The sequence below is a fragment of the Cinclus cinclus genome, chromosome 1 (genome assembly GCF_963662255.1).
Source record: "Cinclus cinclus chromosome 1, bCinCin1.1, whole genome shotgun sequence".
Classification (NCBI taxonomy): Eukaryota; Metazoa; Chordata; class Aves; order Passeriformes; family Cinclidae; genus Cinclus; species Cinclus cinclus.
In genome coordinates this window covers 32454080-32526168 of record NC_085046.1, presented here as the reverse complement: position 1 = coordinate 32526168, position 72089 = coordinate 32454080, and positions in this window count along the sequence as shown.

Below are 72089 nucleotides of genomic sequence, written 5' to 3'. Positions count from 1 at the left end.
ATAAATATATTCTCTGCAGTGACTGCTCTTACATGAAAAATTCTGAATACAGTTAATGATTCTGATATTGAGTGATTTTTTTTCCCAGTGACAGTGTTTGTGTTCCCCACTTTTTGCTTTCACTAGAGTGGATGTAAAAGAAAATTTTAGAAGATGCTTGTTCCAGGGACGTATTACACTAAATGTAGCTCTTCAGAGGTTTCCTAAGAATCTGTCCAGTCATCTACCTATTTGTCCTATCTTCTCAGAGAGACTTTTAAAATTAGTTTTCTTAATTAAAAATTTTTTCCCTGATTGATATACAGTTCATTCTGTAATTCTATTCTACATGTAGAAAAAGCAGAAATTTGTAAACAAGGGTAATGAAGATTGGTTCTGATAAAATAAGAAATCTTAGGGTATGTTGCTTAAAAGCTTAGGTTTCAGGATCACTTTAAAAACAGAGCTGCAGATCCTGCAGTGAGATGAGCTGAAGCCCACTCCTGGTAACAAATCAGGCAAGATCTGCAAGTTGCTAGGGAAGAGTCTTTCACTACTGCTTGTAATTACTTCTCTGAGTTGGTCAAAATCTTTCTGTTTCAGATGTTGACAAAAATGTTGTTGAAATCAGAGTACCAACAGCCTAACCCCCATCCACAGATGGGAGTCATTTTTGTGAAGATGAGCTGCTCAAAATGCTCATTTTGAGACACACGCAACATCATGACTACCAATGGGATAACAGGGCAGTGGTCATTTTTCTGCCATAAAGCCTAGAAACAAATTCGGACTATAACAAAATAGATGAACCGACCCTGAAATCTGTTATATAGATACAACAAGTCCTTTCAACTAAACCCTACTTAGTAAGTGGGTAACTCTACCCTCAATATTTTCTTGTCCTGACAGCAATCAGAGGTGTTGGTGCCAAAAGTCAACATAGCATGAGAGTGGGATTTTTTTCCCCAACTGTAGTGGAGTGCAGGAAGTGCAAAATACCATACAGGAGAGCTTTCCTTGCGCTTTCAAGCTTTCTTGGATGGAGGTATTTGAAACTTTGGATAGCATCTGGGTTATACTGGCACAATGCTTTTCCAGCCCAATGCTGGTCTACAAACCATCTGAAGTTTGCCCATTGCTAATTTGTTTAATCTTATCTAATCTGTTTTTTATTTAAATAGGGATTAATTGCATTTCTTTGTTCTTTGGTGACTTGATGCTAATCACATGCAGCACACTCCTTCGGATCAGTTACATGAATGCCTGAATTGCTACCTTGGATGATGAGAAACATCTGGGAGAGGAAGTGTAGCAAAGGGGAAAGGGAAAAAAGAGGCAGATGGCTGTATTTGGGGCCTTAGCTGTTGTGGCAGGAGCATTTTTCAAATGGCTCCATGGGTTCCTCTCTTCTATTAAGATTTCTAAGTGGTTTCTTCTGCCGTAGTCCTGCAGTTATGGCATTGCCAAGTTTCTGAAAGCCTAAAATAACCCAAAACTGTTTTTAGCAAGCAAAACCTGGGTAGTTGGCACGTTTGCATGCAAAGCTTATTAATTCTATTGCAGGAGGTTTCTTGCATATCTTAGCACTGACAAAATCCCTAAGGACTCCTACAGCTGTGCAGTGGGCTTGTGACATTTTAAGATGAAAGCAAATGCAGGAAGAGAAGGAGACTGGTGCTTTAGCATAAGCAGAGAGGAAATTTAGGCCAGGGTGATGTTATTAAGTCCAGTCCTGTCCTCTAGATCGGGCTGTTCAAGACACAAGTGACATATGTGCTGGTAAACATAGAGGCAAAGTGTCCATCAAGTTGGGACACCCACAGATTGGACCACAGTTTGGACACATATATAGGAAAAAGGCCTTTATTGTTGTCAAGAGACCTCAATAAAGACCCAAATTGAGCAGTGTTGATATGACTTTGGTTTGTTATTGAACATATCTTTCTCAGTGGCTAAGGGAAACTGCTTTCAATAGTTTTCAGAATATGGGTCTGTAATGGTTTTCAAGGGTGTCCACAGAGAGAATTAAAAACTATGCATGACAGACTGGCTTTTCGTATGCTGACTTAGAAGTGGTCCATTTATCCCCAAGGGTCCACTGACTGTCAGTGGAATACCTTTGGTCTGGGGGAAGTCCTGATCCTAGTAAAGCCAGTGACAAAATTATGAGTTTCATCGTAGTCAGAACTGAAACCTCAGCAACTCTTGTAGTGTTCAAGGAGAAAAGAAAACATTTAATTTCATGACTGGATGGGAGGCTCAGTAATGTAGACAGATTGTCTTGCAGCAATGCCAAAAATATCACCTGTGTTTTAGAGGAATAAGTAAAGGACTCCAACAGCCTAATCTCTGAAGAGAGGCATATTAATCCAGGGGTTAAATTTATATAAACTCCATAAAAATGCACAGCCTCAGCTCAACTGACTGTGTATGGCCTGCTTTAAAGGGATCTAGTGGGAAAATCAAAGTACCTTTCATACAACTGTCAGTTAAAAGGCTAAAAGAAGTCCAACATCGCTCAGTGTCTAAAATCTAAACCAGAATTGATCGGTTTTCATGATATTGAAAATGAATGCTATAATTTTGTCCAGAGATTACCTTACTTGCAAATCTATTGGCTGTCTTACAAAGCCTGGAACAGCCTGGTTGACATGTCTTATTTCATGTATGCCCTTGAGTATGCAACATATTTAAATCACACAGGGCATAGTTAAGTGCATGTTTTCCCATATGTTACTTTAGTGAAAAACTAAACTGAGGCTTACCTGCATGAAGCAGCATTTCAGCATGTCAGCATATTCACTCTGACTGTAGCTATTGCATAGTCAGCAGGAATGAGCACTTAGAAAAACTCTTAAGGTAAGCTCGGTATAAAGTGTGTATAACAACTCTTATTTAACTCCCACTGGAGTTTATGAGGCTTAATTAATGCCAGCAAATTGGTTTAAGATCTTTGTGTGAAAGATGATAACAAACTGTACAGAGGGTGGCTTGTGAGTCTTGCTGGTGTTTCAGAGCTGAGAGTTCTCCTAAAGCCTTGGGTTGAGCTCTGGAGCTGGGCAAAGAACAGATGTGCAGGTGGGTTTGAGCAGGCATTAACTCATGATCTGTGTCGTCTGCTAATATTGCAGGTTGTCCTTCAGACTCAAGGCTGATACACAGAGCTCAGGAGATGAAGGCACTGCTCCTGCAGTTCTGGTCTGCCTGTGTGAAAGATATCTGTGCCAGGTACTTTTGCAATTCGGGTTGATGTTGGCATTTTTTGACTTCTGAGGAAGCCTAAGTGTGGTCTGGAGGACTAGCATAGACTGCTCTGCCTCAGCTGGGACGACCTGCCTGCCCCAGCTACTTGGTGGAGATGGTTCTGAAGGAGCAGAAGGGATGGGAGGATACAGCAAGAGGTACTCATGTCCTGAGCACCCAGGAATATTTTGCTTCCATTTTCAGTGCCTTTGCTATTCCAGAGGGCAATGGAGCTTCACAGAAGCCATTTGCTCCATCACTGCTGCACGTCAATGACAATACAGGGCACCTGACAGAAATATCATATCAAATATGCAAGACAACAGTAATCTATGAAACTTCATGATATTTTACAGAATCAGATCTAATGCATATGGTCTAATAAAAATCAAAGAGAGATAAAATTTTAATTGACACTGGCCCAAGGAAGGGGAAACATCAGATATAAATAGTTGCAAGTGTAAAATTGCTTATGTTGGAGCTTCTCTGATTGTTGGCTGAGACTTTTAAAATAAAACTGCAAATTCTTTCTCAAGTATTTCCCTAGAGAACTGCTTTTCAGAGTGGACTACTCAGGGTTGATAGACTTACTAGGTCTCTTACAAGTGAAAACTTGTACTGGGCTTGTACTTGGCTCAGCTGGCATTTCTCAACCCATGAAAAATAAAGGTGAGAAGCACCTTATCTAAAAACCAGTACAGATGGTGCTGCATTAGCTTCTCTCTTTTGGAACTAATTAAGGTGGTTTTCTTTTTGGCTTATAGTGTCAGGCAGTGGATATGAGCACTTTGTAAAACCCATTAAGGGTCCTCTCCCTCAAGATGTCTCTGAAGGCAAACACAGTGGTAAAGAATGGTGCTCGTGAAGATTGTGCTGTTTGACTGAATTTCCATTAAGAGTAAACTGCATATAAAATAATTGATTATGTACCCACCCTGGAAATATATGGACTCCTGTAGGCAGAATGAGGGGTCAGTGGAATATCAGACTGAAATAAACCTTCTAAACATGCCCATGGGCTTAACTCTGTGGGTTAACAAAAACAAAACAAATGGCCTGTGAAGTTTATCTGTTTACAGTAGCCACAGACCCATACACTATCACAGACAGATCTGAAGGTGTTCATTGTTCATAATGGACAAGTACTCAATGCTCAGAGACATCTTTCTTTACTTTGGGAGCTTCAAACACATTCCTCATTCAGAAAATTCTTTGCATTTCTACAGAACACAAGATTAGCTGAAGACGTCTGATCAGCAGTTTTCTTTAACCACCATGTAAATAGGGAAATTCACTTTATTAGGGCTACAATAGGTGGTGGCAGAGAATTCTGCTGTCTAGTAAAGTTTCTGAATCCTCAAACTGATGCTTGATAAGTACCAGTGGATTTCAAACTTTGGATTTATAGGATATGCTTCTCTTTTCCAAAATCTTGTAAAACAGTCACTGAGGGGAATATGAAAAGCAACCTAGCTATAAATACTTGAACTATATCGTAAATAGTACACTGGAGGAAGAAAGAAGGAACTCCCCAACTCAAGAGACAAGAAAACTCAGTAAATTTGAAGTGGAGGTTTGCATGATGCCACAATGCATTTCTCCCATTCTGCATCCAGTGGGAATGAGGGAATAGTTGCTTCAAAAGAACCCAATCCCTATCACTGGCTCTTCAGCTCTAGACAACACAGGAAACCTCAGGGAACTGTTATTTTGAAATTCAAATGCAAACATTTCATTTAGGTTCTCCTTTAGTTTTAAAAATTTCCATTGTTCTTAGTTTTACATATGACAAAGTATTGGCCTGGAGGATAAGATATCTAAGAGTTTTGTTTTAGGAATTTTTTGAGTATTAATCTTATGTCCTCTCCTATAGCGAATAACAGATACTAACACTTTGTTCCTGATTATGCTGTATTTTCCTATAAGAAAAGGTGATTTAACTTGTGAGGGATGATATGTTAATCAACGAAAACTATTATTTGGGCCAATCTGCAAGGATGAAAATCTTACTGCTTCTCATTTTTGGGAAATCTGGGCTACATTTGAGAGGCTGTGCCAAGCATTAGAGGAGGCAGGCTTTGCTCCCTGAGTGCAATGGGAAGTTGCTTTGGAAGAGTTGTGGGAGGTTAAGTTGCTGTGTCTTGTCTTGAGGCCTGATGCAGCTTCTCATGCACTCAGTGGAGAGACTCTCTTCAATTTTTGAGTGGAAGCCAGTTTTTGTTGAAAGAAAACAAGAAAACCAATAAACAAATACAACAAAAGAAAAATAAATTCATTCAGCCAGGAAAATAATGCACTTTTTATGCCCTTTGTAATGTTGCTGACGAATGTCTCGTGTTTAACTTCCCTTATTGCCTTTTATTTTGAATTAGCAGTCTGGTTAGCCTAGAGATGATGTATGTTTTCTTATTATTTAGGATATATTTTCTATGCCATATATAGATTTTTTAGCCATTTTTCTTATTGAATATGAAGTTGTTGTTGCCTCCATGGTTTCAGTCTGGTCATAGTTAAAATTTTTGAGACCACACACAGGCCAACTTCTTACTTTTGGCAAGAAAAAAACAACTGGTCTCATAAATTATACTCATAAATATTTAGTGTACTCATATGTGTGGCTTTCTAAATAAAGGGAAGGAAAACCAAAACCTGAGGAAACCTGGTAATTCTGGGGGAAGAATAATCTATTTTCTTGGGAAGAAAAACCTTCTACAAAATCTGTAAAACTGTAATTTACTCCTGACATTTAAAATAAATCATGTTTTTGTACAAGTATAATGTGAATGAAACTACATCCAGAAAATCAGTATGGGCTTTGACCAACAGAAGCACTTGAAGTATTGAACACTGGAAGTATTCAGCATTAGTGAACAAAATAGGAAAGCATGATTTATTATGCCAGGATAGAGACTCTCTAATTACATAGGTCCCATTCTTAAGAGTGGGCAGTGGTCTTTTTCTGCACATGACCCTTTTCTGTTAAAAGAAAAAATGGGCTGTGGTGGGTACTGTCAGTGGCTTGAGGCTGGTGGGAGTGTGGCCCTTCTCCAACCAGGAAACCACCAAGGAAAGAAACCTTCCTAGGCTCCTCCTTGGGGTTCAGCCTTTCTTCACTTCTGCACAAAACACAATAAATAGAACTTCTTTTTTTGGGGGTGGGGGGAGGGTGGTGAGGAGTGCTGTCCTTTTTTTTTTTTTTTTATCTTCTTATGTTGATAATAAAGATGATTTTTGGGTCTTCCTGCCTTTTTTTTGTGCATGCAGAAACAGTCTTGTGTTAACATACTTCCTTTCTGTGGCTTTGCTAACAGAATTATTACAGTGAATAATAATAATAATAATAATAATAATAATAATAATAATAATAATAATAGTGACACAGCAGCACACAGCTGCTAAAAATTTGCTTGCTGTGTTTGGACTAACATAGCTCCTGAAAAATGCCAAGGGTCAAAAATCTAAGAAGTATGTACTGTCTTCATATCATCATAGCTTTGTTTGGGTTGGAAGGGACCTTTAGGGATCATCTAGTCCATCTTTCACTGCTAACATTGCTCAAAGCTCCATCCAATTTGACCTTCACTTCCTCTTGACCTCAGACCTGGCCTTGGTTTGGCTTTACCCCCTCCCCAGGAGGACTCAGCTCTTTACAGTGGCTGCTGTTCAATCTGCACTATTTTGGTTGGCTGTGTGCTATAGTGAAAAATTTTACATATTGAAGACAGGAATGACAACTACACCCAAGGTAAATTTGCTCCCTACAGTCTGAACATCATATGAGTTTTAAGTTCAACACTTTTCTAAAAGCTCACAAAGAAATCCTCTCTTCTCTTCTCTTCTCTTCTCTTCTCTTCTCTTCTCTTCTCTTCTCTTCTCTTCTCTTCTCTTCTCTTCTCTTCTCTTCTCTTCTCTTCTCTTCTCTTCTCTTCTCTTCTCTTCTCTTCTCTTCTCTTCTCTTCTTTTCTCTTCTCTTCTCTTGTTAAAATTTCCCATTCCCTAATGTGATTACATTGTTTTTTTGTTTTCCATAACCCTATCCTAAACTGCCCTAAATTGTTTTGTCACCCTCTATTATTTGGATAAAAAAATTGCAAGTCAAGCTAAAAAGGGCCAGGGGAGATGTTTGTGTGCAGAACCCTGTCAAATCTCATAAGTGGAAGACTTTAGAAGACATATGTGACCAATTTTCATGGTTAGCTGATGGGAGATCAGTTGTCTGGGGTAAGAGCTGAAACTCATGCATCAGTGAAAATTATCACCCCCTGAATCTCTGGCCAGATGTGCACCCCTCATCTGATCCCGTATTATTTTCAGGTGTCCATGTCTTTGCTCAGGTATTGGACTGGAAGCTTTGAGGCATGCCTTTGGAATATATTTCATACTCAGACATTTGATCGGGCTATGACAGAGCTTTTTTTTCTTCACTCCTACCACAGTGCTGATCATTGATAAAATATATTCAGAACACAGAAAACAGTTGGTCGCCAAATTTGTAGTAGTGTAAACAAGATGAGGGCAGGGTGCTCTGTCACTACAAAGCTGAGGGCTGAGGTGTGAGAACCATGAATAATGCTGTTAATGCACCTTGAAGTTACTCCATGTTAGCCCTGAAAGCTCTTTGCTTTATAGATACAGCCAGAGGACAAATATTTCTTCTGCAGAAGAGATGACATAGTCTTTCGACAGGTAATCCAACCCCACTCAAGAAATGTGTATGCCTCTCTGTAGGGCCCTGGGGGAGCCCTTCAAAAATATGGCTGTGAGGGAGGTGAGGGCACAGGGTACATAGTCTTCATACTCTGTCCCTGTTGCAACAATGGCCATTTCAAGCAGTGCTTATGAATCTGTGTTATGTGGTAGGCTAGTAATGAAAATGGTGGGTCACAGGTCTGAGGGAAATCCTCAGCTCCTCATCATTACCCATATGACACACACTTGAAATGTACTATAAGAATGCATATGAATTATAAGACGGGTTGGAGTGAACAAAGCTCTCCAGAGGAGCTGCTCTTCCAGTGAGGAAGGGAATCTGGGGGACAATTCAAAGAGGATTTCGCACGAGAAGACATGGCACTGTGAAAAAATCAGAAGATGCGACCTTCATGTAAATTCTACTCAGACAAAACTGAAATGTGTCCAAATTTAATAGCAGGTATATGTTCCCACCTGCATAGAAAAGTGAAATGGAGATGAGATCTTTGTGCTAGATGGAGAAGCACATCTCCTGCCCAATGAACTTGGAATAAGGGAGTGCAGAATTTGGTTTCATTTCTGTGCGCTTAATTTCTTTTTGTTGGAATATTGTTACGTGACTTTTTTATTAATTCCCAAGAAGACACTTGGATCTCTATTCCATGGTTTCCAAGCTCAGCTAACTTTTTGAGTGTTCAACAGTGACCATTGGTCACTAGTCAAAAATATTATATCCTCATATCATGTTCCCCTGTGCTGTATTTACTACATTTATGTTAAACCTCCCCCCCACTTCTGGATTTTAAAACACCAGCCTGGAAAGATGAAGATCATGTCTTGGAGTTTCAAATGATACATAACATTGATTAATAGTGACCTAGGGGGTCAACTGAAATTTAGGGCTAGAGTTTCTAGTAATGGAGGAGAAAATTACTGAAAAACAAGAATCCTCATTTTCCCCCTTTAGGCACAATAATAGCCATTGTCAAGTTTCAGAAATATAACACCGTCGAGCTGTCTACTGAAGGAAGCTGCTGAAAGCCCCTATTAGTAAAGTCATAGGGAACAGGACTGAACAAATTTGGGGAAGGTACTCTGGGGAACATTCAGGAGGGTGGTGTGATGATCTGAGGGCTCTTTTGATCTCTGTTATTCATGATTTTAAATCTTGGTATTACTGCAATATTACCACATGTCCCATAGTGAAACAGGAGAGAAGGAACAAAACAGTGGATCTTGAAAAAGACAGGGAGACCTACTAATGTGAGAAATAAAGTCAAACAACAGAATGAGTGAATTTCTGCTGTAGACTTGTGGGGAGAGTTATCTTTAGGGGTGAATTCCGAGAACAATTGCCCAAAGGCCCAGGACATGGGCAGAGGCTCATTCCATGCTAAACTGAGCAGTGCTGAGAGTCATCTAATACGAGGGAAGGGTGAAGGGGCCCACACTTTAACTTCTGCCTGAGGTCCCCATAAATCTGATGCTGACTCTGCCTGAGAATGTCAGAGAATGAGAGGAGATGGGTAGAAGGCAAGCCCTGTCACATTGGCACCTCTTATTTCATTCCTGTCGCAGCTGCAGCTCTTGTCTCTTGAGGACTGACACCGTTCTTCTCTTTTTGTACCCCAGGATGAGGCTGCAGATTTAGTAACAGATACCAGGCACTCCATGAAGCTGGACAGAGTGTTGGGTATTAACCTCCTTGTATTTTCATTTTCTTTATATATTCTGTGAGTGAGCCAGGACAGTTTAACTGGCAAGGCTCACAGAAAGAATAAATCAGCATAGTGGGAATGGAACTGCCATGATTTATACAGATGAAATCCTTGTGTCTGTATTTTCAGTTTGCTTCTGTAATTTATTGAGTTTTTGTCCTTTTAGCTTGACTCTGCCTTCATCCAAGGGTATCACAATGCCATTCCCACTTCATAGTATTTCATCACAAAACAGAAAGTCACTTTCTCTTTGGGGGTTATTTGATGTCTTTAATCTCCATGATGCTATTTTAGGATAAAAACCTAGGCATTCTGTCTGTTTTGTTATTACAACTTAAAGAACACTTGTAAATATTTCAGTATCAAGAATGACCTGTTCCCAAGCCCTCCCACATCAGAGTTTTAGATCACGAAGTGGTAACTGAAGGCAGTCTTTCCCTGAGGAAGGAAAAATAGCAACTTTGAAAGAGGAGGACCTCAAAGACCTAAAAAAGGAAATTGATCCCACTAATAGGAATTTGTTACCTTTAGGATTTTTATCAATTTAGGATATTTATGAAAAATGCTTCTGTCTTCTGACTAAACTATGTTTAGTGGCTGTGCATGTTAATAGAGTCCGTGGGCAATCAGATAAGACTTTTCTTTTTGACATAAGTATTTGTGGAAACATCAAAATGATAGGTGTTTCATCTGAAATTGAATCTAGAAAGATAAACTGGGACCAGCATGTGACACAAGCATGATTTTTACCCAAGTATGGCAGGAAGAAATAACCTGTCAATATTTCATATTATGAGGTTATATGATTAATCATACCTATTTTTTTTCATTCTAAGAAGACACATGAGAAGGACAAGACAGAAGGATATTTCAGATAGAGATAGCAGACAAGAGAGACAGAAAAAGAGTGATGGGGAAAGCATGAGAGAGATGCAATTACTTTTGAAGATGATTGGACAGATTCAAGTTCCATTTTGTATTAGTGTGAATTTTGAAGAGTTCCCTGGGGCTTACATGATGCTCTTTCAGGGTTTATGATGGGCAACTAAAGTCACTGGCAAGGTCATTGTTTCATGTAAATGTTGTCCCACTGAAATAAAAAGTTGAATTTACCTGAGTTTGATAATTACTTTTACGCTCGCTTGGTTTTTAATATTAAAAAACAGTTTCAAAGAATAAATAATTAGTCTCTGAGTTTAGTCCACCATACAGTTTGCATATAATTGATTCCTCCTTCATTAATTAACATGAGACAAATCAGGAATATCTATGTTACTGTTAACAACTAGAGCTGGCCTTGATACCATCATGACCTGCATTTGCATCTAACTGTCCACTTGCCCTTGCAATTAAGGAAATAGTACCAGTGTTATTAATAATTCTTAAATTGCTAACAGTTGTGGGGAAGTGGTTTGCAATGAGATAAAGATTTTTAAATAGCATTACCACCATGCATATCTGTTTGTGAAATAATAATTTTCTTTATTTTTTTCTTTATTTTTCACATAGCTATTAGCTGCCATGATCTTCATATTTAAATTCACCTTAGGAAGAAAATGGTCCACAGAACTTCTCTGGGATCAGTTTATCTGTTACTTAAATTAAGGGGACAAAAATTTGAGGTGCCTTTATAAGCTGCCATAGGTGTTGTACAAGGAAATACGTTTGCATCTTGAGATTTTGCATGACTTCCTCAATATTCCCCCACCCATGCTGGGCTGAAAGAACTATCTGAACACCATTTTCAGCTGCTGTGAAGATATTTCGTATGCTACTTGTAGAAAAAATAATTTCAATTAACAGTGAACGAATTTTGGAAATATTTTGAAACCAAAACTGGTGTGGGCTGAAGGCACTGAGAGGTTGCAACTGCCTGGTTTGGTGATGCCAATTGATAACAACAGGAAACCATTTCTCATTATTATCACCATTTATAAAGAGCAAGAACATTGGTAATGTTGTAGTTGTTGTTAATCTGAACAAATGTTAAGAGAAGCAATTCTGCTTTACTACAGAGATGGTCCTGACACATTTATGTATTGCTTAAACCCCAGTGCCTTATATTGTAGGATTTCATCTCTCTGTGCTGGGTTGTCACATATTTCCTGGTGCTCGGGCAGACACTTCAGTTAACCATAACTTTGGTATTTTTTCCTGATTCTTAATTACAGCAGTAAAATGTTAGGAGCAGTCGCGCTTGTCAAATGTTTTAAATACTGAACTATTTTAAAGCTGCTTTCTTTATATAAAGATGTTTGTCAAGTCAAAGAAAAAGGGAACATATGTGATCCATTTCACAAAATGAAATCTAAGGATTTACCTAAGGACACAGGAATGTCGTGAAGTAATATTTATAAATGTCGCAGGTGTTGTGGTAATTGTAAATTGGCAGCTTTACATCATCCTGCTGTAATTGGCTTTGAATTCCAGTCTCTGCACTGTTATTTGAATGTCAATAATTTCATATCATGCCTGAAAGCAGAATGAAACAACTCTTTTAATTGGGGAAAAACAACCCTAGTGACTCACTCTGGTGCCTTCCATTGCCATTTGGAGATAGAAGCTGGAAAGGCTAGGATTCTGAGGCCACCCAATTTTCATACGGGTGACTCTGGGTCATCATGCATGCCAGTGTATTTCCACTGCTAGCAAAATGATCTGAACTCTTGCAAGAAGTAAAAACTCATGAAACATATGAAAGTTATCTTCTTCAGTAAGTAAAAAAATTGTGGTATGTAATAACCAGCTGTTGTATACTTAGTGGAAAAATTGACTGCTTATATTAATTAAATTCTGTGTTCTAAAAATCCATGGCTGTCATGAAATGCAGACTTAAGGCTCCTGTTAATTCAGCTGTAACTCTGTCCCATACGCCTGTGCTATAATGGGACATAGGAAAAAAGGAAAATGGATATAAGTTATGGATATAAGATATGTATATATATATATATATATCTCTATCTATCTATCTATATATATATATATCTATCTATATCTTATATAACTTATATATATACATAAGTTATAGATATAAGTTATGGATAAATAGAAACACCATTTATATCCAAATCCAGGAATCATATAAATAATCATCTTTAAGAAAATGATTTACTGTGTCCAAGCCTAATAAACTGAATGGAAACATTGATATGTGTAAAAGTTAAGCACATACTTAAGGCTTTCACTGGACCCAGGATTCTCTGTCCTGTGAGATTTGTACTCTTTGACATGAAAGGAACTTCTGTGCCTATTGTCAGAAGCAGGGTTCTCTAGATTATTTTTTAGATTTTGGAAACCTTAAAACCGTTATGGCTTCTATGTTCTGGTCTGATAACTCTTTTCAGAGTTAATAAAATGATGTCAAGAAAAATGCTTGCACATGGTAGTACATTAATTTCTTGTATCTGCTCCGAACTTCTCTGCATTCCCCCCTCAAGTCAACAGAAGTGCCCACACAAGCAAGATTTATACCTTTATTATTAATGAAGGCATAAAAAAAATGCTACTTTCATTTAGAAAATTCAGATTACACAAACCTGTAGGTGGTTGCCTTTGTGACAGGGTTTCTCTTATTTGCAACTGTCAGGTATTAAATAGCACGTGGCACACTGGACTTTGCAACTTGTGCCTGACCTTAGACAAGAAATTATGTTCTTGCCAGCTGCAGTATCTGCAAACTCTATGGAAACTCAAAATGAACAGTTGTGTTCTCCATAACTTTATTAAAAAAGTTGAGCTGAAAAATAGATAGAGGACTAACCTCCTTTGTCGTTGCATGCCTTCTTCTGGTAAGGAAGGTCAGTTTCCTTCCATTTGCTTTTAATGGGCTTGAATATTGGGAAAAAATCTGGATATTGAGAAAATCAAATTAGTGTCTACTTCAACAACTGTACAGAATTAACTTTCCATGCAAAAAAAACTTTTCATGTCATGAAAAACATGTTCATGCATTATTCTATCCATCTCAAAGTGGATAAGTTAGGGGGGAAATAAAAAAGAGTAATTAATATTCAGAACATTGACTGCTATCCTAGGAACCAAACCAGAAGTTAAGAAGCCAACATGATAGCTGGGGGATCTAGCTGTAGTGTCACATGTGATAAGGGACAGTCAGAATCTGAAGGGAAAAAAGTGCTTCTTTCCACACATATTTAAAAACTGAAAGGTGTAATTTGATATGTTATAAAATATAATTTAGATGGGTCATAATAAGGAAGCTGAGTGAAAATCAAAATACAGATGCAGAGCTGAACAATGTCATAGCAAGACCACTGAAGGTGCATTTTGGGGGTAAGCTAGAAAGAAATATAAAACTTCTTAGTGCATGTTATGGGCAACTGATTAGGGGAGATCACTGTCTCTAACTTGGAGCATATTATAGAGAGGGAATATATTCATGTATGACTGGAACATCCAGTCTGAGATCTCACATTCCCAAGAACCTGGGTATCGATACCACTAGTTGCTCTAGAGAAATCTCATACACTGTGAGACGATAAACACACTTGAAACCTGGGCTTTTAATGCAGGAAAATAACAATTTTATTACAGCTTACCTGCAGTGCTTAGCAGAAATATGTGGACAGGCTGCAAGCACAAGGAGGTGTCATGAGTTTGGGAATTTGGGGCTTCCCTGCAGTGATCTGGTATGTCCTGCTGGCTCAGAGTACAGCACGGTGCTTGCTGTTGTCCTCTAACAATTTGCTGTTCTGTGCTGTCCTCCAACAATTCACTGTCCTGTCCTGTTCATAGACAGCTGGAGGCCTCTGCTTTGCTGTTGTAAGTGTCTTGGCTCAAGGGCTGTCTTTTTAATCACACATTTGCCTTTTAGTCATACACCAGCTGGCACATGGCGTTCCTGTCACACACCACCAGCAGCTATTGGTGTTGTGGAAATAAAAACAGTGTGGTTCACCTTAGTTTCACCCAATGTACTAGATATTTTCCCAGATACTTTTTAAATAATTTATTTAAAAAAAAAAAATTAAAGCTTGGTTTCATAGTTGTCAAGGTTTAGGAATGGTATTCCACAATTTAGTACTCCCACCAAACCTGCATCAGCAGTTTCCACTCCCCTGAAGTTGGAAGAACAAAAGGTAAAGATCACAGATTGAGACAAGAAGAATTTACTGGAAACGCCAATGACATAAGAACATGAACAGTAACAGCAACAATATTAATAACAAAAGTGTACAAAGAGAGGGTGATTTATATGCAAAATTCTCACCAAGTCTGGGATAAGGAAAACCAGTGATGGAGAGAATCCTTATCCTGACACCCATTTTTTCCACTGCAAGCCACGCCCTTCTTCCCAGGAGCCAGAAGGTCCCTTACTTCTGGATGAGCTGAGGTCATGTAGAATAACAGCCTAGATACACCCACACAACACCATGTTCCACCCCCACAAAGCTACTGGTTAAAAAGTTAACTCTGTCCTGGCCAAAACCAGAATAACAGTGACTAAAATTTCAGATATGTTTTTCTAATTAAAGAGATTTATTTGCAGCTTGTAAAAATTAAATAAAGATATACAAAGCCTTTAGATGGCTGGATTTCCAAGGGCTTGAGTATATGTTACTGAGAATTTAATGTTACTGGTAAAGGATAAACAGTCTTCTCTGATAGATTATACATAATGTTACCTTGCAAATATTAAATAATTGATAGAGATTCAAATGGTAAATAAATAAAAACTAATATTATTTGCTTGAAGTCTTCTCCCTGCGTTGGAAAAGGAATGCCTATTCCCCAGTGTATTTGGGAGAAGGTAAATTTGCCGCTTTCACATCCCTATTTTAGTGCTGATGGAAGGAAAGAAGCAGATTTTCATGGAACTCTTTCTCCACTGCTGTTCCATCTTCTGTACTCTTTAACATTCTTTCCATAGCTGATGCTTTTCCATTTCAAGAACTGGATCAAGATCAGCACAGGTGACAAATCACACTTCCCTTGCCCTCACATTGGCCTTGTTCTGTACTTACAACCATGCCAAAATTTTGGCATTAAAGGAGCAATCTCTGTTTCCCAACAGTAATCTTGTTGACTACAGGAGAGAGAGTTGAACAACTGAACCTTAAAGTCAGATGAAGAATATGAGAAGCTGTGAAAACCAGGAAATTATGAGTAGGCTGGGTATCACTGTCTACCAGACTGCCAGTCTTTTGCTTTTTCCTTGCCTCTTGTTCACCAAATTACAAATACATCCCATTCTTTGATGTATTTGTAATTTGGTATTGTCACGTTTAGGAGTGGAGGCCAATTGAATGCAGGAAACATCACCTACTCTGCTGTTGTTCACTGGGACTCCCACCTTCATGAGCACGTCTCCTGACTGGTGCTGGTATTTTCACTGTGAAAATAAATACAGAAGGCAACACTCGGAGGCCATTCCCTGGCTGGCTGCGTTTCCTACAGAATGGAATGAGCAAAAAAATGAAGCAAATGTGATTGCACTTGATGTTGGTTTTCCTCCTAATAACTTTTGGGTCCACAGGCCAATTTTGACTCTATTTGACAGAAGGTAAAAGGTTTTAGGATTATTACCTCCCTACAAAGCTGGGGAAAATAAGCATCTGGATAGAGGACATAAGGCCAAATGAGTGCCCTGCAGTTGGAAAAGCAAACAGATTCATTAAGCCTGACAGCAGCCTGTTGGCCACCAAGCCCATGCTGCCTATGTCACTGCCTTTTCCTGGGTGAATGTGTCAGAAGGGAGGTGGGATGGAGAGGGAGTAACTCTGAACAGTGCAGGAATACTTACCCAATATATAGAACATATTCCTATACTTCTGATCAGGAAAGATTTTGCATAGTAGGAAGCACTGGAAACCATGAATTTTCAAATTAAGTTGCAGTCCTGAATAAGAACTGATATTCTGTTGTGGACCGCAGTAATCCTAAAACTGGACCTGTGTATGAAGCTCAGATAAACATAGGTGAGATAAGGAAACCAAGGATAAAGCCAGGAAACAGGCAAAGTCTAGTGTTTTGAAGTACTTGCAGAAAATTAACTAAATCTGTATATTTGCTTCAGTTGTTATGGCCTGATTTCCCTGGTTCTGAATATCTGAAGCACTGAGCAACATATAATAGTAAATTTAAATTTAAAAATGACCAAGTTCATGGTTGGAAGTTACCCCTAGCTCTTAATTTTGGAAGGGAAGTAATTAAAATATTGAGTTTTACTGTGAGAGGTTAAAAAGTGGAGAACATTTCTGAGAAACGGTGTGATTTACTGTTCAACAGAAATCTGATTTCCTTAGCCAAAACATTATCAGCAGATGGTCAATATTGGTGGTGCTAGTGTCACTGTATTAGGGTAATTCCCCTGGATGAAAAATGAAGAGACAAATTTTTAAGCTCTTACCTCTCCTGTGGCTTTAATTTTGCCACAGCCACCTGTTGGACCACCAAAAATCCTCTGTTTCCTTCCTCCTTCCCTTTGCATCTCCATGTGCTCTCCATGGGTGGGTCATAAATAACTGGGGTGTCAATATCTGAGTCCTGTGGCACTTCAGGCTCTTGAGACAGTGCTACAGAAGTGTTGGGAACTGTATGAGATTTTAGGCTGACATCCCAGAAGAATGGCTGGGGAGGAATGTGAAGCCACTCTCTTCCTAAATTCTTTTCTGGAGTTTCAGGTCTGGCATTAGAATAAGAGAGAAGCTCTTTTTCTTTGAGGATTATTTTGGAGTGAGACTATGTGGAGGACCCCACCTTAGGCCTCACAACTCATATAAAATTTGAACAAAAAAGTACACTGCTATAGAAGCTTTAATCTCCTATTATCCATAGAAACAGGAAAGCTGAGTGGTTTTGGCAGAGGATCTGCTAAAAGCATTCCAGAATGACCTGAAAATGAAATGCACTGCACAAAACCATTTCGTAAACTAGAAGTGGACACATTAAAAGTGTATGTAAAACAAGAAAAATATTGAAACAGCAACTTTGTTTTTTTATCATGGGGACACTGACAAAAGAGGAAGGTCTGTCTCATGATGAATTTAGTATTGAAAGGACATATAAGATCATTTTTTGGAAGTAACCTGTTATAGTGGACTTTCAAAAGGCTTCTAGCACACCCTTGTTTAGAATCAAGATTTGACTACTAAGATTCTGGCCTGCGAAGACATTTAAATACCATTTTTCTGATTCCTGAATGTCAGTTAACCATCTGTTCAAGAGATGTACCTTTTAAATCTAAACATATATTTTTACAATACATAAGACAGATGAATGGGGTAATAGATATGTAGTGTCTTTCTATTTTGTGCTCTCTCCATCCACATCAAATCTTAGAACAGAAAGACATTAGATACAAGAGAATATCTCCACATTTTACGACTCTAAGGTAGACTCTTGGGTCTCAGGGCAGTGAGCAACCTCTTCCCCTGAGGCCTGAAATACAGATGTAAGTTCTAGTAAAGGTCTCCCCCACTTCTGATGACCTGCCCCATGTAGGGTTTGCCCAATGATTTTATGTAGCACTGTCCCTTTTGGTCCATGCTGCTCTGGTTTGTTCTTCTCTACGTGTAAGTGCAGAGCGTCACAAGAAGACAGAGTTATTTCATATTTCCAGACTTTTGTGATACCTCCTAGTGTCCACAAATAAACAATGCATGCTGCTCTTCAACCCTAACAGATAGTTGATTCTTTGTCAGTGTTTGTGTGATATTAGTTAAAAATGTAAAAGTTGAAATACATTGGAGGTGAATCTTACAGATCTGATGTGGAGATCTTGTCACAAAGGATTTAGTATTGCTTCCTGCTGCACCAGCACCATATTCCTGGTATGAGTGCCAGAAGAGTAAATCATGACATTTGTCCTTCTCGCTGTGAAGAAAAGAAAACAGAAAAGAGGAAAGCCTGAGCACTCACTGCCCCTCTCCCCTAGCACGCTTCTGATGTTGAAATCTGGCAGCTTTGGTTTCCATGGATTTGTGTATGTGTGTGTGTGCTTGGAGACTCTCTTAATTTGCATGGTTCGTTGCCAGGTGAGAAAGAGTAATGCCTGAATGTACAGAGCAAACATAGCTGGAGTATCAGACTACAGCCTGCTGGAATGGATTGAAATGGTAGCTGCTCAAGACTTGCAGACCTTTGGCAGGGCTGTAAAAATGCAAATAATACTAAAGGAAGGGAGACATTCTGACCCCAGCAGCAGCAGGATGTCTTTGTGTGCAAGTTCATCCAGGATCTGACTAACTGTCTCATAAGGTCCATGTGGAACGTGTGAAGATTTGCAGTAATCCCATACTGAAACAAGACAGCAGACTTGACAGCCAAAAATGGCTCATGCAGCAGGACACTGGCAAGGGAGCAAGTCTGAGCACAGTTCCATATGGACCTGAGCTATCGTCATTTAATGTAGCTTGGCCTTAATACTAATGCCTGAAACAATGCCCTCCTAAAATCAGCACACCAAACAAATGATCAGCCAGCCAGCCAAGGGAAGGAGCAGAAAAGAGCTGTGACCATTCAGATGAGCTGCACAGTCCCGTAGCCAGCCCTCAAGACTGGATTTTGGCTGTGATGCCTGAGCCCCACCCCAGGTGTGGTGAGACAGATGCCGCTGTGAGACTCAGAGGCACCGCTAGCAGGCTCTCCCTCCTTTTCTCACTTCACACTTTCTTCTTCATGCCATCAGCGCTCCCTCTTCAGCCTGCCAGTCTCCCAGCAGTGGAGACGGAGTCAGCCTGCTGAGCTGAACCCTGCAAGTTGTGAGGGCAGAGGCTGTGAGCATCACAGAGGGGACAAGTCTCCAGCATCTTGCTTGTGCCACCGCTGCCAGGCAGGACCAGTCTACATCTTGGTTTGCAGGCATTAGGTCAGGCAAAATTATTTTAGCTGCCTGGGACTTTCTTCTGATACAACACATTATGCTGTAAAGTCACTAACTAATTTAGCTTCAAGTCAACTGCATTAAAGTAATTTATATTTGCTCTTGCAGATGAAGATTTGGAGGACCAAGAAAACTGAAGTTTCTCAGCAGCTGTCCTGCCTCACCAAAGGCTACTTGTCATTTTTGGTCTTTGACAGGATGAAGGGGACAGCCCAAGCAGTGTGTCCCAGTCCTGCTCATTGCCTGAATTCACACTTGCAGCCAGTATCTTGTTTGTGTTTTGCACTTAACTTCTCTTCTGCTATGGTCAGGATTGACAATTTCTTTCTGCAGCACTTTGTCTAGTGAATGCAGCCCCAGCTACTGCACCAGCAGCGTAAATACAGCCAGAATATCACTTCTGTATGAATGAATTTGTGTGTGTGTGCGTGCACATATGAGTGTAAGAACAACAATCCTATGAAAATTTCAGTATTTATTGCAAAAGCAGAGAGACTTCAGTAAGCCAAGCTTCAGATGAAAAAAGAGAGAAAGGTTAATCACTGATATTTAACATGGAGTGTTTCTTAAAATAAAACCCGGCTTAAATCAAAAAATAGAGAGGGGTTGTGCAAGTTTGGCCCGATAAGTGGAAAATGACCAGTTTGAAGCCATGCAGCCCTCACTCTTTGGCACAGAGTTAGCTTCCTTGCAAATACAGCCGCACATTTCCTTTTGTAAAGTTTTGGGGGGCAAAAGGAAAATATGAATACCACTCTGGAGCGGCACTCCTGGACGCAGTCTCCTATAATAGCCCTAGAAAAACAGGGCAGATGATGTCATGGCAGCTGCTGATTGTCTGACAGACAGTTTCCGCAGCGCAACATGAGGCCCTTTGGTCTCCCTGTCAGGGAGATTGGCAGCTGAATGGCACCAATGAGCGCTGGACTGTATTCCCTCTGGGAATGCTGCCCTCATTGATGGACAGAAAGCAAAGGGAAAGATTGTCTTTGAACCTGAAAAGAATCCCCTTTTTTCTTCCTAAAGCTCCAGCCCCCGCTCTCTGCAGCTCTTTTTTCCATCCCCCTTTTTTTAAAGGTGTTTTGTTCTACAGCAGTTACTGAGCTTAATGGAACTGAATGACTTTTCCCCTTCACAATCTGTCAGTCAAAAGCTCAACTCCAGAGCTGTTAAATGAAGTCCTTTCAGAGTCAGACAGAGGAAGAATGTGTCAGTCATCCAACAGACCCTGTTGTGTTTTAATCTGTCAGAGGGGTGATAGGGAGAGCAGCCGGGCTCGGCAGGGGCACGTTCCCAGCAGCAGCTAAGAGACCCTGACAAATCCAGGTGCTGGAGCCAAAAAGTCAACTGGTCATAAACACGGCGAGGTATGGAGCTCCGAGCCCCCTGAGCTGGGCTTTGCAGCCGCCTGTGAAATGTTTGGGCAAACTTTCAGCAAAGGTTTCACTGCGAGCGTTTCTAGCAGAAAGCCAGCCTTTAAGCACAGGATGGGTCTGCATAAGGCATGGCTTTTGAATTAATATAACTCTTAACTAAAACACTGGAGACAGTAATCCTCCGGATGAAATGCATTTAGATAGACTATGATTCCAAGCCGTTCCTGCCAAATTACCTTAATTTTTTGAGTTTCCCCCATTATATGGCATTCCATTAATCTTACCTATTAAGTTAAGACTGATGTGCAATTTGTTCTGGGGCTGAACAGTTGGTCCTATTCACTCAAGCGCTGGTGTTTCACTACACATTATGAGAAGTACCCACTGTTGCTCTAATAAGAATAATGATCCTTTACTTTCATTTCAAGGGTTTGCTATTTAATCTTTTTTTTTTCCCTTTCCAGTGAGGGAATAGATTTAAACAAACAGCTCCTGTTCTTATCAGATCTCATAGGAAATGTCTTTTGCCTGTTTTTACAGAGATGGCAAACTGTGGTTCAGCACACAATGTAGTTCTGTGTTACTGTGGCAGCTGGACTCAAATATGCTGGCTTTCCATCTGTAATAAAGTGGGTTTATGAAGTGGGTTTGTGACCCCTACAGGGCTGTTGCATTTTTGCTCTGGTTTTGCATACCTGTTCTCTGATGCCAGGCCCAGCAGAGCTGACAGAAAGGACTCCTGGCCTAGGAAGGATGCTGTATGGGATAGCATTTTCTTTCTCAACCTGTCCGCCTGTTCGCTTGTCTGCAAAACCTGGGAAAACCAGTGGTCTCTCACAACTTGTCATTTGCTAGTTTAGACAGTCTATCATGCTAGTATTTGCTTAAAAGCTTCAGCAAAATACATTCTCTGCCTTCTCCCACTATGTCCCCAAAAATTTCCCATGTATTTGCTTAGAATGATGAAGACCTATCTGACTATGGGATTACAATCAGTCCTGGGCAAGGACTCTTTTGGAGTTTTAGCTTCTCCTAGAAAGCTGTCTTTCATCAATGCAGATAACTATGGCTATGGAAAGTGCCACTGCTGTAGAAAACTGCCAATTCTGGTTATCTAACAGGTTAAACTCAGAAATACAGGGCTTGCTTGGACAGGACCTGACTGATACGGTGACAGAAGAGGTTTACAGTGTTGACAACTCTTACCATAAATTTTCAAGTCAGTAGTTATGTCCTAGGACAAACAGAGTGCTTTCCTTTCACTGAACTAAATCAACAACCAGAACTAACAGCCAGTGGGGTACAGAGCCCTTGCAGGAATGTAAAGATGTGTAAGGAGGCAGCACTCCCTGGTCTTGACCTGTTTCCTTTCACAGTCAAAAGAAAAGAGAAAGATACATTTTTTGAAAACTGTATGATTTCGTTGGGAATTACTCAAGGTGGAAAATAACCTGAGGTCATCCTGCTAAGCCACATAAGCCCAAAAAGGATGGTAAGTTGAAGTTTGCATTTGGCTGCAGAAAGCTCTGCATCTGTTGAGATGGACTTGAGTTCTTTAGGAACCAAGCTGGTCTGCCAGGTAATGGAGTTCGTAGGGTATCTGCTCTGTATCTGCTGTGCCCCAAAAGAGAGCATTTCAGTGTGGCTGGGATGGCCAACACAAACCCATAAGAGGGGAACCCACAAGGACTTCTGCTCCATCTGTCACTCAATTCTAGGCTTAGGGTGGAGGAGGTGTGGGAGGGCACGAGTGAATGGAGTCTGTTGTCATGTAGATTATTTATCCTCAATGTGGAGGAGTAATTAGACCCAGAGGGCAGTCCATCACTGTCCTCAGGCTGGATCAGTGGAGACGGACTGGCTCCTCTTCCAGCGATGCTCGGAAAGAAAATTGTGCCGCACACTGGGCCCCGTGTGGAGCACAGGGTGATGGTGCATCTTGATGTGGTCAGAAAGGTCATCATCCCCACTGAAAAGCAAGAGAAGCCCGAGGAGCACTGGCTGACAAAGGCGGTGGCCTCTTGTCTGCATATGGACAGGAATGTAATTGCTGAACATAAGCTGTCCTTGTTTCACGGAGAAGGATCAGACAGCCCCGTTGGGGTTCAGCTGATCTGAGGGAAGGCATGGCCCTTTATGTGTATTGAAAACCTCTCTGTAAAGAAAGGTTCCTTTAACAGTGCCGTAGCTGATAGCTGAAACAAAAACCCAGCCACACTGCCTGGGCTAGCCTGCAACATGGGCTGCAAAATGTGGGAAACAGAATTTCTGAACTCTCAGAATTCACTGAGATCTTCCCAGGCTGGTCAGTGTCCTTGCTCTTTTTATTTATTTATTTTGTTTTTTTTCAGATCCGTAACTTACAATGAACTAAACAAATTTCCTTTGCATGTAGGTCTGGTCATTGTATGCTTTTAAGTACATTTGGTATGATTTGGTATGTGCATGCAGGCAAGCAAATATTATTCCATTGATGGGAATGCATGATATATCAGTTTGGATGTCTATCTATCCTGTCTGCATGCTCAGCCATGGAAAATCTTTGGGCTCTAGCAGCTTGTCACTCACTCAGCTAAATAAGTTTTGAGCCATCTCAACATCTGCTTAAAAGTGGCTGGACTGCCACTGAATAGCAAAGGTTCAATTCAACCCATATAAATGGAAATTTTTACTGCTGGCATAAAAGCATTTACAAGCTGAGACATATATTATAATGGGAATGAAAATAAACCCTTAAAAAAATCTGCACCCCATTTGTTCAGGCTGTGCCTGAATGTTCCCATGCTGAGAAGCACTCCTTGCCATTTATTAACTGTGACTTTAACTAGAAACTGAAGCTGTTCATTCGAATAAAGTGCATTCCTGGGTCTCCTACTGGAATAGCTGTCATTTTGCTGAAGGACTGTGTCTCAGTGACACATATGCCAGCAGTAATGGCTGCCCAATGGCGCCATGTCCTCATACATCCAATATTCCCCACTCCTTGCAGTGATGCTGAATGCAAGCCCTTAAACTCCCCTGTGAATTTCCCTCCAAGGGAGACAACAAAATATGTTTAACAAGGTGTTGTTACTTGTTTTTAAATGTTTGCACACTGAACTTTCTTGACAAAAATCTGTGAACCCAGACAAACAAATAGTCATACACACACACACACACACACACACATACACACAGTTTTAAACACAGTTGTCCCTGTCTTCACTGAGCACAATCTGCAGCTGCACATTAGTGACATGTGGGTGGGTGGGAGAAGTTATTCAAAACTTGTGCTTTTATGCCCAGAAGGGTTTGTATGTGTGTGTGCCCCTGGTAACCACACAGGGGAAAAAGTGCAGGTGTTCCTGTTTGCAAAATAGTGCCTACAAAATCAGAGACCAGGTCAAGAGCCCAATGAACAGGAGATCCTTCCTTCATTCATTTCCTTAAGTTAAGCCCTAATGTACTGCAAACTTCTTCTGGTTATTGTTAAAGAGGAATGGAAAGTTTCACAAAATCTCTCCTGTAAAGAGGCTTATACTACCCCTAAAAAGAATGGGGGCTGGGGGGAGGAAAGACCCTCATCCGTGGTATGGCGATTTCAAGCTGTGAGCTTGGAAGCCCTGCTTTTAATCCAGGAATTTAATTTCAAACAGGTGCTGCTGTCTGTCCTGCTCAGGACCTAGGAAGATTTGAGATCCTGCTTGCTCCAGGGAAAAGCTTGTGCAACTTTTCCTGGTGCTTGAAGGTGGCAGCTCCAGATCGCTTGTGGGTGAAGGAAGGGGCTGGAGCTAGGTGCGGTGGTGAGAAGGGGTGGGGGGCTGGGGGCGCAGGGGCCAAGAGTTGGGTTTCAGTGTTGGGTAACACATGAGGTGCAAGCCTGCTGCTGTAGGTAGACCATTCTCACTTCTGCATGGGAGCTGGAATACTCATCTTTTCTTGTGCTGACATTTCCCACTTGGAGGTCTGTAGACCACGAGGTGGCATCTTCTTCTCCCAAGTGATTTAACTACCTCCACCTGAGGTTCTTCCTGAGGAGGCATACACAGCCATATTCTTTCAAGATGCTTAAGCCTCTTTTCATTAAGTTTGCCCCCGTTGTTCTGGTGCTGCTCTTGGCCCTTGCTGTCAAGTGTTTTAGCAGGATATTAAACTGGCACCCTCTGTTACATGTTAAGAAAACAGCCCTGAAACCGGAGAGCTTGGCAGACACACTTTCTGCAGCCCTTTAGTGAAGGCATCCTTTGAACACCAGACCCCTCCTCCCAGCTGGGTAGAGCTGGATGCAGCCCCTACAGTGATAGTCCCATTGCCTTCGCACAGACTGCTGGGTTTGCCTTTGCCTTTGGGGTCAGTGGCAGCTGTACCTTGGGCCATCACCCTCCTGAGGGCAGTGGGAACTACAGGGTATCCCAGTGCTTTTGAGCTGCCTCTGCTGGGGCCTGGGAGCTGCCCTGGGCTCTTTGTTTCTGCTTCTTTTTGTGTGCAAATAATTATAGGTGGAATTTAGGTGACCTCAGTGTCTCAGTACTTGATTTGAAGTAACAATTAAATACCTAGACATATAAATAGCCTAAATTGGACCTATCAGAAGGTTTAGAACAGAAGTAGGGGCCAGGTTAGGAAACTTTGACCTTGTACCTGAAAATTAGCTATACTGTACATTTAAACTCCCTAACTCGTTGAAACGTTATAGACCCTGGCTTCTAGTCAAACCTCAAAATGTCAGCTTTGCTGACTAGGAGTACATGTCCTCTGGGGACTGTTCATTGTGCAACAAAATGCCCTTCTAGAAGAATTAGTATCACCCTGTCATTTTATCTGTTCTGTCAAAAGCAGCAAAGCGTGGAAGAAATGTTGCTTTCCCCTGAGCTTTGTGTTGTGACATCACTTTGGTGATCTAGTATATCCACCCTATCTTGGTGGATATCTTGGTTGTACCACCAGTTCCAGTGGTGCAGCTCAATGAACCTCCTGGAGATGTGGATGGGTCAGTTCTTGCTCAAAAGGTCCTGGTAATGTACGCAGGATAATTTAGGTAAATAACAGTGACCAGAGTGAGCAGCTACACTGAAGTGCAACCTTGCCCAAGCTGCATGAAAATGCAGACGTCTCCACTACTCCAGTACATCAGACTCCTTTTTGAAAAATAATTTTTGAAGAGAGTAAAATAAACAAAAACAAACAAACAAACAAACAAATCTGAGCTGTTCAGCAACTTGTTAAGGAAGACAACAGTACTGGATTCTGTGGGATCAAAAAAGGGTCCTTCAGCTGTGCTTTTGAAACAAACAATTTCTTTTTCCATCAAAATCCAAAACTCATTGTGAACCTTTGAACTCAGCAATAATCCACAACAATGCTTCCTGGGAACTGCTGGTCTTGTGAATAGATGTAGCCATCTGGATACGGCTAGCTATTGTTAAACATGATGTTTATATGATGTCATATGCACCTATGCCTCTATAAAGAAAGAAATGCATTTTTCTGCACCAATGATTTTGTACTTTGAAAGGTAACAGAAGTATTTTTCCACCCTTTTATGATTAATGTATCCTTCTTCAACTATTCTTTATCAAAAACTATAAACTCTTTTTAAAAAGCTTCATCTGTTGATCACTATCTAATATTTATGAACTTATTTTCTTTCATCATCTTTTCTTGACCTGGAATCTCACAGAGGTCCTCAGATCACTGACTGAAAACCAGAAGGTAGGATATGTGGGCAAATGATAGTGTGAAGCTCTTCATGTTCCTTTTGAAGGGAGCATCAGGCTATACCCCAGTCTTTTGCTGGATGCTGGTGAACCACAAGAATAGGGGCAGCCTTTACTCTGAGATTTTAGTGCAGAGTCATTTCCCAACAGGTCAGCAGTGTTAGGAAAGCACCAGGCAGGACGTGGCTCTCTTTTAGACTTTATGTGCCCAGCTTCATTAATAAACAAAACTTCAGTCATTATTTTGTGACACTACCTGACATAGGTTGTGCTTCCTGTTATTTCCATCAGCCCTGAGGGTACCTAGATGTCAGCTGGGAAATAACCTCCATCAGTGGGCTTAAGCCTACAGTAAGTCCCTTCTTTTGTTACTGCAAGTATGCTGTGCATGAGGCATGCGGGCCCTTGGCACAGGCTTGCAGGTTACTGGTCAGTAAGATGCGATGCCCAGGCGGGTCTTAATGTCCACCAGGACTTGGGAAATGTCTTGGCTTTTCAGGAAAAGGACAGATTGGGAGGGACTGTGGGCTGGGAGGCATGGCAGGGCAGCCTGCACCTATAGAATGGTTTTAATTAGACTCCCAACACAGAGGGCAAGATTTGATGGCCTCCTCTGCTGCTTGCTGCTCAGTTCATCAAGTCACTCTTCCTTTGCAAAGACCCATTCCTACCTCAATAAATAGAGTTTTCCACTGCCATTGTTTATTTTACTGGAGGGGAGTTCTTTGTGTCACCTTTCCCTTTTTTAATTTTGGCCTCTTATGGACTACATGCTGTTTTGCTAAACCTGCCAATCTGAATGAATAGCCCAGGGAATACAAGTTCCTATGGGATAAATGTTCTAACTTATGACTCATGGACTAGAATAGTAAAAGCTGATGCATAAAGGGCCCTGGGCACTAGCATACCACTGATGTTTTAAATTTATCTTCTTCAAATGAGAAAGATGTTTTTCTTCAAGACATACAAAAATATACCAGCTCAGTGCAATCAAAATGAAGTTATGTGGGAACACTGCTCTGCACTGTATTGGCAATCTTTTGTGTTTATGTATAATTTTCCATAGGGCATTCCTGTCTGTAAAAGTACTCAGAGTGCTTTCCTGTGGACTCCTTTTGACTGGCAGGAATACTTGCAGCCCTAAGTGTCATGTTGTTCATTTGTGCACAGTGTTTTTACAGCTATTCAATAGCATCTGTGAGTCATTTGCCCTCTGAGCCTCAGCTCTTTGGCGTGTGTCAGGTAGAGATTCTTCAGGCAAGCAGGGAGAGGGCAGGAGGGCTGGGCTCTGTGACAAGAGGTGCCCACCTGCAGCTGTGGTCCAAAGGGAGTGTGGGTGCTGGGGTCAGCTGCTCTGTCTGCATGGGTGTGACCCCAGAGAAGGTGTCAAAGGGTTTGGCACATAATTTTCTCCAGGAAAAATAAAGTGGAAGGGACCTGTGTGCTGATGGATCCCTAATTCTGTTTTACCACGCCAAGAGTTGTTTAGAGAAGTTGCTCACTTCCCAAGAAAAGGGCAGGTGACTTCTCCCCCAGAGTCAACTGAAGAAAAAAATGGTACCGTCTGTTGCATCTGGATATCAGGTCCTTCCATTTATTGGGGTTGACTGGGAAGTGAGCCTTGCCTGTGTCTGCAGACCCGCACATCGCTTTGCACAAATTTATTTTCAAGACTTGTGTGTTGTCTTCCAGGGAGAGAGATCTTCTAGAAAGGCACAGCTTTTTGAAGCCATTCTGCTGATGATTTCTGTGCACCCGCTCAAATATTTAGCACTTATTTTCTGAAACTTGGCACAACTGAAAGCGCTAGCTCTACATTGAGGAAAAGGCTGCCCTTGGCTCTAGGTGAGATGCAGCCTGTGTTTCCTGGCAGTGAGGTGCTGCAGAGGAAGGGAGAGGGGAAGGGTTTAACAGTCAGATCCAGAGTTGATCCAGGTGAAAGCATGCAGCCTGCCTGTGGGCAGAAACCCCTCAAAGATGGGGGGCAAGGGTGAGCCAAGTCAGAGAGGACCTGGACATGGAACTCTCCTGTCCAGAGCCCCATCTTGTCAGCTGCCATCAGCACAGAGCCCCTGGGCTGGTCATCCTTAGTGAGTCATTTGTGACTTTTAAGAGTGAAGGAAAAGATTTATTTCCTTTCTTTTCTTTGAACCTCCATGGATTTTTATTCAGGAGGAAAAAGGAAGGGAAAGGGGCAATTTGCATTTAGCCATGAGAGAGACGGTGTGTCTAGTTCTTGAAATTTCATGTGTAATTGAAACTGAAAAGAGGAAAAGGCAGATAAGTACAATACTCTGCCATGCTAGGCATTAATGGTGCTGTAGAAAGAGAGAAAAAACCCACATTTTTTCCAGAGTTCTTCACATCTGATCATTGGATAAAATTGCTCTGCATGACTCACTCATTCCTCTGTTTTCCTTGTCATACTGAGTCCAATGTCACATAGGATCCTGAGAATAAACATTCTATAGATTTTGGGCAATATATATAGAAAGGGCAAAGACATGAAAAAAGACTAAAAGGATTTTATAAAAATGCACAGACTACAAAAAGTGTTTTTTAATATGGCAGGACCTCTGGATCATCAAAAATATTCTAAAAATTTCCTGAAGGCCAGTGTCTGCTTTCTCAAAAACTCTTTCTTGTGAGATTCCAGCTAGACCAAAAATAAAATTACCATCTGGGTTGGTTTTGGATGCAGTTTACAGAACAGGTATCTATGGCAGATACAGAACTGAATATTGAATGTGAAAATGTCTTGGATTTCAAGATCATATTTTTGTGATCTGTACTTGTAAGTTTAATTGAACTGTTTCAATATTACAATCAGAGGCATTAGAAAAATACTGTCACTTTTCATGTTTAAGACCACAGCTGATGTGAATCCAGTATTGGTCTTGAAACTGTAGTGAAAAGCTGAAAAAGAGCAAAAGGAAATGATGAAAAGTTCTTATGTTCTCAATTATTTATTCACTGTTTTTCCCCCTTCATTTTCACTCCAGGGATAGTAATGAGTTTTACGAATGTAAGGTGTCAGCTACAGGCTTTTCTGTTGAAACCTCTAAATTTATGGCTCCTTGGGGCATTACAGGCACGGATAATGCATAATTTACAAACAGACTTGAAACTTTCATCTTCCTTTTCCCACTCCTTTTCAGAGCTTTTTGTTCAAGGAGTGATTTGTTTTGCTGTAGTGGAAACCATATGCTCTTCCAAATCTCAGTGGAGTGTAGGAATTTTGCAACGTTGCCAGATGTTGCCAAAGAAACTTCACCTGACATAGAATTACACACGTTTCCTTTCTTCAGTCAAAACCATCTTTCTAAGAAGCCATTTCTTCCTGCTATTTGGTAGTGGGCAAGAGGAGACCAAATCACAGCCTGTTGCAGTGGGTGCAGTCTCAACATCGGACTCCTGAGGTCTGTGCCTTGTTTCTGGTGGGGCAGGAGCTGGAAGTTTACTGATCCACCTCACAGGGAGATAAATCAATAGTTCATAAATGGGAATCCTGCTTTTGGTATTGATTCCACTTTGTCACTAAGGACACATTGCCATACTTACCATATTGCATAAAACCACTCTAGTTCAGAGTTGGTGTGACCTTGGCCGTGCACTTGTGTTTGTGCTGCAGAGCAGGGTGGAAGAAACATCACAGTTGAGCTGATAAGAGTTACTTCTGCTGAGCACTCCCTGTTATTTAACAGACAGCATATGATTTGAAATAAAAGATTTTTGTTCTCCCTCTTTTGTTCCCTAACAGATTCTAAAACATCCAAAGCTCTTTTTATTCTAAAAATTCCCTTATTCTGTGTGTAAGATGTGTGTCTGCATGGCTGCTTTTCCTTGTGGCCATAAATCAGAGGGCTGAGGTGTTTAGGGTATGAAGGTGGGGGATGAAATCGTCCCTTCACTGAAAAATGCAAAATTGTGAGGAGAGCCTCCAAGCCCAGGGGATGCTGAAGGAATGTGGGCTGAGCAGAACTGCACAAAGAGGTGTGGATCTTTATACAACCAATTTATTCCCAAACAGAATAGGACCTGGGTTTCCCAGGTGCCTTTGTGGACTACTTAATTGCAGGTTGTGGATCTCTAGAAATCTGGTAGAATCCAGTGGTTTGGTAACTGCTTCAGTGACTACCATTTAGGCTACATCTAAAGTGAGATGTCAGTAATCTGAGAATTGTGTTAAAAACATGGTTTTGCCTTTGCTCCCTAGTGTGATCAAAATGTTATTTCATCTTCGAGTTTAGCTGGGAGCTGTCTTGAACTTTTTTGTGACCAAGGGGAGTCGTGGACATCCCAGCTGCATTACCAGTGGAGTTGTGCCTTCCTATACTGTCTTTGGGACAGCTGGTGGCTGAGACTTGGACATGGCTCTTGTCACTTGGCTAAAGATGTTCCCCTCTGCCTCCCACTGATGGATCATGGACATGTGAAACTCTCCATGTGGTGAATCCTCAAACTGCTTTGTGCCTCACCCCAAGGCTGTACCTGCTCCATTTTTGTGCCACTGCCTGCATTACTGGGACACTGGTGCTTTGGCTCTTCCTTCCACACACCCAGGCAGCTGAAACAGCTGTAAACATGCCCTTCTGGTTTATACAATGTCTTAAATATAATCGTTCCCAGCCTTTGGGGTCATACTGCCTACAGTACAGTTATCTCCTTCAGGGGACAGGCGGCCTCAGAAAAGGAAAATACATACAGATTTTGTTCACTACTCTAGTCTGTCACGAGTCTTTCCCAGGAAACTTTCTGAAGGCAGTGCCCCCCATCAGTCTTCCTCTAGGCACCACTGGTCTTCTTGTGCAGCATTTCCCTTAATTTCCCAGGTCCTGACACAGTACTCCTTTCTAGATAAACTGCTCAGAGTAACTTAGACTTTGTTTTGCCCCAACCCTTCTCTAAGTTCAGGCAGATTCCAACTGATGACATTGTTTAGCATTCCTTACTCCTTTCCTACTCCACATGATTCTCATGTCTCCTGGCAAACAAGATGCATATCCTAGATTTCCAGGTAGTTTGTTGGTCCAAGCAGCATCGTCTTCAGCATTTTCAACTGAGACTTACCAGATGGCTTCACTTACTGGACTGGAGATATGAGTCTTGGTGGCAGAGCCTTATGTGTTCCCTAGCAACAACTCTCAGCTCTGTGTTGTGACTGGTATCAGCTGTCAAAACTGACAAAAGTTTAGTTTTTATGTATTTCATTTACACACAACCATGTGCTCAACCCCATCTGCTACCCTGGAGGTCGCCTTACTGTATATGATGTTGTGATGGACTGTGATTTGGGCCACTCTTGTTTGGTTTGTTCTGCTGTATTGTGTTACATGTAGTTCAAAGCCCAAGGTTTCCAGCATAAGTGAAATGCAGCATTCAAATGGTGTGATGTGAGGTTAAATGGGGTGGTGTAAGTACATGCAATCACACATTACAAATTGATCCCTCAACATTACAGGAAAATATAATTAATATGCAAGTTGTGTACTTTTTTAAAACTGTAATACCTAGTTCACATAAGGAATGCTTCTGGCACATAGGATTGTTAATTATTTTTTTAACTTAAAAACAGGGTAAACTTTGATAGCTTTATTCAATAGCACTGTGGAAATACAGCAAGTCAGCACAAATACACAGCCTGTCACAGGCATTCTTGTATAAAATATGACTCACGGTTTTGAAACATATGGTTACACAAGTTTTAATTTAAGTGGCATCTTCTTCAGTCAGCAAAATGAGGTCTGGCTTGCCTGCAGGAAGTGGAGTCAGCACCTTCACCTGCTGAAGTGAGAAGGCTCCCTCAGTGACCGGTGTTGGTTTCCACGGTTGGTGTATGGCTGAACAAAAATGTGAAGCTTTGCACTTGATGCACACAGGGAAAACCCAAGAGCCTTCCCATTCATTATCTGCAAGCTGCTGGAAATGCAGCTCATCACATACCTTGTGGTCACACAGCCTGTGGTCCCCCTGCCTGAAACCCCCCACGTGGATTACCAGATGTACCCCTATAGCATAAGACCTAGATTTTCCCACAAACTCTTGTTTTCAATTTTGCCTCTCAGCCTCGATAGGGAGAGCCCCTTACCACTCCATCCTGCCAAATATCTATCATCTATCTATCTATCTATCTATCTATCTATCTATCTATCTATCTATCTATCTATCATCTTTTTTTGTCACAGATTATTTTACTGATGCATCGGATAGATTTAAAAGCCTCCCTTGATCCTAGAAAGGAAATAATAATTAGCACCTACTCTCGCAATAGGAAACTATCATCTCTTCTGGAGGAGAGGAATAGGGCTTGTCCTCTCACTCCTGACAGCTGCTGCTGGGAGACATTTCTGAGCTGTCAGAGCCTCTTTATGCACAGATTCTTTTTTAAGTCTTCACTGCCCACACCAATAGGTCTACACTTGACATCTGTTTTTCCCTGTGATTATTTTTTTTTTTCACCTTTCTCGATGTTTTCCCTATCCAACTAATTCTTTACTGCCTCTCCCTTCTGGTTATTTTTTTCTTGCTACTTTTACTTGGTCTTTATTTGATGTTGAAAAGATTTTGGGGAAAATGAAACGTAAATCAAATCTAGATTTTGTATCAGGCTTTTCTGGAGTTCTGACAAAAGGTGAGTTTCCTTTGGACTGGGTAAAGTTAACCAAAGGAGGAAAATTGGATGGCCACTGAAAATACAGGTATTTCACTGTAGAGATCTCATTGCAGAACAGTTCTTGTAAATGTGAGGAGAAATATAGTTTGCCCAGGCCTTCCCACTGAAATGGAGTCATCTGATTTTGTTTAAAGTTTTTTGATCCAAAGAGCAGGAAAACATTTCACTCATAAAGAGTATGTACCACTGTGTTTGAACCTTTGACATGGGAAACTGAGGAAATTAAACCAGCTGCTACCAGTTTCTCTGGAGCCAGAAAGATGTAAAACTTACACCAGAAAGATGTAAAGTGTACAGAAAAACAAAATGGTCTTCTTCTTTTCCTCATGTTGTCATTTTCCAAAAGAAAAAAAAAAAGAAAAAAAACCCCTATTTTTGGAAAGGGGAAAATGTCTTTGCTTGCATTTCTGTCTGTAATACAATGTGTGGCTGATAAGAGGCTTATGGTTTATATTGTTACTGTAGGGAATGAGATGACTTCTGAAGCTGGAGAAGGGCTGGGATGTGGCTAGCTCCTTCTGCTGCCTTTGTCCTGTTCTGAGCTGTGCCCTGACAGTGAATTGCACAGTATCTTAAAATGACCTTTCATTCAGGCTGTATGGAGGTACTTTTAGTCAACTGGTAGGAGCAAGTGACCTCCGACCTTCTGATATTCAGTGAGTGCATGGAGGCATTTGCTGCTCTGATGGGTGGTCCTAGTAGACGGTGGCCACAGATGTCTGCTCTTGATAAATTCAGTGTTCAGCTAGTGGGAGGGGACCTGTCACTGGCTTCACTGGAGAGTGAAATATGTAAGTTATAGGCAAGTGTTTCTGCTGGCTTTTAAACTCCATCACTGGCTGTGAAGACTGAAAACTCTTGACAGTGCCTTGCACTGCCTTGGGATAAGTTTCAGTGCCTCCCTTAAGTCCTTCCACAGCTGTTCTGGTCCTGTGCTGGGGACCCAGCTGCACCACGTGCAGACAGCTCTGAGTTTCCTTCACCCTGATAGCTGGGAAACAGGGTCAGTTGTTGGTCATGTGAGTTTACTTTTTGTTCTGGAAGTTGTTTTTGCATCTGGTAGAGAGCAAACTTGACAGCATCCTCCTTATATTTAGCCTGGTTAATTTGTAATTAGGACTTTCTTGGACTGGAAACCATCATCTGGTAGCCCATTCTCAGAGAATTTCTGCTTCTTTGGTCATAGCAGCTTTTCAGAGTGACTAGCCAAACCCATTGTCATTGCTGGTTGGGACAGCTTGTTCAACTTCACCCATATTACCCATGTCCTTCTTGCTCATCTCTTTTCTTCTAGTACCAGTAATTTCTCTAAACTATTGTGTACTGCTCAGTGGCAATAAATATTAATAAAGGTATGTCACTTTACTGCTGGAAGAGTGGGAGAAGAGGTGAGTGATGTATGTTTTACTTCAGAGGCTTGGCTGCCTTTGGCATGTCTTTTCCTCCCAGAAGAATTGCCAAATTATATTCTAGTTTTCCTTCCCAGATAAAATACATCCTCACATCTGTCTGGCTCTGTTCCAAGCTGCTTCAAGTCAGTAGGAACTGGGAGAAAAGTTCAACATGCAAATTGAAAATGTCAAATTTTGGCTTTGTTTATTGCTAGTTTTGTAGAAAGAAGGAAGTAGAAAGCCATTCTGTCAGAACAGCTCACTATTATTGTCTTGCTTTGAGTAAATGAACCTCTGAATTGTAGTAGAGGGAGTGTCTGAGATTCTAGGAGAGACTGAAGGGACAGTTCTGTTGGGGAAATCTTGGATATTCTGGAAGAACTGAAAGTGTGGTACTGGGAAGTGTACAACATCAAAGTGTGCCTTTAAATATTTGAACATTTTGGACACTGGAAAGAAGTGGAGAAGAGAGAACTGCACAAGGGGTGTTTTGTTACAGTGAGGCAGGTATGATGAGACTTCTGGGCTCAGTGTGAAACCTCTGCTTCAGAATGCTATATGCTGCACTGACCTGGTGTTTCACTCTTTAATTACATCAGTTCTGTCTGAAAGACACCATTCTGTGCCAAACATCCCATTACAATGGAGCATTTTTTTATGCAAATTTAACACATCCTTTGGGAAACACAGTTTCCATGAAGAGCTTTTGGGATGCCCAAGGTGCTCTGCTGAGAATGCAATGCATTTTAATTGCACAGAGCAAATGTATTCTATATAGATGATGTTTTGGTCTCGATCAAGCTAGAAGACCAGAAATCCTAGGGTAAATTTAAGTAGTAAATATTAGTAACTCCATCAGAGGACAAATGTACCAGGAAAAGAAATTAACCCAACAAAGTCTGTGGTCATGGTAGGACCAATGCTATCACAAGTATTTGCGCTCCTTTGGTGCAGAAAGAGATTGATATGAAGGCTTCAAATAATGGGGCCTTCATGTCAAGGTTGCTCATGTGTGAGCACTGATGTGCAAAGATGTCTGAAGATCATAGGAAACTGACATTAGCTGAATTTGAGAAATGGAGGAGGTAATGAAAAGATCCAGAGTTAAAGGCACAACACTGGTAAATGCAAAACTGATTTATCTGTAACTGTTCCCACTGTGTCTATTTGTTTAGTTTTCTTCTGGATGTTCTGTAAAACTGGAGATGAGCAACTTTTCTGACACAGCAGCAAAGAAAAAAATGCCATGTGCCACCTAAAATTGAGTGCTAATTAATATACAGACAGAGAATAAGGCTTCGCTTCGTGGTGTAAGGAAGGCAATGTTCTTATTTATGGAAGCTGAAATGTTATGTGAAATGGACCATAAATCTCTTGCTACCATTGCCAAACTCTGTCTGTCCAGCATGCTGCCTAGAACAGAGACAAGTTTTAACTGCAGAGGTGTGATTTGTGTATCCAATGCAAACCTGATGGAGAAGTGTTAATAGCAGGCACATACCCGGAGCATTTGATGAAAGTCCCCCGGTATGTGTCACTTAAAAAATACCTTACAGCTTTAATTGGAATATGGATTATGATACTTGTGATGATTCCATGATGAAAACCTGTTATGAGGTCCTTAGCACAAGAACAGGATTCTCTTAGCTTCCCTCCCCCATTCAGAGAAGCAGCTCCTCATAATAGAGGGGATTTTCTTTAAGACAGCAGCAAAGTGATTGATAAGGAGTTGAAGAAAAATTGCTGAAAAAGATAGATGAAGGCTGCTTAGGGACAGGAGGAGAGATGAGCTAAAGATTCTCAGTGAGTAATGATGCTGAGAAAGTTGTCTAGGCTTGTTGCATATGTCAAAAATACAGACCACACTGAGTGGAATAGTATTATATTGGTGTTCCAGGGCAAAGAAATAAGCACATTGCCATTCATAAGTACTTACTGGATTAGTAAAAATTGCTTGAAAAAAAATCATTAAATAAGACAACCTTGCAAAACTGAATATATTTAGGTAAAATAACTTTTTAATTGAAGATTTAGAAAGAGATTCTATTTTTAAAAAATTTTTACAAAGTTTTTTTCTTGTTGAATTTTCATGTGTTGAATTAAAGTGGAGACCACTTTTAAAGACTATTTATGGACATCTAACTGAAACATAAGTTTAAACAACATCACTGATGCAGTTGGGACTAAAAAGACAGATTACACTACGCATGTTGATATTGTTCTTTTAGTTAAAGTGGAACAGTTACAGACTAAGTTCTCTACTGCTCTTCTCTGTGGGGCAAGGTCTATTGAGTTAATCACTGCACTTAACTAAAGCTGGATTTGAAATAACGGGGGAAGTATAATCCTATATTTTTTGTCCGATTCTGAAGTCCTTACCTGCAGAAGTAGGGTGAGTTAAATCAATGAGACTATTCACATGGATAGGCATTAATCATATGAGTAATGAGAAAAGGTTGAAAGGTCATTCTTAAAGTTGCTAAGAAGCTTTGCAGCTGCTTCATATGGACTATCATTGTATTTCCCCAGTTACTGCTTCTAGTGCAGTAGTGATTAATTAAACTAGGGTGATATTGAGCCCAAGCCAGTTTGTTCCCTGTTCAAGCCCCCTCTGAATGGTGTCTAGAGGACTGAAATGGGTGTAAGGTGTGCAGGCCAAAGCCTACAGCAGGCCCTTTGCATGAAGTCCATTCCATCCTTTGCTGGTTTCAGATTCCCTTTCTCAAGAAAATTGTTTTGGCACCTGAAGCAGAGTTTCCAGTCCCCATCTCCCTCTTGGCATCCCTGTCTGAACATATCAGTTATCATCTCATGCTATAGCACAGACAGCATAGAAGTATTTATAGCTGGCATGGCTATTGAGAGAGATTTGCAGTAGTCTCTTCAGTGATTCCACACATGCCTGGAGTAATTACTTCCTTTCCCTGAAAAAGTAAACTTGCATCTTCCAAAACAACAGCAGCAACCTTGAGGCTGAATATTCTCCCAGGTGTTTTGTTCCCTTGGCATTTACAGACATCAGGATGTCATTTCTGTTACTTCTGACTGCCCAGGGACTGTCCCTGCTTAGCCACAACACCATTACCAGAAATCTCCATCAGCCTTAAAGCTGAATGATCCAGCAACCTATTGTTTAGTTCTGAATTTGTCTTTTGAAGGGACAGTCATGGCCATATCAAAACCATCTGCTTTTCTTGTGTTGAGGAGAAAAACATGCTGTATTATATGGTTTGTATTAATGGTGAGATTTTCAGCAACATAGGAAAATATTTCCAAGCCTCTGATTTTTTTTAAATCACTTTTATTCTTGCTTCATACATGGTTGTAGTGCAATATAAGGAGAATCTTCTTGTATTTATTCACCCTTTCAGGAGGGAAGAAACTGACTGCTGGTACATTTTTTTTTGTCTATTTCCTTAGTCTGATATACTTGTTTATTTCTGATATATTTTTGTCTTTGTTGACCTCCTAAGAAGAGCCCTTAGAGGAATGAGCCACTTTGGTTTTGGGGTTTTGTATTTTCTTTTGAAACATCTGGACATTTTTGAAGGCCCAATATATAGTGGTTTTCTGCATCAAGGTGTCTGAGTTCTTACTATCTACATTAAACCAGAAGAAAATTTAAAATGACAATGAAAATAGGCATTCTTATCTCAAGCAGTAAAGTATACTGCTCTGTAGGACTTGCTATCCTTGCACCAATGAAAATTCTCAAGCCAGAAAAAAAGAGAAAGGCAAAGGAAACACCAGAAATAGTGTGGGAGACTCCCATATTTGATTCTCACTCAGTACTTCAAAAGATACTTCAGAAGATGCTCTGCCAGCATACCAAGGGAAAACATTACTTCCAACTCCAGATGAGTTATTTCTTACCCAAATCTGCACTTAGTCTTTCTTTCCTGTTCCTTTATACACTGTGTTTTTCATGAACAATTGTCTACTAAGCCAGTATCACACTCAATAAGTTATCTGTTTCCAACAAAGAAAGAGGGAAACAAGAAAACTTCCCTTTCTGGGAAAGAAAGACCAGTGCTGCTGGCATAAATCAACAAAATATGAGTTTGTTCATTTAGCTATCCAGAAAGTCCTAATATGTCATCATGTCATGTACTGCTTTAGTAGTGTTATCCTTTTCTCTTTTTAGAAGGGAGTTCATTTCAGTAAGCTTGTAAAGAACAGTACACTGTATTAGAGGTTTCATTATTCACGGGGACCAACAGAGGAAAGAAAGATCTTTCCACACGTGATTAATACTTCAGCTGAATATCATGTGCTGGATGTGGGCCATACATCAGCAATTTAACATCTGTAATCTGGCCATGGTGAGTCACTATTAACATCATGAACAGATCATGGATGCTCTGTGGTCTTAACATAGTTTATGAGTCTTGTATGAATTGAATGTGTGTTCAGCCTGGGAATGAAATGTGGATGGTCTAAATTAGAGGCAAAGGAAGTTATGAAAAGGAACCTTGGCATTTATTTATTTATTTGTTAAGTAGATGTATATGAGGACTGTTTGTGAAAGTCTGGTGCTCAGCCCTTCCCTAACAGGAAAAGGTTAGAGGATGGGAACCAGTGGAATTTAACAGAAATTCAGTGATAAAAAAAGAATAAAACAGAGGGAGGTGATCAAACCCAACACACAGGCACATCCTCGAACCTGTAAAGGCATGCAGAGTGTTTGATGGCAAGTCTGGTTTTGTTTAATTGCACCCAGCACTGTGAGCTGTGGGACCTGCACAACAGTGTGGGGGGCAGGATGGGGGTTTCCCCCCTCCACTATCTCCCTTGCTGAGGACAGATGGCCTTTTTGCTATAACTTGAACAGTGAGTTTACAAATGACTGAGGGCAGAAGAAGCTGCCAAGGGAATAACCTGATGGTGCTCATCTCCTGCACAGGCTGATGTTCCTTTCTAACTGCACTCATTAATTCCTCAGCAGGGAAACCACTCCCTTGCCATGATCTTTTCATTCTGGGCATGCTGACAGCAAGTGGCAGGTCTCTGTGATGACTCAAGTGCTGCCATTATCCTTGCCTTCTGCCCCGTCCCACCACAGAGATGCTGGAGATGTCCTGGTTTGTGCTTCTGCTCCTGGAGGAGCAATGTGCTCAGGGAAAGCCCCCATCCTTGGGATACTCTGCCTTCCTGGGTCTGATGGACAGAATTTTTGTTCACCACAAAGGACCATTACAGAGTTTGGCCAATAATTCACATATTTTCTGAAAAGGAGGGTGAATTTGGATTTGGACAATCTTTTCCTTTCTTTGGCTTGGGGAGCGTTGCAGTGACTTCTGCCAGCTTGGGTAGATTCTGTAATGCGTGTTTAAACATAGTGATCACTCCTGCAACTGGATTTCATGATAGTTGCTTTGGTGATGCAAATAAACAAAAACCTGGGGCATTCCTGGTGCTGTTTGGGGCTGCAGAGCTGTATAATCCATATTTTTCAGTCTTCTCAGTTTAAGAATAAATCTGATCTGGTCCAGGCTTCTGCTTTGGTTTTGTCTCTGCCTTCACAGAAAAGCAGTGCAATAGCTCTGTCTGGGTGAGCTTCGTTGAATGGCAGGTTCTGGAGGGGAATATGAACAATTTCTGCAAATTGCCTTCAAAAGCAGCACAGGATCTTTCAGTCAATTCTAAAAGAACTGTTTACTCTTGCATATGGCAGGCGTTATTTTGAATAATAAACCTACTGAGAATCTGGACAAGCATGGGCCAACAGATGGGTCATCTTGCTTAGCAATTTAAGTAAGTAATTTATTTCAATCACCAGGACAAAGCATGTGAAAATTATTAATTCCTTTCTAAGACACATACAACAAAATCTCACAGACTTCTGAATCTTCTAGCCATTATGGAAATGTACACCTTCTCTTTTGGATTTGGGACCATTTTTGCTTGCTTTGTAGCATTTGCCCCCCTTATTTCTTACTAATAAACCCCATTTTCTGATTCAAATCAAGAGGAGGTAAGAAATTTATAAGTATAAAATTATAATGCAGTGTCATCTGCATTTGGGTAGTGCTATGCAAAAGCTGTGCACTAAGCAACAAAAACAGAGGAGCACTTACATTATTTTCAGCAAAAACTATGTATCCTATCTTCCTCTGAGATGATTAGAGCCAGGAAAAAAATAAAAAGCTTCAGCTTCCTCTGGTAGCAACAAGACAAAATGGTTTGCCAGTTGCATAAGTTACTGAGTGTCCTGTTCCTTTTCTTTGGAATTAAATGTTCTGCTCCCAGAAGCCACAGAAGCGATGAGTCTGAGAATTTAAAATTTGTGGTCATCCCAATGGATCAGGCTGTGCAGACAGCACAAGCACCTTGGTACCATTGCACAAATATGTTTCCACTCTGATTTGGAGCTATTTTCACCAGGGTGGTTCCAAGTCCTTGGAGTGCTCCAGAGTGTCTGCTGTGGTTGATGGGAGCGTGCAGCTCATCCTACCAGTGGGCAAAGCTTGTGTAACTTTTGCTCCCCAGTCCAGTATGGAAATTTGGCACATCTCTACTTGAGGAGTACAGCATCACTGTTGGAGAACCATGTGTTATCCCAAGGTGTGTTCTCTCCAGGTGGGACAGCCCTTTCTCAGGGGCCAAAGTTTGCTGGCGTGAATAAATTCTAAAAAAAACCAGAGTTGCTTTGGGCACAAATTGGCTTTGCAAAAAACAGCCAAATCCTCCATTGGGTTTCATACTGTTAGCATGCCCAATAATTTGCAGTTGTAAAATAGCACAGCCAGAGGGGGTCCTGAAACAACATGAGTGCTTTTGGTACCTGGTGCCAGAGCTGCTGCAAATCAGTTCCACAGCAAACTTCCCTCAGGTCTCTTCAGTGTGTGTGTCAAAGTGTACTTGGAGCTCCCTCATAGCAACATCAGGTGGTTGCACTGCCCTAAACTATTCTCAGCCCTCTGGCCAACGAGGCAAGGAAAGTTTTCTGGTTCTTGAAGAGGTTGGGGGGCTGCAATAGGAGCTGAGGCATGAAGTAGGTGTGGTGGGTTCTCACACATGCCACACCACTCCTTGCAAGCCCCCTCAGCCCATGGCAAACACAGTCAGATGCATTTATCTAAACCATTTCAGGTTCATTTAACCCTTCTTTCAGACATTAAGGAGCACATTAAACCTATGTAACTGGATTGTGTACATGCTTTTTACAAATAGCAAGCTTTTGTAAATACATAGCATGTTTACCTGAATCTCTGCAGTATGATCAATGTTGTCATATAAAATTTAGCTAGTGATATTTAATTTTGAGCCATAAATATCAAATGAGTTATTTAAATGGACTTTAAAATTGCAATATTTACTCATTAGCCAATGACCTGCTGAGTAGAAATAAAACTTGTCACCAATACTTTGTCCTAGACATTAAAAAATAGTGAGTGAGCTATGAAAAGAAGCTTCTTTCTCATTTGGAAAATCTGGTGGCTGATTTTGAGAAAGCTCATGGAGTGCTAAATAGGTTTAAGAAACAGTAAGTACCCCTGAAAGATAGAAAGGGAGAAAATGTTAGAAAAGCAAAACAACAATCTATGTCCCAATGCATATTTGTCTCAAAGACTGTTTCTCCTCAGGATAAAAAAATTCTGCCAAGCTTATTAAACTCAACATATTTTACTTTGACATTTTCAAAAGGAATACTTCTGAATTAATAATTTCACAATAATTGTTTAATCAAGAAACAATTGAATTGAAAAAGCTTGGAAATAGCTCTTTTTTCGGCCCAGAACAGAATGAATTTGTTTTTCTTTCACCACAAATGATTAAACGTAATTAGTTTTGGATCTGAAATCCATTCCCTTTGAAATGGTGCTGGATTTCTTCTTTCTCTGCCATGTCCCCATGGCACACTTGAGCCTTTTGCCAGGCTCCTGACCTCTGTTCTCCACTTCGTGCTCAAAACTGACCGTGTCTCTGGGGCAAATGCTGCCAGGCACAAAGAGCAGTGGAGACCAGCTCTAGCCTGTGTGACCTCACTGAGCCCCTTCAAAACCAAAATGGAAATTCCTGTTGGGAACCAGCTGGTTTTGGATGCATTAGTGGCTTAGCCCTACTTTCCCTTTTATCTTTATTATTTCAGCAACATTGCTGTGGTTTCTGAACTCTTTAGTTACAGCACACAATGCATCTCCCACCCATTGCCCTCAGAGCCTGCTGTCGACTTCTGTCCTTTAAGAAAGAAAAGCCTTAATGCATTTAGGGAAGAAAAAGTTCCAGATGTTTTTCAAACTATCAAAATAGACTGGATTTTCTTTTTGTAAGGAACTTTTCACAACCTGATAAAAGTATGTTTTCTTAGCAAACAGATTATATGTCCACCAGAGGTGTGAAACCTTAATAGAAAAGAACCATATGCCAGTTAAGGAGAGAAAAAAAGACAGTCTCCAAGCATCACTACATGCTTTTTAAAGTTCTCTTAAAAAAATAAAATTCAATATCTAAGAAGAAAATTAAAACAAAATATGGCAAAATAGTTAAATGCAAAACAGAATTCAAGTGTAGTATCCAAAATATTGACATGGAGTTTTAGATAATTTTTCTTTTTTTTATTATTTTTTTTTTTTTACTTTAGACAGAAAAGTATGCAAATCACAAACTGTATATATATATATTTTAAACTACATAGAGTGAATACTGAGTGGATGAACCAAGCTTCATTTGATGAAGTGGTAAGCAGCAATCCCATTCATGGAATAAAACTCTGAACTACAGTAGTACATTTCTTGCATCTTGTATTATATATGATGAAAAACTGGTAAACTGACACAGGAAAAACCTTACCTGTGTGAACATCTTGTTTTGTGTTGTGACAGACAGAAACAGTTTCATAGAAAGGATACCTGATAAAGCACTTTTCATCAGCAAGTGCTCTACAGAGACAGAGAGGTTAACAGGTAGTTTCTTTTACAGGTGGGAAAGTAGAGATGCAGCAGCTTCCAAGAGCAGAGCTTCAATGGACAGGAATCTCCTTAGGCATGAGACTTTACTCTAGCTACCACACACTCTAAAGGGAATACAAGCACTGGAGGGATGCCTCAAAACACCTTCTTACTTATTGAAAGTAGTTATCTTTTTTTTGCTTTTGCTTTCACTAAGAGTCAGGATTAAAATACGAAGGAGGCAGATTTTTCGTTTGGTCTTGGTTGTTTATTGAATCTTATCTAAAGTACAGAGGGTTTTTCAGCACTTCTAGCTATTAAGCCAAAAGTGAGAAAATGGAGGTGAATCTAGCTAGGTACAAGGTCTTTTAAAGCTAAACTATCTAATTAAGAGCTAACACTATATTATTTATACTTTTGACCCAATGACCAAAGACCTGTGACCTGCACTGCGGGATTTTCTAACCAACCAAAAACCACTACTTGAAATTATGAAGAAGAAGGAAGAAGAAGGAGGAAAGAGATGACATCCAAGAACCTCCATCTTGTCCCATACCTATTATTATATTCTAAAATCTCAAATTCAAAACTTTTCACTATGTGAAATGACACACTTTTATTTTAATTGCACACTAGTGATTTTAACTTCATTACTTAAATTTGTTTTTTTTTTTTTTTTTTTTTTCCCTAAAGCCTCAAGTTAAAAGCAGTGTTCCCTTGGGGGTTAGTGTCAGAAAGCACAGAAAGTTCAAAACTCCCAGGCTTATGGGTTCTAACACTTACTCTCCCTTCTAACTCTTTCCCAGGTGGAAGCTTTACACTGCCCCATACAACACATGCTTCCTTACTTTTGTAGGGTTATGAAGAATTTCCAGGTCTAGAAGAGGAGCCTCCCCATGCTGGGCCAGCTGCTGTGGCACGTAAGTGAGCGCACTCTTGGGAAGCTGAAGGCCAGATGACATTGCTGGATGCCACACGAGGAGCACTGTCTGTCTGTCTGTCTGTCTGTCTGTCTCTCTGTCTGCCTGGGCTCCCTCCTGTCCCTGCACAGTCTGCAAGGCAAGGGGCTGCAACCTCCCAGACAGGGTGGTTCAGCACAGGAGGACATGGAATAATGCCCACCAGCCTTCAGTCAGGGATGAACTCAGCAAATAGGGACACCCCGTAGGAATTTGGGGGATAATGAATAGAGAGCCACTTGCAGGCCACACATGCTGCATGAATGACTAGCCTCTGAAAGCAAGGCTGTTTGCCAGTGGCCAAATTCCTTGGTACACATTGTTTTGTCATGTCACAGGGATTAAAGTCACATGTTGTATTTGAAGCTCTCGGGATGAAAGGCTTACTGACCTATGTGGGATTATAGTTGCTCACAAAGGGCTGGTAAATTGCCAATCTCTTTTTGTTGAGTTAAACACCATTTTTTTCTCATTAATTTTAAGCAGTAGGTCTACCTTTCAGAAGCTTGCTTGTTATGTCTTTTCAGATCTATATTTCAATAAAGTTTTGGCATGATTGTGAGTTCTTGTGCCCTTCCCTGGGGTGAGCAGCACTAGGCAGCTACACCAGTATATTGGCCTATATTAAACCTGTAAATGTGTGCACTGAAAAGCAGTATAAGTCCAGTCAGACACACTCACCATCACCTAAATAACAAACATATCTTCAAGTTCAGAGTAGAACTGCAACTCATCTTTTGGATACTGAACAGCAGAGAAAGCAGTTTTGCTGACACTGACATCCACTGACTGAGCTCCTTGCTCACGTCTCCCCTCCTGTGCCTGCTCATGCCCAGGGTGAAGTGCACTACAGGTGCACTACAGTGAGCCAGGAGGGATTTTTATTTTCTCTGTCAAATCCCACAGAAGAGTTGCCTGTCCCCTTTTATGCTTCCCTCAGGCCATGGCGGTGAAGAGGAAGAGCTGAAGGAGCAGCAAATCACTGTGAAGAGTCATTTGGCTGGTCCACATCATCAGTGAAGATATCTGAGTGCCTGCACTCTCCCCTCCATGCATGCTTCCCTGCAAGCTTTGGAGATGTTATATGTACAAAAGACACAAAAGCTTTTCTGGGTCTAAAGGGAGGGTTATGAGGAGCAGAAAGTGTGCACACTCTGAAGATGATAAAGAATCAAGAACTGGGTGAGACAGGAGGTCTGAGGTAGTAAAGCTTTAGTAAATCAGGCAGAATTATGCATGCTGACCATCATGAGCTGTGTCAAAAAGCACAGGACAAAGAATGGGGGGTGGGGAATCACCTCACTTTGCAATAGGTTTTAAGGAATGTGTATATGAAACCAAGTGCCAGCAGGGTTACTGTCTTGAGTATCACAGTAGAATGTATGCTCAAGTGCAAACAAAAGGTTTTCTTGTTTAGCTGGAGATTGCCACAGAAACATGATCTGGCTTGGTGCTAGAAAGAATGACACAATCGTTCCTTTGGCAGTAAAACTAGCTGAAAGAGAAAGCAGAATGTATGAGTTAGGTCAGTCACCTTTTCTTTGTGGAGTGGCAGTATGCTGCCTGAATGTGTTGAAAGGCTACAAAAAGGAGGAAAATACACATATGTGTAATTAGAACACAATAAGATGCATCCATCAGTGGAGTAGAAGCATCCTTAGCTTTTGATTTCAGCAAAAAGGCAGAGATCATATTTTCTGAGGAAGCCCTTTTCAATGTGGCAGAAAAATGGAAAGAGTAGATGGAAGAAGACAAACTTTCCCCAACTCAAGTCTGAAGGCAAGCTCCTTTTGCATTGTGGAAGAGGTGGGCTGACTTTTGATCACACAAACATAAGCAAAACCCCCAGACACTCAAGATGCAAAAAAGACACATTGCTTTAGTATAAGGCAAATAGAACAAATTCGATGTGAAAAGGATTGCATTCCATTGCTTCTGAGTGGAGACCTTGTTGAAATCAAATATTTTTTCACATGTGATGCATCAGCAGGGTTCTGAAACTCTCCTTAGGAGAAATACAGAACACATTTGTTCAGATTTTACACCTTATATGTGCAGAAGAAACTATTTCCCCTGTCTATTGGTTGGGTTTTCCTTGGCACCTATGACAACTCACTGGGTAAAACAACAGATTTGTGATGGTCTGGAAGTTACCAGAGCCCACCTAGATGACACTTGGATTTTGGAAAAAGACAGAGGCTTTTAGAACCTTTGGACTGAGCCACATCTGCTAGCTGAAAGCTAAACACCACCAGCACACCACGCAGATGTGCAAGAGCAGGTGACAGGGTGTGATGTCCTAAGTGATCACAGTAAGGCTGTGACTATCACAAACACAGCTCCTAAATAGGAACGAAGATGTTACAGAGATTGAGAATCATGCAGGAAAGTGCAGGTTTCAATTGAATACCTGAAGGAAGATTTCAATACTATAAATGCAGGGAAATGACAGAAAATTTGCAATTGCTCTAGATGTAAAGAGGGAATTACAGAGACCCTTCCTCTGAAGCTCTTTGATGATAAGTACACAATTAGGATGCCCCCACTCTCTTCAACATTAAGGGCACAATGAATTTCAGGTGTTCTTTCTTGGAGTGTAAAACCATAGCTGCTGCCACAGTGAAGATCCTGGGCACATGGCAGTGCAGAGGCTGACCATCACTAATCACAGTCAGAATTGTGCACTGTGAACTCAGCCTTGATCTTCTCTCATGTTTAGCATGTACTAGTATGAGAAGCCCTGCTAAATCAAAATCATGTATATAAACACCTGAAGGGAGGGTACAAGAAGATGGAGGCGAAGCTGTTTGTTAAGTGGGCTTTCAAACTGTGAATTATAATGATCCTGCACAGGCAGCTATTCTGGGTGAGTGAACTGGTTTCTGAGGGCTTGTTCTTGTTTACTGTACCTCCTAAAGCCCTGTTCTTGCTTTGCTTTTGTAGGCCCTGCCTGTGTGTGCTCACTTGCCTTCCAGCAAGTGCTGCCTTAGGACAGGTCCATTTTGTCTTGACTGATGGCCTCCAGCAGTTGAGGATCTTAGACCTACCTGAAATATTGTGAAATTCTGAAAAAAAATATCAGGACTTAGCAGCATTTCCTGTTGCTCCTTCATCTAAGACAAATGGAGCATGTCTTAGGAAAACACAGCAATATGTGCAACAGACTGGGAGAATCATTCCCCCATTTGCAAGATGAAGAATTTGATGGAAGAGCCCTTTTCCCTTCATACAGTAACTGCATGCAGGTAATTGACTTTGTTTCTCATATGTAGGAGGCTAGGATCACACTAGGTATAAACATCTAGTGCTGCTCTTGCAAGTTGCCAATAAAAGAATTCTTATCAAGAAAGTTTTAAGTGATACTTCATGTGGATAAAAGCATCAGGAAACATCACAGGGAAACAGGAAATAAAAAGGAAGTAAGACTTGATATGGAAAGCTGGACTTTTTATTGGATGCATTAAGATGAAAGAACAGATAATAGAGAAGGGAGAGTGGCTTGATGTAGGGTCAGAAAATGGTTTTTCAAAGCTGGCTCTTCTAGATATCTTTTAACTAAATATGGGCTTGGGTTTTTTGTCTTACCTTTCACAGATGGATATCATATAACCAATTGTTCCTTGTATTAACTCTCAGGAATTGTGGCATATATTTTTGTCATTATTCTTTCTGCAAGCTACCCTGTTCCATTCCTTTGTCTCTGGTAGATACATGTATAAGCTGTGGCACATAATGTCCAAGATGATTAAAACTCCTCTCCTCTCCCTCTCCTCTTCCTCTCCTCTTCCTCTCCCTCTCCTCTTCCTCTCCTCTTCCTCTCCTCTCCTCTCCTCTCCTCTCCTCTCCTCTCCTCTCCTCTCCTCTCCTCTCCTCTCCTCTCCTCTCCTCTCCTCTCCTCTCCTCTCCTCTCCTCTCCTCTCCTCTCCTCTCCTCTCCTCTCCTCTCCTCTCCTCTCCTCTCCTCTCCTCTCCTCTCCTCTCCTCTCCTCTCCTCTCCTCTCCTCTCCTCTCCTCTCCCCCTTTCCCCCCTTCCCCTTCCATGGCTCAGGAAATTGTTTTAGGATACTTAATACATCCCCGTTTTTAATTTCAGCCGTTAAACATTAGTTTTCAGTATTTGCTCAAGACACCTAGTTCTATAAAGCAGACAGTTATCAGGAACAAACAGAGCAGTGAATTGAAAAATGATTGTGATATACATGATGCAAAGAAGGGGGAAAAGGGTGTGAGACAGTAAGAACCAGTAAAGTTGTTTGTATACTCAAGGTGATCATTAGCAATCCTTGGTTAAAGTTTCGTGACAAATTCATTCATAATGCTAAATTTCTGGCAAACCTTCACTCTGTGGAATATGAAAAGTCACTTTTGAGCTAGAAGCTGATATAAAAACCAGCAGACAAGTATTTTTGTGGGTTTTTAAGCTAATATTTTATATGACAATTTTGCAATTCTGGAAAGGCCATTGCCAAATATTTTGATGTTTTCATCTGCAGTAGAGCAACAGAAAGCCATATTCTATGGTTTTATATTGGCAAAGCGGAAGTATTTCACAAAAGGACCAGACTGACAATTGCTAACCAATTTTTCAATAGCTAAAGCAGATGGCACAGATTATTGTACACAATAAAGCATTCATATGGATATACCACAGCTGGGCCCAAGTTAACTTTCTTTTCTTGAAAGGAATCTGCAATTTGAGCTGAATTGTGGGAAGGAATACTATAATTTTTCTGACCACCAAAAAGCACTTGATTTCTTCTTGTGTAATTCCAGTATACTGAGACATTTTGATAGAAATAATTTCAAATACTCCAGATGTTAAAAGTACTTCTATTCATCATGGTTGCAAGTGAGTCTGCCAGGATTCAATGACAGATTTCTTCCTAGAGAATTTGGGGCTGCTTTTCAAGTTTCAGTGGGGGGTGTCTTCTCAGGGCCTGTGTCCTGGTAGTGGAAAACAGCGTGTGTGTCTTTTCATAGGAGACCTGGCTTGACTGTCTGCATTACTTGCAGATAGAGACCAATTGACCACTTGATTTGAAAATCCCTAGCACTGGCCATGTACGTCTTTAAAAAATAGAGAGCATATTTTCTTTAAAAGTAGTTGAAAAGGGATCAAGGCTTCCTGCTGGAGAAAGAAGAAGAATTTGAGACAGAAGCTTTTGAATGCTGTACAGATCTAGCTTGGAAAGGTTTTGGGACCATTGCCATTACATACTGATGAAAATGATATACTTTTTTTTTTTTTTTTTGTGTGCTTGTTAAAATTCTGTCTCCCTGTTTTCAAAGCTCTTAGGATGACTAACAAGAATCTACAGGATTTTTTTTTTAAATGATATCTAGGGAGATTCAGAATTGTGGATAAATATTTCTAAGGGGCCAATTCAACTAGTGATCTACTACGGTGGGGAAGAAATAAAAACAGTGGTGTGCAAGTTTAGGGGTAAAAATGTTTATGGGCAGGTTAACAAACCTCTCTCTCTCTCTCTCTCTCTCTCTCTCACATAATATTGCAATAGTTTAGTAAGCAATAACCAGCATGTTATAATTTCTCTCAGGCAATTGCTTTCTTCCATCACACTTAGGGAGATTCTTTAAATAAGCCTCAGATACTTATTTTTTCAGCGCTGAAATATAATACAGCACTTAAAAAGTTATAGGTCATTTTTAAAGACATTCTTGCAATTCTGAAGAATTTTCTACTTTTACTCAGGATTGGTTTTAGAAGCTGACAGGACTTATTTAATATTATTCTAGACTATTCTGTAAGATTTAAACTATTTTCCACTACATCCTCTTGAGCACTTGCAGTTTTCCCTCTATGCCTACTTCTAGATCAGAGGAGGACTGTGACCCTGTTGGGCAATAATGAGCTGTGACTGGATCGCTACTTCCTGACTTAGGCATTTTAAAATAAAGACTCAGCAACTGATTGAATCAAATAAAATGTATAGAAGGACTGCCATCTATTTTCAGCTTTTAACCAAGGGTTTTGACATTTCTAAAAATAATGTTTTCTATCGAAATTATTAATTGCCCCTGTGTGAAACAGTTTAAAATTTTTTCCTGAAGATGCATTCAAACTTCAAACAGGACTTGCTCCAGCTGCATTTATATTCTTTTGGTGTTTGTTTTCTACCAACCACATTTTGCTCCCAGCATAACTGATGGCAAGTGAAATAAGTTCACATGCTCAACCATTTGCATCGGAAGTGATGGATTTTGTAGGGGACGAGACATCAATAGGTCAGGTTTCCTCCAGCCATTAAACAGGGCCCAGGTACAGAGCCAATTAAATAAAACATATACCAATCTGACTGCATTTTTCTCAGCCAGGAACCAGATGCACAAGTGATTATGTGATGTCAGTCACTTAGGTGCTGACAAAAGTTACAATCAGCAATGCAATAATGCATCAAGCACATTTTATATGGGATTGGAAACTGTTTATTAACAAGCAGGGGAGTAGCAGGGTCATACATGGTAAGAGAAGGAATACATTTATACTCTGCTTCCAGCTAATAAATTTTATAGTAGCTTTAATATTTTTAGGTATGTTGCTGAAGGGAAGTGTTATGGGATCCAAAAAAAGAAAGATTTTAAAGGCTCTAAAATGCTATAATCCAACATTTATTAGAACTTTGCTTTAGTGGGCTACTTTCTCTGAAATAGTCAGGTTTGCAGTTATGCCTCCGTGTAATGTGAATTAAACCCACCTATACGACCAGGGAAAAGACATGTTTAATTAAAACTAGAAATGATCAGTCAACATAGCTCACATTCCAGAAACCATTTAGCAAAATATTTCACTATTGGTCAGAAACTGTGCTTGAACTGAATATGAAAAATCAAGAGAGCTCTGTTAACTGTGATATTGGATTAAAAACCTGAGCAGCCTCCACCAGAAACTCAAGTTAAATTCACTGCAGGCATTATTCATCCTTAGGTGCTGCATCTTACCCAGCTCCAGGAACTTGCTGGGATTCCTGTGGAGTGGGGATGAGGTGCCTGAGTCATCTTTTCTCAGCCCCTTCTCAACACCAAGATATTCAGCAGCATCTGCTCCCTTGACACAGTGGTCACCACAGACATCCAGTTAGTCCCAACCCCTGTGGCTTCAGGGTTTTACCTGGTTTCAGTGGGCAGTCCGATGCTTCCAGTGACTTCGGCCATCCACATGCACACAAATTACTCTTTCCTTTGGGGTCTGGAAGAAAGTACCCTCCAGGTTTATACAGGTTAGAAAATGTCCTTGGATCAAGAGTTATCTGGCAAGTATTAAGAGTTGGACATTGTAATTATTTCAGCTCTAGTGATTAAAAGGGTCTGATACCATTACAACTTATACTAAAATATTTTCTTTTAGAGTATCTTTATCTGCAACTTAATGACAAAGGTGCTGTTGTTTTTCTGTATTGTTAACTGCTACAGATACTTGACTGTTATTTTCCTATTCATTGTGTGTTCTGATGTCGGGGTTCACAAATGGCAAAGAATGATATTAAATTCAAACTAAACATGGTGTTCAATTTAAGCTCAAAATTTACTGAAGATCTTCTGTTGATCTTTCTGTTTTGTAAACATATTTTTGAGCAAAATCTAAATTTGTGTCCTTTTAAATAGTCCTTTGCAAACTAGCTGGTAAGAGCATAACTTTTAAATTAAGAAAGTACTGCCAGTCTCTCTGGGGTTGGCTGGGTCCAGCCATGTGTTTTATTTTTAAAGGTAATGCATTTATTTTCTTTCTATGAATGGCTGGACCTGCAGATCCACTGCCTTTATTTTAAAATTATTCCTGTGCACCCTTCAAGCTTTGGAAATAAAGAAGCTTAGGCTGCAGAGTGAGGAATATTTTCTATTCACCAGTTAGTCCTTGGAGCTGATAGGCTATAAAAGTTCTCTTCTGAGATCTGTATCACTGGAAATTGATGACCTGGGCTACAAGAAGTGCTCCTATAATTGTGGATGACACTGTTCAAAAGAGTTGCATTTGTGTATGCAAAAGAAATAATGTAATTTATTTGTCCTTAACACTTTTTTTTTTTTTTTACGTTCTGGTCTTTCCAGAATGTTGTTGTGATCAGAGACATAGGTATAGTTTAGGTACCTATGTCTGCTCTTTCTGTTTTTGCAACATTTCAAATACGAAATGTGTATAGGCATGCAATAAAATGTTTGGTTCATCAGCCTGCACAGACTTCCTTCATCTCTTACCATTCATTGACTCTGGCAGCTCATGTATTTACTAGGTGATTCATAGTGCTGCAGTTCTCATAGCTTTCAGGCAGTGGAGCTCTTCAGGTTTTATTTAGCTTTAAAAGTTATTACTTTCCAAATTCAGGCTGGCCTCTTCTTACCCTTTGTGAGAAGCAAGTGCTGTGAGAAGTTGGTGTCCCTTTCTGTGTGCCCTGCAAACTCAGAGTACATGTCTGTCTCAGCAGATGCTCCTCTGGTAAGAAAAGGATCTCTCTACAGACTGGCCTGGTGGAAATGTGGGCAGCAGGAAGCTGGCTCCTGTTCAGCCAGTGGATGATGAGAACAGAGGGGCTGCAGTGGGGCAGTGTGAATTTCAGCTTTCCAAAAGTGTTGTTTCTTTTTTTTTAATTTGTCCTACTGTGATTTAATGGTATGTCCCATACTTTTTAAGTCACCGAAAGTACTGCAAGAAATTTTTTCTTCTTGGCAAAACCATAAATTTTAATGTGCAGCCTCATTTCTTTTTCTGTTCCCTGGAATAAATATTCTGGCTGTGAAGACAAAGCAAAATCCAGTCTAGAGGCTGTGCTAGGATAGAAATCAAAGATGCTCTCAGTCTCTCAAATGCTCTGACTCCTGCTAGCCTGCTGACAGCTGATGGGCAAGTTTTGCCCTAGCAAGTTTTCTGATGCTGGAATTTCCATCTCTACATGCCTATTATATTCCCTGGTGAGAAAGTGGAATATTACATTTTTACTGGGAAAAGCTGTACATGAGGTTGAGGGCCCGAGCCTCCCACAAAGTTTGCCAATAAGACCTGGGGCAGACTTGTTTTTCTTGGATTGTCTCTTGAACTGGCAATGAAGATACAGAGTGAGCTTAGGGAGAGATGGAAAGGATGAGGGTCCGAGTCCTTGTCTGTAGGATGTTTACATAGGGACATTTGTAAGGTGTTTCTTGCTATTTTGTTTGCAGAGGTATAAGACGTGTACCTCTTATACCTCTTATACCAGTCAGAGTGCTGTACAAAGATCCAGGAAGACTCCATCTGTTCCCCAAAATGCCTACAGCTGAAGAGACAGACAGCCCTCTCATGAATCCAAAGCAAGCAGAAAAGAAACTGGAATGGAAGCTGGGAACTGGAGAAATGCCTGAGTGCTGAACAGGCAGCTGAGAGAAGCAACACTCACATTCCTCCTTGGCATTTGCTGAACCTGACCACTGGCAAAATAAGTTTTGGGCACTGTAAACTGAGGCAAGAGGAGGTAAAGAAAGTATTCAAGGAGGCAAGAAGAAGCTTGTCCTCCTCACCTTCGATGTCAAGTACTTTTCTGGCATCTCACAGTCACACACAAAGAACAAAGCTGAAAATATCACAGTCAAGAATATTTTAAGAAACAGAGTTTGATTTGTATCCAGTTTATCATCTGGATACATCATATTATTACTTTGCATTTATTAACAGAATATTATGATTTAGAAAACATATGAGCAGGGGCATGGATAGTCTTCAATCCTAGAAGAAGATCTGTGCTGATCAGTCAAGGATCCTTGACAACCTTCCACAGTCAGTGCTGCTGGCTGGTTTTTTGCATGTCTTTAATTGCTATAACAACTGTTAGATTAATGAGTCTCCCATCTGGAAAAGCCTGTTGTAACCAGTGCACTGGCCATTTTGTCTTGCACTGGGACACTGTGGAAGCTCTCTTTCTGTGGTTTACTGTACAGCAATTAGTATGCCTGTAGGCATTTCCATTCCTGTTCTGTAAGTATTTGTTAGCAGTGATTAACCTGTAAATAGGTAAGGACTGCGAATGCTTATAAAAAGACTCTGTGGTAAGTCAGCTTTTTGAAGATAGTTGACAGCTTTCCACACTAATTTATTCCACACTAGTTTTTTCCACTCTAAATTCTAACCTGTAGAGGCATTTGATGCAGACAGCACACTGCAGCGTGCTATAAAGGTGGATCTGCAGAGAGGGAGAGGAAGGACTGGTCAGGACTCCTATATGAATCTTCCTCCCAGCTACCTACTGAGACTCCCCTCCACTTCTGGTTTTGAGGAGATAATCACTAAACAAATCAGGCAAAGTCTTATTTCTCATTCTATATCAAAAATGCTCCTAAATTTTTGTTATTCTGCAAGTGACTTAGAAGTGATACTTGCAAATGACCTATGTATTCCTAAACTCTGCTGCCAGCAAGAATGAGTTGGAATAAAGAAAAACAATCCTACCCTCTCCAAATTATTGTCAAAATTTTGTTTTAAATGCAATTTTGTAGACAAACCCGGTGACAGATAAAAAGCAAACGGTTCTGTTAAGGAAATTTAGAAAATTCTTTCATCATACCTCTCTGAAGAAGATATTGTTATAAAAGATGAACTGGCAAGTTCTCTTTTTTTCCTTTTTTTTTTTCCTTTTATCCCTTAGGATAGAATACTTATGATTTGGAGAATGGTCTCTTTTTGCAACCACTCTGACTCTTCTCAAAGCAACATTGGACATCTAGAAGAAATCAGACTCACAGGACAGGCATCCTGACTCTTAGAAGGGAACAGAAGATATCCTCCTAACCTAACAATGCTAAAGGTTATCCTGCCTAATGTTTTTACTTCTTAAAGAGAGAACTCTCTTGAACAAAATGTTTTATTTCTTATTTGGTCTTAAACCCACAAAATTTATTCTGGAGTCTTGTTTCTTTCTCTGTCATACTGAAAAGACTGTTCTCTCTGCTTAAGGCTAGGTTTTCCTGAAAACCTCAATCCTGTAACGAATCTGGCATCTGATAAGGCACAGAAAGCCTCCTGTCAACTTTAAGACAAGGCAGATGGGTCTCCTTACAATCAAGCAAAGGAGAACCTACCCTTTAGCGTGTGTTCACTGAATTTGACTCCTCCAGGTCTGCAGAATCTAGTTGACAGGGAAAGAATTTCCTTGGTGGTGGATCCAGATTTTCTCAGTTGATTCCCTGCAAAACATAAGAAAACACTAGCATGGCCACTTTTAAGAAGGGTGTTGCAAAATGTCACTCTGGTGTAAAGTTTTACAACTGACTGATTCTATGTTCTAGCTGAGGGGCAGCAAAAAAGTGCAGATTTTCCCCCTTATTGGGATGCTGGATGTTTAATTCTGTGGATGAATCCAGCTCTGACATGATGGAGATGAGCATCAGGGACATAACACTGGGCTGAAAATAGAAGAATAATTTAGCAAAGTGTATTATTAGAGATGCTGTTTTTGTAGCTGACCTCTCTGGAGGAAAACAATTTTCTTTACCTATGCACAAGCTTAAAGATAAATACCCCTTTTTAATTAATTAAATTTAATTAAATCCAGGACCTTTGTCAGGGTGTGCCAGTAAAATGAGAATAAATCCTACTGTTAGTAATGAAGGGTGCTCCTAAATCTGTTGCAAGTATACTGCTGACACTAATGAATACAGCTGTCCTGCAATGTCAAGCTTGGGATGGGAGTTGCAGGAAGGGGGATATTAAAAATGGGCAAGAAAAAAACTCCAGTTAAAGATTTTTAGTACCTATAAAGATAAACGTTAATATGAGGTGTTATAGCTTTGGTTTTACTGTCAGTTGTTTTGGGGAAAGACAGGTTTTTTTGTTGTTGTTTTAATCATATCTAATTTTTTTTTGTTTATTTTCAATAACACATAGGTTGGAAGTTAGACTTGTATGTAGAGAAGAATCCTGTGAACTACAGCCCATATTTATGGCTTAGAAGAGCAATTTCTCTGCTGCCTGTGCTGTTGCAGCAGGATTATTACACCTGTATCATCTGGCATTACACACTGATGAGTAATAGCACTTTGGTGCATTAACCTTAACTCCAGGACATTCATGAAAACAATTTTGAATATTTGGATCCTACCAGAGGCATTACTATTATAATCTATGTTATACTGGTATTCAATATTTTATTACAATAGAGAATGGTAAATTTCATGATTGTAAAGTGTATAACTTTTGTAATTCAGTGTTTGAACCATTAAACAATGTTTCTATAAACAGAGATATATGTATCCAATAAAGATCATCAAACATGGAGCTCTATGGAAACTCAGATATTTCAGTTCAGGGCATAAATGGTTTAAAAGCAATAAAACTGAAATATATTCTCTTTTCCTTTTTCCTCAAGGGATGTTAAAGTTGTTTTTTCTTCCTGACTGCAAGTCAAGTGTTTGAGGATGAAAAGGTAACATTTGGTCTTTGCCAAGCACAAAAAGCAGGAGAGTAGTCCTACTTTTTCTTTTTTTCTTTTGAAGGAACTGTCTATTTAAAAGGAGCAATAAAAGCATCTTTTTTTTTTTTTTTCCAATACAGGCTTTAGAAAGTTTTAAAAGGCTACTTAAAACCATTTTTTAAGACTAGCACTTGTGTTCTCCATCACAGTCATCCCAAGCTGCACCAGGCCACGTTAAGCCTTGATCTGAGAAGAAGCACTGACAACTTCTTGCACTGCCCTGCAGTCACCAAGGTGTCATTTCCGTGTGAAATGAGCAACAGTGCTCGTGACACATATGAGGTGCCTTGGGCTGAAAGGTGCTGCAGCCTTATCCTGTAATCTGCAGCAAAACAACCCAGAGTATGGAAACAGCTGTGCCTTCTGGGCAGCCCTCAAGGAATCACGTCAGCTTTCTAGTATTAATAACAGTGGGCTTAACCAAGATGGACTTTTTTTTTCCCCCCCTTTTTTTATAATGTAACTGTAGCTAGGGGAATGACATTTCATAAGGAAGTGATGAATTTTACACAGAGCAGCATCATATGAAGTTCTGGACTTCAAATAAGGCATTATTCTCTTTCTGAAATATTTTGCATCTGAAAGGAAGTGCTGCTGGAGTGCTGGTGCCAGTCACACAATTTACTGGCTATATTTTATATTAATACAGTTCCTTTTTCTTTATTCACCAAAGCAGCCAAGCTTCAAACCCATGGATTATGTGGGACCATTTGAATCAGTTTTTAGTTTCCTAATAATTTTATTCATCAAGACTTAGGGAAAAAAATAAGCCATACAAACATTTAGAGGCTTTTTCATTACAAGTTTGGGTTAGGCTAGTATGAAAAGGAATATTATTTACCTATCTGAAAGCTTCCAGGTTGGCAAAATTAGCTCTGAAATATTGAGAAATACTGGGAATTTATTTCTATGTTGAAATTCACAGGAACTGTAGATGCTTCACAGTGTCACAGGACTTGGATTTAAATTACATTACAAAAAGCAGAAGGGAAAAAGTGAGTTTTTTCCACATCTACAGCTGCTGTAATACTATGGTGGAAAGAGTTAGACATACAGAGGAAGATTGCTTAAAGACCACGTATTAAACCCTCTTTTAAATTCATGCCACAATAGTTTCTGCCAAGAGTCTTCTGGAAAGCAGCAAAAGTTCCCTCTGGTGACCCCAAATAAGATGCAAGATGAAAAAATTCTATTTGATAATACCATCCGAATATGTTGTTCTATAGATATGATACAAGCTCTTTAATATCCACTGGAAGTTGCTTTGGCATTCAGGAGTCTTATTTTCATTTGGGGGAAAGTTAAGAAATTAGAGCAATTTCACAAATAAAAATACTGTTCTGGATTATGGAAAGGTGCAAGTGACAATGCATTCAAAAAGTAATCCAAAGTGGTGGTTAAGACCTTGAAAGTGAATGTGCCACAAACCTCTGTGAAGGTAAAATTCTGCTCATTATCCTGATTCACAGCTTCAAAGTTGAGAAACATGAACATCTAAATTCAGGCTTACCTGGTCGATAATGATCTGCTTTCCAGAGGTCCTGGTGACCCAATTTAGCCAATACTACAAGGTAATAATTTTCTATGGTAAAGTATTTGTTCCTGTGTGTGGCATCTGTATCATATTTGCTTGCTGGGGTGGTTTCAGTGCCGGCAATCTCTCCTCTGCCTATCCGCAGATAATCCTTTAAAATGTTCATGCAATGGAATGTCCAAGACTTCCTTGGAGTGGTTTTCCAAAGGCTTAACAGATTTCCTGGCATCTTTCATTGAAGACACTACCACTTATCTGTAGAAAAAAGCTGGGATGAACACTACACTCACAGTGCCTAAAAACTGATAGAGGGAACAAGGAAATTAACAGTTAGTTATTTTATGTGTTAAGTGTACGTGTTGAAGTCGTGTATCATATGGCATCAAAGACTTGGAATCTTAAGTCACCTCCACCTGAAGGATGTAATTCTGCAATTTGTATTTGGAAATATGCAGTGAGATTAACAACTTGTGGATCTCATGGCCAGTAGCAGAGATAGCTTCGTTATTTCATTCCTCAGGCTCTGTATTTCACTGTGTTTGGCTGAACACCTCAATAGCCCAAATCACATCCTTTCTATTTTCAGACTTTCTTCCTAGCAGAAAAAGCATTAAAACCTGAACTCTGGGAAGAGCCTTGTTGCCTGGCTGTGAGAGGAAATGTGGGAGACAAGGAACCCATTGATGTTGTTCTGCTCTTGGGTTCCTCACTGGGGCGTTTGGGACTGCCTCACAGTACAGCATCACACGCTTCCTGTGCCTGGGCTGTGCCTCTTCCTCTGTCTGATTTCCCCTCACAGAAAAGCAAAAGGTTTCTCTAGCTATTTTGCCACAAATGGCAGTTGAAAACTTATTTATTTTATTACTAATTGTATTTATTTATTAACTTTTAATTTAATAATTTTAACATTATTTATTTATCTAAGAAATAAATTACTTTATTAAACACACATTTCTAATTATACACAACATGCCAGAGCCTTGCAGACACCGTGGGTAAGGGTTTTGTTGGTTTGTTATCCTGCTCTTACTTTCTGTTGCTATATATCATTGCAGAAGCACCCTTTCAGAGACTTTATCCATCTTAACATGTATGAAATCAAATGTTCTCAGTATAAAATTTCCCTCTGGAATCAAAATCCAAATTCATGCTGGTTACAGTGCACGGAATTCCAGTGACTTCAGTGATCCTGTGTGTGTTTGTGTGAGTTCAAAATAAAGCTGGCCCATTAATATCAGAAGCAATATAATGTTAATTTCTAAAGAGCTACTTTTCACCTAGATATTTTTTTTTTGGATGGCTTATATATTTGCTTGTGGTTTAGATGTAATTGTACATGTTGCTGTGGTTTTGCTGTATAATCTTGGGCAAACCCACAGCGATTCCCCAGTCTTTGTTTCCTTCTTTTTATTTCTTTACTGCACAGGGTGGTGAAGAGAGCAATTGCTTTACAAATTGTGAATCATTCCATTGATGGAGGTCATGCAAATTCTTTAAATAAGTTATAACTTTTGTAGCAGCAATGTATAATTTACACTAATGGTGTATATTACTAAGCTATTCTGTGCAGATGTATACAGAAACACAACTAAATCCCAGCACAGCATTTCTCAATGGAACACAGCCATCCTTTCAGATGAATGGAAATGTTATCAGTGTCAAACAATTATTTCAGAGATGAAGCAGAAATGGTAGTGTGAGGCTAAATTGCTATGGAACTTTAGGTGATTTTGGAGCCAAGGCTGAAAACTGATTTAAACTTTGCAACTCCCCCTGCCTTAACAACTAGTCAAAGGGAAATGCCAGATCTGCTTCCACCTCTCTCCCCATATGACATACAATTGTACATCTCAGTACCAGGCAGGAAACTTGCAAGCATTTTTTAATTGTTTATGTGAGGAAATCTTGTCCAATATATATTTTTTTCCTTCATGCATTTTGCTTTTGGAACTCCTTAACGTTTACATTGTCATCCTGAGCATGATATTCCAGAAGAATGATATCATTATTTATACTTTGCCCTCAGAAATCTGTTTAATATAATTGTGACTTTTTCAGTTTAAGGTAAACATTAGCATTTGATGAAAGCTCAGTCCTTTACCTCCTCCCTTGGTAGCTGTTTGTTAAGGTCTGCTATGGAGCAGCAGTCAAATTAAGAAAGTGGTGTTATTTCAACAAAGCCAGAGACCTTCTTTTGCTTGTAAATATTAGTACATCCTGCAAGCACTGGTGAGTGCTGCCAGCCATCCTGTCATTTAAACAGAGTCAGGACTGATGGAGGCCAAGTTTCCGTCAAGATCTGAAACTCAATGCATTAGCTCAGGAGCTCAGTGTAGACATGCATACGTTTTTATTTTCACATCTACTCTTTTTATGTCAACAAACTTTATGGGTGCTGGTTTCTGTCACACTCCAAAATAATTAACCCTGAAAGAAACATTTTATTTAATGTTTTAAGAAGTCAGGATTTGGTAACAGAGTAAAAAAAGCCAGATCATGAGCTGACATCATGTAAAATAGCCAAGTGGCAGGACATTTAATAGATGGGTGGCCCAGAAAGCCACAGAAAATCTATACATGTAACACCTAAATTAGGGCTATCATGAAGATTCAGATGTGTTACAGACACTCCTTCTTCACACAAAACAGGTAGGATGAAATACTGAAAACCCAAGAACCAACAATAAGCAAGTGGTGGTTTACAAGTGTGTTCTGTGTACATACTGTTGTTAATATAAGCGATGGTTCATAAATATGCTACCAAGAATTGGTGGGCTTAATTAACTTTCTGTGATCAGAATAAGCATGTTGATTCTGCTGGAAATAGCAAAAAAATAATTTTATAACATAAATCTGGACTAATTCCCTCTTTTAGGACTTCACTGGTTTCAGATATGTTCAGCTCACATAGTACTTTTTCTCCTGATATTCTACTCCCTTCTCAATCCTCACTATCCCCCTAACTTTTCTTCTTCCTTTGCTCTTGACTTTACACTTTGTGCTCCCCATCTACAGAGCATTTCATTTCTCCTCTTTGAACTCTGATGCTTTTCTTGTTGATTGCTTTGCTTGTTCTATTAATTGTGAGCTTTCTTCGCTGTGTATGCCTCTGTACAAATTTAGCTAGCTGGAAGAAAAAAATTATTCTGACATATAGATCCTACAGGAATAACCCACAGAAATAGGTGGTGGCCTGTGGACGCAAAATCAGTTTAAATCCACAGTCATGATTATTCCTCTATGTCTGTAAAACTATGAAAAGAAAAGGCCTGTATTAATCTTGACATTTTATTTCACAAAAAGTAATTCTAAATCCAGAAAATAGCCAAAAGTTTGGGGGTTTTTGTAGGACACCAGGCTCTTCAAAGCAAGTTTGTAGCTAAAAAAATAAACCATTTTTGAACACACAGCACACCCCCACCTCAGAAGACAGTTGACTGAATACCTGGCCTGGCTTGAATATTAGATTGCATTGAAAGAGGGAAAAAAAATCCCATTCATCTAAAGAAAAAACATGTTTAGAAGAAAAGTGTTTTGATGCTACAAGTTTTAGAACAGCTGCTGAAGTTCTGAGGTTTGAGTCACAGCACCTTTGCTCATCTAGTGCAATGCACAATAAAGGCCAAATATCTCCAAACCACCAGGAATGCTTGCCATTATTTTTGATGCTTAACACAACACAGAGAAATACATTTGGATATAATAAAATTGGAAAAATAGGGAGCTGAAAAGGGATAAATAGGGAGGATAAATAAAAAGGGAAAATAGGGAGTTTCAATGGGGAGCTGAAAATAGGGATTTTTTAGCTTCTCATGTGTAGTTCTTTAAACAGGTATACAGGGGTTTCTGCTCGTGATGTTGGGAGAGACTCAGGAAAGTCAGAGAGACCAGTCACGTGTTAGAGTTGAGCACATGCAGAAGTGTTTGCTAGAATAAAGCCTTAATAACAAAGACTAATAAAAAATAATCCTTTCCCATATATTAGAGAATTCTCCTAGGAGCTGTGACTCCCAGCTATCCCTTTTAAATTGCATGATTAACAGTGTGCTTCTAATTATTAACTAATCAAATCAAGTCTTTCTGCATGTAAATAGGAGTCTGGGACTTTTAATAAGGTCTTCACTGCATGATTGCTCTTAGAACAGCAATTAGTTTGGTTTCTGCTCCCATTGATAAAAGTGGCAGTAGTGTGGAACAAAACTGTTTGTGTACCAACCGGGTCATAAACAAAGTTACTGGGAGGTGACTTTGATGAGGTGAAGGGGAAGGACTTGAAGGCCTCCAATGAAGAGGTGGGCTTGCTTTTATTTTCATGTCATTCTTTGATTTGTCTTTTTTTAATGGCATACCCAGATGTGATATCTTCTGCTTTTATAAAGCTGAAGGAAGTGTTTGCTGCACTGGTGTTATCAACAAGGCAAGAAACTCTGCCAGTGCCATTCAGTGAATGGCTAGAATACATGTCAAGAGTTGCAAAACATATCCAAATGCTGAGTTTTTCCCTTGCGCAAAGAAACTTTAATTCAGGAATATAACACTCATCAGATAGACTTTGGATACTTTCCTTTATAGCTCATATTTTTTGACAGTCCAATTAGTTTAAATCTGCAATGAAACAACTTGTTTTGAACTGGAAGGAAAAACTTTTTTTTCTTTTCTTATGCAGCTGACTTCCCTTGATGGAGAAAAAAACTTGAACAAAACTTTGTTTAGTAAATCATTCTTACAAAAAAGCCTCAGTTCAACAATCACTCCTCCTCAACAATCACACTTTAGAAAAAAAATATGAGCCACCACTAAGGTACCCTGAATTCCCCATTTCACAAATGCTTCCTTGCTTTTTTTCTTATTTTCCTCCTCTTCTTCCTATGACAAATATTCCCCAGTAGGCAGATTCCTGACCTGCAATACAGAATGTTGCTAAAAGAAACATTGCTGTCAGATGCCCGCATCAAATCCAATAAGCCACATCCAGCTTCATGTTGACAGATGCATTTTTTTCCTAATGCATATTTTAGCCTTGCTTGACCATCAACCATATGGCACGTTTGTCCTGTGGGTAAGTTTATTATTAACAGCTTGCAGCTGGAGGTACAATAACTACATGTAACTGTGACATTGCACTAATTGATCAAGACATCTCCAAAACAAGATGCAGAAAGTGGCCACAGCAAAGAACATCAGATTAATGTTTGGGGAGCATTAAGCAAACGAGCACCTTTGTCATGCTCAAAGTATCTTAAAAACTACGGTGTTCAGTAAAAGGAATTAATTTCAAATAGGTGTCTTTTGATGAGAAAAATACATTATTTAATCTAAAGTTAAGACCGCACAGCAAAAGCTCAGACAATTAAATCACTGGATCTGCTGGGTGCCTTTAGTCCATACTTTCCCTTCTAATCCTGCTGTCATAGCAGAGGGTGACTGAGGTTTAAGAACAGCATGTGTAACATTAATCCATCACTTCACATTAAGGTCAGAGTTTAGATTTTTGATGGGAGAGAAAAAAGTGATCTTATTAGGGATTAGGTAGAAGTTAGCTAGCTACTGCTCTGAGGTAACTAGTAAATAAACAGCAGAATGTGAATTACTTGCCTTGTATGTGTCTCATGGTAAATTTATTTTTCAGATGTTTTTGCCAAGCTTCATTAACTGATCTTGAAATGAATGGAACAAATCATGAATTCAGTGGTTTAATGTTGTATCTTCGTAAACTGAAGCTGTCAAACTTTAAAAAGTGCTCTCAAGTGTAGAGCACTTGTCAAAAAACCTGCAGGCTTCAAGGCTTAAGAGAGAAAGCTCTCCAAACTCCGAATTTAATGGAGCTTATGCAGGAATATAAATTGTGTGTGAGGAAGAAAATATGATGACTCCATGCAAAGTATCAGATAACTGGAGCTCCAACTGGAGCAAAAATTAAAATTGCTTTGTTGGCATGTCAAGACTGCAAAGCGTATTTTGCAAATTCTTTGCCAGTTAAGCAGATTGGAGAAAGCATGAACAGAACAATCTCTCTTGGTGCTCTCTTGCCTTAATGCTTGGAGGAAGGTGAACTGTAATCACAGCATGGTGAGCTTTTCATGAAGAGCATTTTGTGTGCTGTATTATGGCCTTTCTTCACAAAAGCTGACAAAATAAACTTCAGTTTGCACTTTGCGATCCACTGTTTGCAGATTTTTGGCAAACACACTGTGCAAGAAGGGCTTAATGGTTTGTGCACAAGCTGATTCCTGTGAGCAGGCACCTGGCTATTTCTGTGTGCAGTAGAATGGGTGAATTTTAGTCACATGTTTTTTTTCCCCTTCTCTAGTTGTGTGATATAATTCCTATGAACAGATAGAGGACTGACTGACCTTGTGGGTTGCAATTCTCCTGTGGAGCAATGGGAGAGCCTGAGTTTTGGTATGGTCTTAATCGTTCCTGAAATTAAACTTCTATAAGGGACATCTCAGTTTGAAAGGGTCATCACTGATCTTAACAGAAGGGTATAGCATAAGAATGCTTGCTCCTGGAAGAAGTTTCTAATGCAGTTTATGATTTTCTCATAAAGTGGCTCTAAAGCTTTTCTGTACAGACATCTTCTAAGGGAAGATGAATTATAAACATGATCAAATTGTACACTGGATGTTATATAACTAGAAGAAGCCAGGACAAGAATTTATTATTATTATTATTATTATTATTATTAATATTATTATTATTATTGTCCCCAAGCAGGAAGTGATTGTGTGATCCAACAGTTGTTAATCCTAGTTGATTTTGGTCTATGGATGCCTCACTGAGGGCTGTATGCATGTCTTTGCATTAGTAAATACCCAAGTCTAACAGAAGACATCTGAGATTTTGTACGCAATTAGTTTGCTAACATAACACTAGTTGCTCACATACACTATTTATCTCTCATGAACTTACACTAGGTCTGCACAAGCTTAGCTGCTGAAAAAGTTTTTTATTTAAAACCAGAAAAATATTTGGCAGGAGGGGATTGATAAATCTCTAATCCATATAATACCAACCAGTAGTCTTGGAAAAGAACAGGGCAAGGAAAGTTCTAATGTACTTTCCTCTATGGGAGGAATAAAGTACAGTATCAAGCATTCTGCATAAATATTTTATTTTATTGCACTGGTTTAATATTGGAGAGGTATATTACACAAGATGTATCATCACCTACTAAAATACATGCTTGAGTTTGGATATTCTGGTGGAAGATTTGCAATGCAAAGCTTCATGAAGCTGAGATTTTGCAGGGAGAAAGTTTAGCTCCATTGCTGCACTTGCAAGCACCTCTGAAACACATGGGCAGCACTGTATAGATGCAGTCCTCATTACTGCATCCACTCAGAAATGTGGGAGTGGACCTTGCTGTCACCATTTAATACAGCCCATAGTAGGTCTCTGAGCACCGTGAGCAGAGCAGGGACTGTCCCCCAGGATCAGAACCCAATAGCCACTAACAAATTCCAGCCTTTCTATCTGTCTCTGATCTTATTAAGGCTTTTGGTGCATTATCTGGTTTAAGGGGGCATATTCTATAATTTAAGGGAGAATACATCGTACTGTAGGCTTCTATTGTGCCATTCTAAAAAACACAAAAGCTCCAAGGCCAAGCACAAGTCAGGGGTTTTGGGAGGACCCATATCCAAGATATTAATTTCCCCATGGAGGCTGGGGAGGTGAGAGGTGTTCCTGCCGCCAGTGACACACACAGCTTCTGCAGCATCTTTTGCAAGGATTGGCCCCAGGGTATCTGGTTTGGGAGTATAGATGGGCTGGAAATTCCCCTATAAAGTTACCTTCAGTCAGGTGATTATCAAGTCCCATCGTTTCCAGTAGGTTTAGCAGAAACTTGTGTTCAGCTCAGTCTTCCTGGCTTTGGGTTATATTTGATAAGTGGCCATCCAAGTGTCAGGTTTTCTGGGAAGTGGAGTGGAATGACTGTCATGCACAGGTGTTTTCTAAGAAAGTTGTTTGCCCACTAGTAGCATGCTTTGTTACCCTGATGCCTGCAGCTGTAGATACTAGTGAAGATATTTTCCAAACTGCTTTTAAAATAGAAATACCATACTTAATTTTTTTCCCTGAAATGATAACAGGTAAATTCACCCAGACCTTCTTGTGTGGTCAGAGACCTACCATAAGATTTCTGCAAATCTTTGGACTTCCTTGTGCCTAACTCTCACAGGCTGATGATGAACAAATGCCCGTTGAAAGTGTTCCATAGCTGCTAAGGAAGATGTTGCTTTGCCACAGGCCAGCTTGGTCACCATCTGCTACATGATGCTCCAGCCCTGACCATTGCCTCTGACTGTCTCGGATGCCTTAGGAGCCCCACTGTACAGTATCACTAGACAGGAAAATACATTTTTACCGTAATTGTTATTCTGCTTTTATTGGGCCTTGATATTGGTAGTCCTTTCATTCTGGTGCATTTCCCTCCTTGATATGAAAGAACAAAATATTCAGCAGTGCAACAATTTATTACACTGAACACCTCCAGCAGCCTTTTGACAGAAACATTCTCACGCCTCTGTAGCTGCCAGTGTCAACATCACTACTCTGCTTTGAAAGCCTTCAGTGGAATACAGATGTTCCAAGAAAGAACATTGTTCTGGCAAAGCGTCTGTGGGCTTGAGAGCAGAGTTTGATAGGAAAACAATATAGTATAATCTCATGATACGGCTCCAGGATTCTGTTTGTCTTTCCTGCATTCTGTGTCAGGCTAGGTGAAAAGAACAGAGACAGATGAAACCCTGGAGACAAGTCATCTTCCTGGGAAAATTCCACTTTTTCCTCCATTTTTCTCTTTTCCAAGAATGTTGCTTGAAGTGACTGCAGTTATTACGCTCAGGGTTTTGTCATCAGCCCTGCAGTTTCATCTTTTATATCTTAAATTCCTGTTGCATCCGTAAAGCCATGGGATACTGCATTGACACAGAAACCGCTGCCTACCACTTTACTAAAAAATACTCTGACATTGAGGAAAGGATGAATAGGGTCTGTAAACTAATGTGAAACAGCCCATAGTGTGACTTCGTTAAACACTACAGGATGGCTTTGAAGATGTTGCAGAAAAGGTTTTCATAGATTTTCTATAAAAATTGAGTTATTTAGCATGAATGAATACCATGAAAGGGTACACAGAGACCTCTGAACCTTCAGGTTATATCCAACAATTCCAAATACAGTAGTCTGTGCTGTTTTGGTTGCTCAGAACCAATTGTCTCTTGTGCAAGTTACCCTTACCCTTATAGAACAGACACTGTGAGACAAATGGAGGCTCTATAGGTATTGCTAGCTCTCAGTTACCAAATCATGGCATCTTCAGAAATTTGGCGATCTGTTTGTAACTACCTTTGAAGATCTCTGAGGTGAGAGGGAGGTGATGGTTTATTTGAGATGTGCATCAGCACAACTGAACTGCACACTAAAATATGTAATTGTTATTTCCTGGCTTGCTCTTCCGGAGCATCCAGTGAGGTCAAGATTTATAAAGAAAACTACATAAAATATAATTCGCACACAAACACACAAATTTTATTTTATTCCCCCCTTTCCCCTCCTAACCCTCCCCCCCCCCCCCCCCCCCATACAGCATATTACTCTTTCTCCCTTTTTTCTCTCAGGAAAAAAGCCCTCAATTATTAGGTGTGAACGGATTTTATTTTTAAAGAAATCCTCAAAGTGTAGCTAAAGAGCCTCAATAAAAAGATTTCATCAGCTTTGTTACACTAAAAGCAGTTTGTGCTTTGGCCTTTAAATACCAGAGCCAAGTTTTAGAGCTTTAGGAAATGGTGCATAAACAGTCTGGCACGATGCTCTGTAACATGAGGAAGAGAGGACTTCTATGGTTCACTGCAAAAATCACAGATAACAATCTTACTACCTATCACGAATGTGTTATGACCATATGAAAGATATGCAGATATATGGAAAACCAACATTTGTACTTCCATCTACATCTCTGTTCACATTCATGCACAGGTAGACAATGAATGGTTTGATCCTGCCTAGGTGAGCAATTCATATCTGGCTACAATGGAAAGGCTATTTAAGGTATGGATTGGTGCCAGGAGTTATGTAAAAGTGCTTTCAAGTCCTTTGCAGAGCAGAAAATAGCAACCAAAATAACCTATGCTCATTACAGAGAAGGGGCCTTGAGGCAACGTCCCGTCTGCTTGTGGTTAAATCTGCCACTGCTGTTATTACTACTGTTATTTTTCAGAAAGGCTAAGCATGACTAAAACCTGAGTGTCACAAAGTTAAGATGCATAAGGGCCAATTATGCAATGATTCTTTCAAACAGAAAAAAACACCTCCAAGTTTGTTGGTTTTTTTTTGTGGGTTCTTTTTGGTTTGATTTCTTTTCGTAGTGAAATTTTTAAAGCAAAGGAAATATCAATCTAATTATTTAGTTTACCTTGAGGCATTTGACTTCTCCTTGTATGATGGGGTCACAGGCTTTTCCTTAAAAAAAATAAATTAATTAAATGGTGAGTAGTTGAGGGAAAAATTACTTTGTGTACAGTCCATTAAATTCTGTGGGCACTGAGCACATATCCATCCTCCTTACACCAACAGAAGAACTTTTCTGCCATATCAGACTGGCTTAGCCTAGAACTTGAAACAGCAGTGGGTCTTTCAGCTGCTTGTGTGACTTAATGCAAAACTGCCTTTTTTTAAAAAATACACTTTCCCCCTCCTTTTTCCTTCTCAGAATTTGAACCATTTTGCCCCTTTTTCACATTTCACCACCCTGCTGTTATGCATCCCACCTCCCACCAGCAACACCAAACCCTCCATGCAAGTGACTAATGAAAATCCCAGACTCCTTCCTCAGTGGTTATCAGATTCATTTTTCTCTCAGTTAGACTATTATTCTAAACTTAAAAATTCAGTGTCAAGTTTTGCTTCTGGGTTTTTTTGCTGGCAGTTTTATAGCTTGACCAAGCTTTATGTTGGATGGTGTTTTGGTTGGCTGCCATATTGATCCTGGCTGTTAATCAGGATTTTTGTTGTTTTGGAGTAGGGGCAAGGTGGAAGGAGTGGTTGTGGTTTTGCTCTGTGAACAGAAGTGGCCATGCTTACTGTCAGGGGCAAGTGTCTGCACTTTGTAACTACAAATTCCTTAATGACGTGTTACATTTCAAAGTGGAGCTGGACTTGGGGGTGAAACCCAAACTGATAAACCAGGATTGCCAACCCCACCCCCAACTCTAGTCTCCCACAAGCTGTTTTAATGATGCTATTATTTATTCCTAAAAATGTTTTTGTATACTTTTAATAGTAAAGCAGGAAAAAAAGAGATTAATTTATTTTCTATATGTGTGGGTTTGCTGGATGAATTTCTAACTAGTTGTAGACTGGAGGAATTCCAGGTTTAAGTTTATTAGTCAACGAATAAAGCCATGACATCAATTTAAGGAGAAGCCCTCCTACTGAACATAAATACATGAGAGGAACAGGGAAAGCCTTCCTAAATTTCCTATTCTGCAGTAAAGTGCTTTACTGTGGCTTCTGTGAAGCAGCACTATACGCCCTTTCATCTCCAGGTATTAGTTGAATACAGACATATTTAATTAATCATACTGCCCTTTTCCCTGACCCCAAGAAGAGCCAGCCCGCCTCTGCCCTGTATTTCTGAGACTTTGCTCCCACATCTTTTGTGGTGCTGATCGAAGATCTTCACCAAGTCAGGAATTTCCAGTGCCAAAGGGAGAAACAGAGACCAACAAGGCCAAACATGCAGCTCCCAGGAAGCCACCTCAGTGCACATCCTGGTGCAGAGACCTGGATGCATTGGTGTATAGAGTGTATTGGGATTTGGTTTTGTCCACCTCACTGCCCTTGGACAGGGATTTTGTGTGCATTCCCCAAAATGCAGAGAATCGGGAGTTTTGCTATGTTGAGGGGCAGGACCTGGGAGGAGGGAGGGAAGCAGTGGAGCTGGGATGGAGGTCCTGAGGTGGGGCAGCCAGACTGAGGGATCAAGAGAGATGTGGGGAGATAATTTCTTCTCCTGGCAAGTGAACAATCCACTTCTCCTGTGGTCCTGCAGGTAGCCACTTATGCAATGCTCCCAATTCCTTCCTGCTCTTCCAGGACCTGCCACATGTGAATCCTTCAGGGAAACAAGGGCCATTTTATCGGGTATCTTCTGTTTCAGCTCTAGCTATAGTCAGTCCTGGCCCCTGCCAGGTTTCTATATAATTTCCAGCATGTAAATCCCTCACTTTGCTTCACTTGCAAGGCTGTTCCTCTGGAGCACCATCTTAGCTCTTTACCATGCCAGGTACAAAGGTGCGTTGGATGAATCTCAGTCCAATTTGGAATTACATCTTGCAGCCATTCTGAGAAGAGCAACCAGCTGGCGACCACCACCTGCACAACTGATGTTCCAGGGCTGCAGAGGGGAGGAATGGTTCCAGCCCTGCCAAGTCCCACGTGGCTGGACACAGCCTCAGCAGGTGCTCCTAGGTCAGAAGGATTTCCCTGTCACCCTGAGCCAAGTGTGTCCCTGTGGCTGGAAGAGGAGGAGAATGGTGGCATGGGGCAGTGGAGGGGAAGAGGGCTCCATGAGAAGGTGCTTCAGGGAGACCCAGAGGATTTTGCTATGTGGTTGAGCAGGACAACTATTTCACTTCTGCCCCCATTTTCAGTTTGCTTTTTTATCAGACGGTGGAACACACTCTTGCCCAACCTGTTCATTTGTAAGAGCCAAATAACTGGCACACAATGCACTTTCCAGCTTCCCAGACTGCAGTTAAGCAACATCCCTTTCCACAGATTAATTTAGTGCCTGTGAATCAACGCTTAGCCTGACCTGAACTGACCACCCACTTTCAAGGTGTTTATATTTTCATCCCCAGGCACCTTTCTAATAGCTCTCTGGCAGGCTGTGGCTTGCTTTAGGGGGGATAAAGGTAGGGTTGGGCAAATGATGAACCACCATTTCAGTGATGTCCATCTTCATTCCAGTGATTTAATCACAAGTGGCTGGGCTTCCATCTGTTCAAGCTACATAATGGCAAATGCCTGAGACAAACTCCCTTCTACCACCTTCTTACCATAATTATTCCTACAAGTGACTGAATGTTTTAGGAAAGGAAACATTTCTCTTCATTAGTAGTATTTTGTTATTTAATATGAATTTATGAAATACTGAGAAAGACTCACTAATCTGGGTTAAATGTATTTTGCCTTTATTATCTGTACCAAATAGCTAAGGCAATAAAATATCCATGAAAGGAAAAAAAGATAAAGGCTTCTTTTTACAGTTAAGTGCAGACAAATATTGATATAAAACCTGTGATACATCAGCTATATCATGAGTATCATATTGGTTGGACAGCATGCAAATTCCAGGACTTCAACCCTTCACTGCAACAAAAAAACCTGGATTTTAACAGTGTTTTCTGAAGGATATTTTTCATTTATGTTTGCTTGGCTCTAGTAGAATTAAAAATCTCAATTAATGACTGTCATACTTGAAGCTAATTGTTTTATTAGGAATCAGCCCCCCAGTATAGAAGTACTTCCTCTTAAGTGAATTTAGAAAAAGGCAGATATTCAGGAATGCAGTGTTATCATTCTGAACTCATCCCGCTAACTTTATAGGGAATTTTGCCTTTGACTCTTTGGGACT